Source organism: Bombina bombina, chromosome 8, assembly GCF_027579735.1.
Source record: "Bombina bombina isolate aBomBom1 chromosome 8, aBomBom1.pri, whole genome shotgun sequence".
Taxonomy (NCBI): Eukaryota; Metazoa; Chordata; class Amphibia; order Anura; family Bombinatoridae; genus Bombina; species Bombina bombina.
The window spans coordinates 20274495-20341994 of record NC_069506.1 but is presented as its reverse complement, the minus strand read 5'-3'; the positions used below and the strand labels follow the sequence as shown (position 1 = coordinate 20341994).

At 39.5% G+C, this 67500-nt stretch overlaps 3 protein-coding genes across 5 annotated transcripts in view; all 3 read right to left on the bottom strand.

Moving 5' to 3' along the window:
* The window catches only part of LOC128638299 (uncharacterized), a 9893-nt gene extending 6445 nt beyond the window's left edge, over window positions 1-3448 (bottom strand). The window contains exon 1 of the mRNA XM_053690179.1: window positions 2874-3448. The gene's annotated coding sequence lies outside the window, so the exon portion shown is untranslated. The remainder of the gene's footprint in view (window positions 1-2873) is intronic.
* Window positions 3449-29823: 26375 nt separating this feature from the next.
* On the bottom strand, window positions 29824-58185 carry LOC128638298 (proline rich transmembrane protein 1B-like). 3 transcript variants are annotated; one of them, XM_053690176.1, is made up of 2 exons: window positions 57478-58185; window positions 29824-30233 (listed from the first exon to the last, which is right to left on the bottom strand). In XM_053690176.1, exons 1-2 carry the CDS (start codon window positions 57961-57963, stop codon window positions 30054-30056), a joined length of 666 nt encoding a protein of 221 aa, XP_053546151.1. In that variant the 5' UTR covers window positions 57964-58185; the 3' UTR covers window positions 29824-30053. The 3 variants fall into 3 exon arrangements, with proteins under 3 accessions (XP_053546151.1, XP_053546153.1, XP_053546152.1); XM_053690178.1 differs by lacking the exon at window positions 57478-58185 and adding an exon at window positions 44405-45353; XM_053690177.1 differs by lacking the exon at window positions 29824-30233 and adding an exon at window positions 50558-52099 and having other exon boundaries at window positions 57478-58177.
* Window positions 58186-62785: 4600 nt separating this feature from the next.
* Window positions 62786-67500, bottom strand: part of LOC128637952 (uncharacterized) — a 10334-nt gene continuing 5619 nt past the window's right edge. Inside the window, exon 3 of the mRNA XM_053689838.1 lies at window positions 62786-67141. Coding sequence (XP_053545813.1) covers window positions 66998-67141 — 144 coding nt within the window. The 3' untranslated portion in view covers window positions 62786-66997. The remainder of the gene's footprint in view (window positions 67142-67500) is intronic.

Sequence of the window (67500 nt, the reverse complement as noted above, 5' to 3'; positions counted from 1 at the left end):
GCTGATCGAGACCGGTGACGTCAGACGCTAAGCTAGCAGCGTGAGGACTCCCGGTAAAGTACAAGCTGGAATAGTCAGAGGTACTGCAGGTGAGAGCGATATACACACTTACACAGAAGCCAGCTCATACACTTTGGCGGTAAGATTGTTTATTTTTAGTGAAGCTAAGAAGTTATAACAATATTATAACAATATTGTTTTTAAGACTGTGAAAAGTAAAACCTTAACGCAACCGTAACACACACATGATTGCGGAACTCTAAATAACACCGTATACGGAGATTTTGGGAACAATATGCCTGAATAAGGAGCAGCGCTTGTGTTCATATATATACACACAATAAAACAAACCATAAACGGACTTATAAGGGAGTTTACCCTAACACTTAAAGTTACAATTTGCCACTATTGATTTTCATTTATTTTTTGGAGACTTATTTGGAGTCATAAGGACACTTTGTACAAATGACTATTTTGAGCATCTGACGTATTACTGTTAGATCGTATCCAACTAACTACTGCTGATTTTCAAGATTTTTTGAGGGTCATTTAAAGTCATATTTTATCTTAGGAAATATCACATTGTTTTAAAAAATATATATGCATTTTATACTGATGAATTTGACGGACGAATGTTATGAATGAGGTGTGTTGAATGAACATTATTATTCATTGTACATTTATGTTGAGATTGTGCTAAGACCGTATAAACTAAGAATAAAATAGTTATTATTTACCTTGAAGTAAATCTTTTTCAGTCATTATGACTGTTAATGACAATAGTTTCTTGTCTTAATACCTAAAATACTTGCAAAAGAATGTTTGTGCAGTAGTTGCCTCTGATTCTACAGGGGAGTTGTTTCTTTGTCAGTTCCTTATTCTACTGTTTTTAAAACTTTGTACAAGTCATTTTTTAAAAACATCCTTTAGTAGTCACACTATGTCCTCATGCAATACATGACTAAGCAAATGTGCCACCTATATAGGGCCCCACACAAGAATGAAGAAGACAGGAGTTCCAGTTCCACAAGCATTTGACCCGACTTGCTATTTACTAAACAAAATCTGAAGAGGTAATATTACAAAATGTTAACACCTTAGCCTCAGGGTAGTTTTAGAGGTTTCTGGGAATTTCTCAGAACCCCCATTCATTATTGTAATACCCCCCAAACCTCAAAAGTGCCAGCTGCCCTGAATTTGAAGGGTAGTAACTTTTTTTATGCCCAGAACTCTATGGAAATAAGAAAATGAAAGAGGTAAAGGAGGTAGAGGGATGGACCAAAAGAAATAATGGTAAGAAAAAGTAGTAGATGAGGTCCCCCAATTGTACCTCCCCAAGTTCCCCACTTTTACCCCCTGACATTTCACACTTGTACCCCCTGATATTCCACACTTCTACCCCAAAACATTCTCCACTTATACTTTATGTTCCACACCTACCCCCAAACATTCCCACTTGTACAGCCTTATGTTCCACACCTACCCCCAAAACATTCCCCACTTGTACAGCCTGATGTTCCTCACTTATCCCCAAAACATTCCCCACTTGTATCCACTGATGTTCCACACTTCTACCCCCTAAACATTCCCCACTTTTTAGCCTTCTGTTCAACACCTACCCCCAAAATATTCCCCACTTGTACAGCCTAATGTTCCTCACTTATCCCCAAAATATTCCCCATTTGTACCCACTGATGTTCCACACTTCTACCCCCAAAACCTTCCCCACTTTTAGAGTCTTATGTTCAACACCTACCCCCAAAACATTCCCCACTTGCACAGCCTGATTTTCCACACCTATCCCCAAAACATTCCCCACCTGTACCCACTGATGTTCCACACTTCTACCCCCAAAACATTCCCCACATGTACAGCCCGTGATGTTCCACACTTTTACCCCCAAAACCTTCCCCACTTGTACAACCTGATTATCCACAATTTTACCCCAAAAACATTCCCCACTTGTACATTAGCCTGATGTTCCACAATTTTACCTCCAAACATTCCCCACTTATACCTTCAGGACATTCCCCACTTGTATTTCCTGATGTTTCCCACTTGTAGCCCCTTAAGCTCCTCATGCCTACCCTCTAAACATTCCCCACTTGTACAGCCCCTGATGTTCCACACTTTTACCCCCAAAGCATTCCCCACTTGTACAGCCTGATGTCCCACAATTTTACCCCAAACATTCCCCACTTGTACAGCCTGATGTTCCACAATTTTACCCCCAATACATTCCCCAGTTGTACAGCCTGATGTTCCACAATTTTACCCCCTAATATTCCCCATTTGTATCCCCTGATATTCCTCACTTGTAGTCCCTTAAGTTCCCTAGGTCTACCCTCAAAACATTCCCCACTTGTACCCTCAGATAATCCCCAACTGTATCACCTGACATTCCCCTCTTATGCCCCCATTACTTATTTTCTTGTATCCCTTGACATTTCCCATTTGTAGCCCCCTGACGTTCCAATCTTGTACCCCTTGATATCCACACTTGCACTCCATGACATACTGTACTTGTATCCCGTAACATTTCCTATCCCCTGACATTTTAAGCTTTGCATTTCTATAACAGTAGCCAGGCTAGCGTTATCATTGGATCAGGTGGAACCACATGACTCAGGCAGAATTTGATTGGGGAATCACACAGAGAGGGCATATTCTAAATAATAGCATTTTGCTTTGTTTTAAGAGAAATTACTCTCATACGGGGTACATTAACTGTACCTAAGCATGCTCCCATGTAAAATATCTGCTAAACTTTAATCTTTGAGGTGGACTATGGTTGGGTTTAGATTTGTATTTAACATTCCCACTAACACTTTTCTCCTTATTTAATTTCATAGAATTATATATTACTTTATTACCTTGATTGAGTAGCGAAGTGCAGCAGATCCAATTAACAGGCAGCATACTGCTGTAGTTATAATAGAGAATGTCCTATAATCTTTGAAAGATTCTTCTGGCTCATAATTTTGTGATGTTGTAGTTATGACTGATGTAAATGGTGGTGGTTGAGTATAAACCATTATTGGTATATTAGCACGAGGGTATGCTGGAAGAGAGCCTGCCACAGACATTGGATTAGCACGGGGGTATGCTGGAAGAGAGCCGGCCACAGACATTGGATTAGCACGGGGGTACACTGGAAGAGAGCTGGCCACAGGCATTGGATTAGCATGGGGGTACGCTGGGAAGAGAATTGACCATTGTTGTATTGTTCTGAGGGTACTCTGGAAGAGAATCTACTTTTGCCATTGGATAAGCATTGTGTTGCTCTGGAATACCACGTTCCAATGTATCTTCAGGAGATTCTTGATTGGATGGTGTTGAGAAATGTTCCATGTTTCAACGTTCACTGTTCCATTAAGGGATAAGTAGTTTACTGAAATGTTTTACGTTACTCTTGTACTTCTCTGTCTCTCCTGAGCAGCTCTGCTGTCTGTTGCATGAATGATTGAAGCTCATAGCAGAAATCTGCTTTATACAATTTAGACAAGAATGAGGAAGCATTTGGGTAACTTTTTCATACATCAAATGAGGTAATATGATCTGGAATAAGCCTATTGTTTGGAGACATTTTCAGTTAAACACAGATTCAGTAATTATGTGTGTGATATAGCCCCACACATCATATATGTCTTGGTACACCTTACAGTTTCAAAATATACCATCAGTTTGTGATTATCTATTGACATGGGAAAGGCTTTATTCTTTGTCTCTTATTGGCATTTTATTATAGTAAACGTCTGTGTTTGTGCTAATTAACATCAAAAGATGTGAAAGTCAAAATTAAAGAAACACGAAACCCAAAAAATGTATTTTGTGATTCAGACAGAACAGACCATTTTTAAAAAGTTTCCAATTTACTTCTATTATCAAATCTGCTTCGTTCCATTAAAATTCTGTGTTGAAGAGATACCTAGGTAGGCATCTGGAGCACTAAATGACAGGAAATAGTGCTGCCATATAGTGCTCTTGCAAATGGATAACATTCTTGCAAAATTGCTGCCATATAGTGCTCCAGAAATGGGCCAGCTCCTGAGTTACATCCCTACTTTTTAACAAAAGATACCAAGAGAACAAAGAAAAATTGATAATAGAAGTATATTAGAAAGCTGTTTAAAATCACATGCTCTATCCGAATACAGGGAGTGCAGAATTATTAGGCAAGTTGTATTTTTGAGGATTAATTTTATTATTGAACAACAACCATGTTCTCAATGAACCCAAAAAAACTAATTAATATCAAAGCTGAATAGTTTTGGAAGTAGTTTTTAGTTTGTTTTTAGTTTTAGCTATTTTAGGGGGATATCTGTGTATGCAGGTGACTATTACTGTGCATAATTATTAGGCAACTTAACAAAAAACAAATCTATACCCATTTCAATTATTTATTTTTACCAGTGAAACCAATATAACATCTCAACATTCACAAATATACATTTCTGACATTCAAAAACAAAACAAAAACAAATCAGTGACCAATATAGCCACCTTTCTTTGCAAGGACACTCAAAAGCCTGCCATCCATGGATTCTGTCAGTGTTTTGATCTGTTCACCATCAACATTGCGTGCAGCAGCAACCACAGCCTCCCAGACACTGTTCAGAGAAGTATACTGTTTTCCCTCCTTGTAAATCTCACATTTGATGATGGACCACGGGTTCTCAATGGGGTTCAGATCAGGTGAACAAGGAGGCCATGTCATTAGATTTTCTTCTTTTATACCCTTTCTTGCCAGCCACGCTGTGGAGTACTTGGACGCGTGTGATGGAGCATTGTCCTGCATGAAAATCATGTTTTTCTTGAAGGATGCAGACTTCTTCCTGTACCACTGCTTGAAGAAGGTGTCTTCCAGAAACTGGCAGTAGGACTGGGAGTTGAGCTTGACTCCATCCTCAACCCGAAAAGGCCCCACAAGCTCATCTTTGATGATACCAGCCCAAACCAGTACTCCACCTCCACCTTGCTGGCGTCTGAGTCGGACTGGAGCTCTCTGCCCTTTACCAATCCAGCCACGGGCCCATCCATCTGGCCCATCAAGACTCACTCTCATTTCATCAGTCCATAAAACCTTAGAAAAATCAGTCTTGAGATATTTCTTGGCCCAGTCTTGACGTTTCAGCTTGTGTGTCTTGTTCAGTGGTGGTCGTCTTTCAGCCTTTCTTACCTTGGCCATGTCTCTGAGTATTGCACACCTTGTGCTTTTGGGCACTCCAGTGATGTTGCAGCTCTGAAATATGGCCAAACTGGTGGCAAGTGGCATCTTGGCAGCTGCACGCTTGACTTTTCTCAGTTCATGGGCAGTTATTTTGCGCCTTGGTTTTTGCACACGCTTCTTGCGACCCTGTTGACTATTTTGAATGAAACGCTTGATTGTTCGATGATCACGCTTCAGAAGCTTTGCAATTTTAAGAGTGCTGCATCCCTCTGCAAGATATCTCACTATTTTTGACTTTTCTGAGCCTGTCAAGTTCTTCTTTTGACCCATTTTGCCAAAGGAAAGGAAGTTGCCTAATAATTATGCACACCTGATATAGGGTGTTGATGTCATTAGACCACACCCCTTCTCATTACAGAGATGCACATCACCTAATATGCTTAATTGGTAGTAGGCTTTCGAGCCTATACAGCTTGGAGTAAGACAACATGCATAAAGAGGATGATGTGGTCAAAATACTCATTTGCCTAATAATTCTGCACTCCCTGTAATAAGAATATATTATGGGCTTCATATCCCTTTAAACTTTTATGGTTCATATAGAACAATATACTTGTATTCACAAATTTACTTTGAAAGTTTGGTTTCCTTTATTAAAAAGCAGCAAAGCGCTACTGGGAGCTAGAGCGTGATTGGTGGCTACACACATATGCCTTTAGTCAATGATGCATTCCTCTGAGGCTGACTTTACATATGTGTTTAACCCAACACTCAATTGTGAATATATGTGAGATAAAAAGTGATATCAAGAATAAATTGCCAACTCCTACACATAGTGATGTTGCGAACATAAAAATTTGGGTTTGTGAACGGCGAACGCGAACTTCCACAAATGTTCGCGAAGGGGCGAAACGGGGAGAACCGCCATTGACTTCAATAGGCAGGCGAATTTTAAAACCCACAGGGACTCTTTCTGGCAACAATAGTGATAGAAAAGTTGTTTCAAGGGGACTTTCTTGTCTTAATACCTAAAATACTTGTAAAAGAATGTTTGTGCAGTAGTTGCCTCTGATTCTACAGGGGAGTTGTTTCTTTGTCAGTTCCTTATTCTACTGTTTTTAAAACTTTGTACAAGTCATTTTTTAAAAACATCCTTTAGTAGTCACACTATGTCCTCATGCAATACATGACTAAGCAAATGTGTCACCTATATAGGGCCCCACACAAGAATGAAGAAGACAGGAGTTCCAGTTCCACAAGCATTTGACCCGACTTGCTATTTACTAAACAAAATCTGAAGAGGTAATATTACAAAATGTTAACACCTTAGCCTCAGGGTAGTTTTAGAGGTTTCTGGGAATTTCTCAGAACCCCCATTCGTTATTGTAATACCCCCCAAACCTCAAAAGTGCCGGCTGCCCTGAATTTGCAGGGTAGTAACTTTTTTTATGCCCAGAACTCTATGGAAATAAGAAAATGAAAGAGGTAAAGGAGGTAGAGGGATGGACCAAAAGAAATAATGGTAAGAAAAAGTAGTAGACGAGGTCCCCCAATTGTACCTCCCCAAGTTCCCCACTTTTAGTTATGTTAGTAGTCAGCGCACCCAGGTAGGTAAAGAAATATGGAGAAATAATATTTGATCCAACTCTTTTATTTGTAACAAATCACATTACAAATGTTTAGGCATCAAAAATAATACGGCTGGCAGCTCAGGTCAGGTTAGGAAAAAACAAAAAGGTCAGACGCGTTTCTTAGTGCATTAAGCACATAATAAGCATTAGCTCCTTAGCTCCTCAGTGACCATTAGTGTGTACCCATAATTCCAAGGTTTATATCCACAGGTAAACTCCTCCTAGGTAATTGCCTAGCCAATTATATGTAAGCAAAACAGGGCAAATATGGGGAAACTGCACATATAGGAAAAATTGGGTACACATTAGGGGGATTGTTAGAAATAACACGCTCAGTATACTGCAGTCCCAAAATAAAAAAAGTCAAAAAAAAGACTTAATGTAAATATATATTATTTGATATCCATGATATACTGAAAAAGTGTGGGACGGTGCAGTATTAGCATGTGTGTAATTATTTCTAAAAAACAACAATTAAAGACACATTTCTTTAGATGCAGAATGTGATGAAAAATTTTAAGGTACAGCAATGAACAATTAAAATTAAAAAAAAAATTTGAAAACGGTTTTGAGAAAATAATCATAAATAAAGATTCAAATCAGGCTTACTATTGATCCACATACAGCTTAACATCCCACTCTGAGTTAAGACCAATTGGCATTCGAGTATCCAAATGAAAAATCCAAAAAACCTCTCTTTTACTGAGGGTTATCCCTCTATTACCCCCTCTGGGGTGTCTCGGGATACATTGGATACCCTGGAATGTCAAGAGGGAAATGTCAGAGTTATGACATTTTTTGAAATGTAAAGATATTGGGGTAGTGGACTCAGGGTCCTCTATAGAGCGTAAATGCTCAAGAAAGCGATCTTTCAAGGCACGTGTAGTTTGACCTACATATTGCCTTGAACAACCCTTGCATGTCAAAAGATAGATGACATAACAAGAATTACAAGTCATGTGTTCCCGAATTTGAAAACTCTTATCATTGGCAGAAGATACAAAGCTTGTCCCAAAAGAGGCATGAGAACAAGATTTGCACCTCCTGCTCCCACATTTGAAAAACCCTGGCTTAATTGAAAGCCAATTCTGTGTATGTGGTACTCGTGGCAACATGGAGGGAGAGAGAAGATTCCCCAGAGTTGGTGATTTGCGTGACACAAAGCAAGTGCCATCTCTTACAATGCTTTTAAGGCTCTCATCGGTATCTAAGATTGGTAACGCTCTCCTTATTATATCACAGATTTGCCCAAATTCAACACTATACGTAGTGATGAACTTGAGTTTATTGAAACCACTCATTTTGGTAGATTTTTCTGATTGGAAAAAAGTTTTCCTATCAAACTGATCTACTTCCTGTTTGGTCCGTTCAAGAAGGTCCTTAGAATAACCTCTCTCAATAAGTCTGGCTGTTAGTTCTGCAGAAAATTTTGAATAAGTCTGTTGATTGCTGCAATTACGTTTAACCCTGATGTATTGGGACTTGGGTATGGAATTTATAGTATGTCTGGGATGACATGACCGGGCATTCAAAATAGTATTTCCTGCACTGGATTTGCGGAACAATTGTGTTTCTATAGTGGAGGTATGTAGATTAGCACATAATTCGATATCAAGAAATGAAATCGAAGATGTGTTTACCTCCATGGTGAATTTAAGATTCAACAAATTGTCCTGGAGATAGATTTGAAACTGTTCAAGAAGATCCATTGGGCCCTTCCAGATGAGAAGGATGTCGTCAATGTACCGACCATAATATTGAATGAATTGTCTGAAGGGGTTTCTATCTCCATAGACGTGGGACAGCTCCCACCAACCCATGTAAAGGTTGGCATAGGAGGGGGCAAATTTGGCCCCCATAGCCGTCCCACGCCTCTGGAGATAGAACTCCCCCTCAAACAAGAAAAAATGGTGTGTCAACAAATATTCCACAGCAGTCTTGATAAACAACTTCAAATTCTCATCATATTTTGAATAAGTATAAAGTAGTAGATGAGGTCCCCCAATTGTACCTCCCCAAGTTCCCCACTTTTACCCCCTGACATTTCACACTTGTACCCCCTGATATTCCACACTGCTACCCCAAAACATTCTCCACTTATACTTTATGTTCCACACCTACCCCCAAAACATTCCCACTTGTACAGCCTTATGTTCCACACCTACCCCCAAAACATTCCCCACTTGTACAGCCTGATGTTCCTCACTTATCCCCAAAACATTCCCCACTTGTATCCACTGATGTTCCACACTTCTACCCCCTAAACATTCCCCACTTTTTAGCCTTCTGTTCAACACCTACCCCCAAAATATTCCCCACTTGTACAGCCTAATGTTCCTCACTTATCCCCAAAATATTCCCCATTTGTACCCACTGATGTTCCACACTTCTACCCCCAAAACCTTCCCCACTTTTAGAGTCTTATGTTCAACACCTACCCCCAAAACATTCCCCACTTGCACAGCCTGATTTTCCACACCTATCCCCAAAACATTCCCCACCTGTACCCACTGATGTTCCACACTTCTACCCCCAAAACGTTCCCCACATGTACAGCCCGTGATGTTCCACACTTTTACCCCCAAAACTTGTACAACCTGATTATCCACAATTTTACCCCAAAAACATTCCCCACTTGTACATTAGCCTGATGTTCCACAATTTTACCCCCAAACATTCCCCACTTATACCTTCAGGACATTCCCCACTTGTATTTTCTGATGTTTCCCACTTGTAGCCCTTTAAGCTCCTCATGCCTACCTTCTAAACATTCCCCACTTGTACAGCCCCTGATGTTCCACACTTTTACCCCCAAAGCATTCCCCACTTGTACAGCCTGATGTCCCACAATTTTACCCCAAACATTCCCCACTTGTACAGCCTGATGTTCCACAATTTTACCCCCAATACATTCCCCAGTTGTACAGCCTGATTTTTACCCCCTAATATTCCCCATTTGTATCCCCTGATATTCCTCACTTGTAGTCCCTTAAGTTCCCTAGGTACAGCATACTGCTGTAGTTATAATAGAGAATGTCCTATAATCTTTGAAAGATTCTTCTGGATCATAATTTTGTGATGTTGTAGTTATGACTGATGTAAATGGTGGTGGTTGAGTATAAACCATTATTGGTATATTAGCACAAGGGTATGCTGGAAGAGAGCCTGCCACAGACATTGGATTAGCACGGGGGTACGCTGGAAGAGAGCCGGCCACAGACATTGGATTAGCATGGGGCTACGCTGGAAAAGAGCTGGCCACAGGCATTGGATTAGCACGGGGGTACGCTGGGAGAGAATTGACCATTGTTGTATTGTTCTGAGGGTACTCTGGAAGAGAATCTACTTTTGCCATTGGATAAGCATTGGGTTGCTCTGGAATACCACGTTCCAATGTATCTTCAGGAGATTCTTGATTGGATGGTGTTGAGAAATGTTCCATGTTTCAACGTTCACTGTTCCATTAAGGGATAAGTAGTTTACTGAAATGTTTTACGTTACTCTTGTACTTCTCTGTCTCTCCTGAGCAGCTCTGCTGTCTGTTGCATGAATGATTGAAGCTCATAGCAGAAATCTGCTTTATACAATTTAGACAAGAATGAGGAAGCATTTGGGTAACTTTTTCATACATCAAATGAGGTAATATGATCTGGAATAAGCCTATTGTTTGGAGACATTTTCAGTTAAACACAGATTCAGTAATTATGTGTGTGATATAGCCCCACACATCATATATGTCTTGGTACACCTTACCGTTTCAAAATATACCATCAGTTTGCGATTATCTATTGACATGGTAAAGGCTTTATTCTTTGTCTCTTATTGGCATTTTATTATAGTAAACGTCTGTGTTTGTGCTAATTAACATCAAAAGATGTGAAAGTCAAAATTAAAGAAACACGAAACCCAAAAAATGTATTTTGTGATTCAGACAGAACAGACCATTTTTAAAAAGTTTCCAATTTACTTCTATTATCAAATCTGCTTCGTTCCATTAAAATTATGTGTTGAAGAGATACTTAGGTAGGCATCTGGAGCACTAAATGACAGGAAATAGTGCTGCCATATAGTGCTCTTGCAAATGGATAACATTCTTGCAAAATTGCTGCCATATAGTGCTCCAGAAATGGGCCGGCTCCTAAACTCACGCCCCTGCTTTTCAACAAAAGATACCAAGAGAACAAAGAAAAATTGATAATAGAAGTAAATTAGAAAGCTGTTTAAAATCACATGCTTTATCCGAATAATAAGAATATATTATGGGCTTCATATCCCTTTAAACTTTTATGGTTCATATAGAACAATATACTTCTATTCACAAATTTACTTTGATAGTTTGGTTTCCTTTATTAAAAAGCAGCAAAGCGCTACTGGGAGCTAGAGCGTGATTGGTGGCTACACACATATGCCTTTAGTCAATGATGCATTCCTCTGAGGCTGACTTTACATATGTGTTTAACCCAACACTCAATTGTGAATATATGTGAGATAAAAAGTGATATCAAGAATAAATTGCCAACTCCTACACATAGTGATGTTGCAAACATAAAAATTTGGGTTTGCGAACGGCGAACGCGAACTTCCACAAATGTTCGCGAAGGGGCGAAACGGGGCGAACCGCCATTGACTTCAATAGGCAGGCGAATTTTAAAACCCACAGGGACTCTTTATGGCAACAATAGTGATAGAAAAGTTGTTTCAAGGGGACTAACACCTGGACTGTGGCGTGCCGGAGGGGGATCCATGGCAAAACTCCCACGGAAAATTACATAGTTGATGCAGAGTCTGGTTTTAATCCATAAAGGGCATAAATCACCTAACATTCCTAAATTGTTTGGAATAACGTGCTTTAAAACACCAGGTATGATGTTGTATCGATCAGGTAGTGTAAGGGTTACGCCCGCTTCAAAGTGACAGACCAAACTCCCCGTTTAACGCACCGCAAACACCCCATTTGCGCAAGGTTGGATACCAAGCTAGCCATGTCCCGTTCCTTGTCCTCATTGATGTCATTGAAGGTCTCTTCCTCCACCCAGCCACGTACAACACCAAGGCTCCCCGAAAGGTGACAACAAGCCCCCTGGGACGCCTGCTGTGTTTGGTCTCAAAGCCACCTTCCTCCTCTGACTCCTCTTCTTCAGACTCCTCTCTCTGCATTGTCTCTCTCTGCGTTATTATAAGGTGTGTTAAGTAGTACTATTCCTATCAGTTTAATCCCTGTTACGTCCCCTATCAGGTGACGTGTATATGGCATCGATTTTAGGAACCGGGAGATGGAAAAAGATGCTTGGTCGGACCTCCTACTTCAAATTTGGGGCACTGCGCGTGCAATCTAATGTGCCACCAGATAGGAGTGGTGTGTTAAGTAGTACTATTCTTATCAGTTTAATCCCTGTTATGTGCCTTTTTTATTGGTTTGGTTTTTGAAGCCACAGTGCAGCACCAGAGGCCAGAAAAATTAGGCATGTACACATGCCTGAAAAATTAGGTATTGTTGCAGCCGCGGACAGAAAAATTGATGTTTGTTTCCCAGGCAGAAAGTGCCCTAAAACATTGCGGCTTGAACCCTAGTTGGTGGCGGATAAGTCACGCAAGTCATCCGGCATTCAGAGATAAAATACAGCAGCGTGTGGACCATTTTTAGCCCAAGGCAACTCATCCCATCAGGCCTTTTTTAGTCAAATGTATCGCCCACTGTCAGTCCCTTCGGGATCCATCCCTCATTCATCTTAATAAAGGTGAGGTAATCTAGACTTTTTTGACCTAGGCGACTTCTCTTCTCAGTGACAATACCTCCTGCTGCACTGAAGGTCCTTTCTGACAGGACACTTGAAGCGGGGCAGGCCAGAAGTTCTATCGCAAATTGGGATAGCTCAGGCCACAGGTCAAGCCTGCACACCCAGTAGTCAAGGGGTTCATCACTCCTCAGAGTGTCGATCTCTGCAGGTAAGGCGAGGTAGTCTGCTACCTGTCGGTCGAGTCGTTCTCTGAGGGTGGACCCCGAAGGGCTGTGGCGATGCGTAGGACTTAAAAAGCTCTGCATGTCCTCCATCAACAACACGTCTGTAAAGCGTCCTGTCCTTGCCGGCGTGGTCGTGGGAGGAGGAGGATTACTTTCACCTCTTCCACTGTTAGATTCCCGTTGTGCTGTGACATCACCCTTATACGCTGTGTAAAGTATACTTTTTAATTTATTTTAGAACTGCTGCATCCTTTCCGACTTGCAGTAATTCTGTAACATTTCAGGCACTTTATGCTTATACCGGGGATCTAGTAGCATGGACACCCAGTACAGGTCGTTCTCCTTCATCCTTTTTATACGAGGGTCCCTCAACAGGCACGACAGCATGAAAGACCCCATTTGCACAAGGTTGGATGCCGAGCTACTCATGGCCCGTTCCTCGTCCTCAGTGATCTTGCCGAAGGTATGTTCTTCCCCCCAGCCACGTACAACACCACGGGTACCAGATAGGTGACAACGAGCACCCTGGGATGCCTGTTGTGGTTGGTCTTCCTACTCCTCCTCAAAGCCACATTCCTCCTCTGACTCCTCTTCCTCACAATCCTCTTCCAGCGTTGCCGCAGGTCCAGCAAGCGATGCTGATAAGGCTGTTTCTGGTGGTGATGGTGACCACAACTCTTCCTCTTCACGCTCATCTACGGCCTGATCCAGCACTCTTCGCAGGGCACGCTCCAGGAAGAAAACAAATGGTATGATGTCACTGATGGTGCCTTCGGTGCGACTGACTAGGTTTGTCACCTCCTCAAAAGGACGCATGAGCCTACATGCATTGCGCATTAGCGTCCAGTAACGTGGCAAAAAAATTCCCAGCTCCACAGAGGCTGTCCTAGCACCCCGGTCATACAAATAGTCGTTAATGACTTTTTCTTGTTGGATCAGGTGGTCGAACATTAGGAGTTTTGAATTCCAACGTGTCGGGCTGTCAAAAATCAAGCGCCTCACTGGCATGTTGTTTCGCCGCTGGACACCTGAAAAGTGCGCCATGGCCATGTAGGAACGCCTGAAATGGCCACACACCTTCCTGGCCTGCTTCAGGACATCCTGTAAGCCTGGGTACTTATGCACAAAGCGTTGTACGATCAGATTACACACATGTGCCATGCACGGCACATGTGTCAACTTGCCCAAATTCAATGCCGCCACCAAATTTCTTCCGTTGTCACAAACCACTTTGCCGATCTCCAGTTGGTGCGGAGTCAGCCACTGATCCACCTGTGCGTTCAGGGCGGACAGGAGTGCTGGTCCGGTGTGACTCTCTGCTTTCAGGCAAGTCAACCCCAAGACGGCGTGACACTGCCATATCCGGGATGTGGAATAGTACCTGGGGAGCTGGGGGGGTGCCGTTGATGTGGAGCAAGATGCAGCAGCAGAAGAGGACTCAGCTGAGGAGGTTATGGAAGAGGATGGAGTAGGAGGAGTAGAGGAGGTGGCAGCAGGCCTGCCTGCAAGTCGTGGCGGTGTCACCAACTCCTCTGCAGAGCCACGCATTCCATGCTTGGCAGCCGTCAGCAGGTTTACCCAATGCGCAGTGTAGGTGATATACCTGCCCTGACCATGCTTTGCAGACCAGGTATCAGTGGTCAGATGGACCCTTGCCCCAACACTGTGTGCCAGACATGCCATTACTTCCTTTTGCACAATCGAGTACAGGTTGGGGATTGCCTTTTGTGCAAAGAAATTTCGGCCGGGTACCTTCCACTGCGGTGTCCCAATGTATGGTAAAAGCTGGCGGGCTAAGAGTTCAGACAAGCCAGCTGTCAGATGCCGGGCAAGGGGGTGACTTTGTGACATTGGCTTCTTACGCTCAAACATGTCCTTGACAGACACCTGACTGTGGGCAGATGAGCAGGAACTGCTCAAGGCGAGACACGTAGTGGTGGATGGTTGAGAGGGGGCAAGGAGGACAGCAGTGGTTGACGTGGCTGAAGATGCTGGACCAGGAGGAGGATGGCGGCTTTGAGTTTGTGTGCTGCTTGTACTCATGTGTTGATCCCATAGGCGTTTGTGATGTGCGATCATGTGCCTTCGCAAAGCAGTTGTACCTAGGTGGGTGTTGGACTTCCCGCGACTCAGTTTCTTTTGGCACAGGTTGCAAATGGCATTGCTGTTGTCAGAGATAGACACACACAAAAAAATGCCACACTGCTGAGCTCTACAATGACGGCATTCTGGTGGTGGCAACAGCATGCGTTGATTGGCGTGCTGTCTGGCTGACCCCGGGTGCTGATGCATGCTGTCTGACTGTGCCACTAGCTCCTTGCAACGACCTCCCCCTGCTTCCAACTCGTCTCCTCCTCCTTGCTGTCTCCCCATCTGAACTTTCCCCCTCTTCTTCTTCTCTTCTAACGGGCACCCACGTGACATCCACGGACGCATCGTCATCATCAACCGCTTTACTTGTATCTGACAACTCAGCAAAGGAAGCAGCAGCGGGTACAATATCATCATCATCATCACACCGTACGTCCATGTGTGTAATGTTGCCTGACTGAGACATATCCCTGCTATCTACATCCTCTTGCAAGAATGGTTGCGCATCACTATCACTCATTTCTTCCAACTGATGTGTAAATAACTCCTCTCACAGATGAAGTGAAGCGGCTGTGGTGCTAGTGTTGGTGGTGGCGGCAGGCTGGCAAGTGGTAACTTGAGAGGTGCCTGAAGCTAAGCTGGAGGAGGATGGTGCGTCAAGGTTCCGAGCGGAAGCTGTAGAAGATTGGGTGTCCTGTGGTAGCTAGTCAACTATGTCCTCAGAACTGTGCCCTGTCAGGCCCTGAAACGCACACGTGTGAAGGAAACTGATTGCTATTATTTCACAGTCAAATTTCTAGTTTTATTTTTAATGTACACTACTGTTACACCAGATATGAGTTGCACTGGTGTGACACTGTAACCTGGCAGGCACTGAAACGCACACGTGTGAAGTAAACTGACTGCTATTATTTCACAGTCAAAAAAGTGTTGTTTTTTTAAATGTACACTACTGTTACACCAGATATTAGTTGCACTGGTGTGACACTGTGCCCTGACAGGCCCTGAAACGCACACGTGTGAAGGAAACTGACTGCTATTATTTCACAGTCAAAAAAGTGTTGTTTTTTAAATGTACACTACTGTTACAACAGATATGAGTTGCACTGGTGTGACACTGTGCCCCAGTGGCAGGCACTGAAACGCACACGTGTGAAGGAAACTGACTGCTATTATTTCACAGTCAAAAAAGTGTTTTTTTTTTTTTTAAATGTACACTACTGTTACACTAGATATGAGTTGCACTGGTGTGACACTGTGCCCTGTCAGGCACTGAAACACACACGTGTGAAGGAAACTGACTGCTATTATTTCACAGTCAAAAAAGTGTTGTTTTTTTTAAATGTACACTACTGTTACAACAAATATGAGTGGTGGCACTGGGCAAGTGGGCACAGTATACGCTGTGAGCCTGACACACACGCTGGCAGGCAGGCAAATGCAATTAGATTACACAGGGAAAAAAAAAGCAGACTGATGTTCTAGCCCTAAAAAGGGCTTTTTGGGGTGCTGTCCTTACAGCAGAGATCAGATGAGTCCTTCAGGACTGTAGTGGACACTGAATACACTAGCCTAGCTATCGATTTCCCTATTAAATCAGCAGCAGCTACACTGTCCCTCCTCTCACTAAGAATGCAGCTTCCAAATGAATCTAAAATGGATGCTGTCCAGGAGGTGGGAGGGTCTGGGAGGGAGGGTCTGCTGCTGATTGGCTGTAATGTGTCTTCTGACTGTGAGGTACAGGGTCAAAGTTTACTCAATGATGACGAATAGGGGCGGACCGAACATTGCATATGTTCGCCAGCCTTGGCGAATGCGAACATGCTATGTTCACCGGGAACTATTCGCTGGCGAACTATTCGCGACATCACTACCTACACATATACAACTTGAAAAGACAGTCTTCTCCATAACAAAGGTTCTTCACTGAAGCTTGTAGGTTAAAACACATGAAGAAATGTTTTATGACACTTAACCAAAAAGTGGTAAATCATGTATTCTGGGAATTTGCTAGACATGTGTATCTGGTTACAAATAGAAAAAATCACAAATATTCTATAATTTGGAACAAGAACAATTTGGTCAACTTCCTGTGCAGATGGGAAAGGGACTATCCAATAGCAATCCAGCAATGTCATTCTTAATTGGTTTATTACTGTGTCAGTCAATGATAAGCTACACTTTAGTTCTTCTTTAATTGTACGTATTGTAATAAACAGTACATGGGTATGACCACCATAGAGGTAAGGGTTCACATTAGGCAGCACCTTAATGACATTTCCACTTGCAATACATGTTCTGCATTAGCTGCGCACTTTATAGAGTTACATGACTGTCAGGTTCAGTCATTCAAATGGAAGTGATAGATAGTGTAAAAAGATCCCTAAAAGGAGGAAATATTGATGTCCTTCTTTCTAGAAGAGAAACCTTTTGGATTTTTACACTTCGTACAAGAATACCTTTGGAATTTAACACTGAGGCTGAAATTATCAATGTATGGCGTTAAAAATATTATTATTATCAGGTATTTGTAGAGCGCCAGCAGATTCAGCTATAAACATAGGCGGTACACAAGGTAACATTTAAAGGGGGTCAAATGGGTATAGGTCCCTGCCGAGAGTTGCACTGTTGTAATCGGCTCTTATGCGGGTGATCTACAAACAGCTGGGCTCATAGGGTTACATGCTAGGGGATTCAAGGGGATAGCAGTGGAGTTAGGAAAGGTTAGATGAGGTTGAGGGAGTTCTTGAAGATTTCAAAACTAGGGGAGAGTCTTGTGGAGCGAGGCCGAAAATTCCACAAGATGGGAGCCAGTCTGGAGAAGTCTTGTAAACGGGAATGTGATGAGGTAACATGAGAGGAGGAGAGTAGGAGATCATGGGCAGACTGAAGGGTTTGGGAGGGAGAGTATCTGGAGACAAGGTCTGAGAAGTATGGGGGAGCAGTGCAGTTGAGGGCTTTGTATGTCAGAGTGAGAATTTTGTGTTTAAGCCTGGAGGTAAGAGTTAGCCAGTGAAGGGATTGGCAGAGAGGTGCGGCAGATGAAGAGCGACGTGTAAGGAAGATAAGCCTAACAAAGGCATTCATTATGGATTGTAAAGGAGCTAGGCAGCAGCTAGGGAGACCAGAGAGGATGGAGTTGCAGTAATCGAGGTGGGAAAGGATGAGAAAGTGGATTAGAATCTTAGTTGTGTCTTGTGAAGGGAAATGTCTAATTTTAGAGATGTTTTTATGGTGAAAGCAGCAGGCTTTAGCCAAGGACTGAATGTGAGGAGTGAAAGAAAGATCTGAGTCAAGTGTGACTCCAAGACATCAAGCATGTGGGGTAGGGGTATTGATGAAGTTATCGACAGTTATAGAGAAGTTGGGGGTGGAGATTTTTGAAGAAGGGGAAAATAAGGAGCTCAGTTTTGAAAAGATTTACCTTAAGTTAGTGAGAGGACATCTAAGATGAGATATGAAAAAGACAATTAGTGACACAGGTTTGCAAGGAAGAAGATAGGTCTAGTGCAGAGAGGTAGATTTAGGTGTCATCTGCATACAAATGGTATTAAAACCCATGGGACTTTATTAAGGAACCTAAATATGATGAGGCCCTTTTATCAAGCTCTGTATGGAGCTTGAAGGGCCGAGTTTCTGGCGAGTCTTCAGACTCGCCAGAAACAGCAGCTATGAAGCAGCATTCTAAAGACCACTGCTCCATAACCCTGTCCGGCTGCTCTGATGAGGCGGACAGAAATCGCTGCAATTCAACCAGATCGAGTATGATCGGGTTGATTGACACCCCCCTGCTAGCAGCCGATTGGCCGCGAGTCAGCAGGGGGCAGTGTTGCACCAGCAGCTCTTGTGAGCTGCTGGTGCAATGCTGAATATGGAGAGCGTATTGCTCTCTGCATTCAGCAAGGTCTTGCGGACTTGATCCCCACTGTCGGATCAGGTCCGCAAGACCTTTCATACATTGGCCTCTATGTGTAGATTGAGAAGAAAAGGGGACCAAGGACAGAGCCTTGCGGTACCCCAACAGAAAGTGGTAACGGGGCAGAGGATGCCCCAGAGAAGGCTACACTAAAGGTGCGGTTAGACAGATAGGAAGAGAACCACGAGAGAGCTGTGTCGCAAATGCCGAAGGATTGGATGGTTTGGAGCAAAAGAGGGTGGTCAACAGTATCAAAGGCTGCAGACAGATCAAGGAGAATAAGCAGAGAGAAATGGCCTTTGGATTTTGCTGTTAGTAGGTCATTGGTAACCTTAACAATTGCTGTCTCAGTGGAGTGGTGGGGGTGAAATCCAGAATGCAGTGGGTCAAGGAGGGAGTTTAGTGTAAGGAAGTGGGATAGACGTACATATACTAGCTTTTCGAGAAGCTTTGAGGCAAGAGGGAGTAGGGAAATATGGCGGTAGTTGGATGGGGACGTTGGGTCGAGAGTTGGTGTTTTGAGGATCGGTGTGATCAGTGAGTGTTTAAGATATGAGGGAAATATACCAGTGCTGAGGGAGAGGTTGAAGATGTGTGTGATTATAGGGGTAAGGGTAGAAGAGAGGGCGGGGAGTAGCTGTGAGGGGATAGTGTCAAGGGGACAGGTAGTGAGGTGAAAGGATAATATAAGGGCAGAAATTTCATCCTCTGTAACAGGGGCAAAAGAGATACATTTATGGCTATGTGGGGTTTGGATGATAGTGAAGTTTTGAGGGGGTTTAAGATCGGTAGAATGTTGGAGCTGATTTAATTTCTGATGGAGTCTATTTTGTTATTGAAGTAGCTGGCAAAATCTTGAGCTGAGAGAGAAATTGTAGTAGGAGGTGGGGGTGTGCTGAGAAGAGTATTTAACGTGGAGAACAGACGTTTTGGGTTTGAAGAAAGAGTAGAGATAAGAGTGAAGTAATGTTGCTTATATAGATTAAGGGCAGAATAGTAAGAGTTCAAGATGAACTTGTAGTGAAGAAAGTCAGCTGAACTTCGAGATTTTCTCCAGTGTCGATCAGCAGTACGGGAACATCTGCGTAGGTACCGTGTCAGAGGAGTATGCTGGGGCTGAGGATGAGTGTATGATTTCTGAGCTATGGTAGGTGGGGCCAGATTGTCACCAATGTAAGGGTGGATTTATAGTGGCAGATAGATTCATCAGGGCAGGAAAAGGAGGGGATGGAAGAGAGGAGAGGTTCGAGAGAGCTAGCGAGCTGTTTCTGATCTAATGACTTGATGCTTCTGTGAAGTTTGGTCTGAGGGGTAGAAGGAGGGAGAGTTGTAGTGAGGGATTTGATGTTACAAGTGAGGAGATGATGGTCCGAAAGAGTAAAAGGGGAGTTAACAAATATTGAAGTATATACCCTAAAAATAAAATATATTAAGCAAGTTAACATTATGCTTTCAAAAATATAGAATAAGGTAATGGAAATTATAATCACAATGATGGTGGATCAGTTAGTAAATACATAAGTATATAGTGTGGTATGAAATAAATGTTTTATCAAATACTATATAATGTAGCAATTGGCTTAACGAATACAAACTTGTTGGTGGCACATTAAATTGCCACTGTACTGGGTATGTGTCTTATAATCAAAGATAATTGAGAGGTCAATTTTTGCCAAATAGGAGCTTTCTCAGACTGAGAAATTGTTGTGGAAACTAAATAGTTAAATAGAGATGGCTGTGGAAGCCAATCAGGGGTTGTTGATACCTTTATTGAGATGCAGGTGTGTGTTGTATGATTAGGCTTCTGAGGACAGCGCACGCCGAAACATGTCAAGCTATTTTCTGTACTTGCAAAGTTTTATTTCTTATTTTATTTTTTGTTTCAATAAATAATTTTTGTGTGCATTTATACAGTGCTCCACTTTTTCAATATGTTTTGATTCTACACTTTACTTCCTGCCCATTCTTGACCCCATTTGGGGGATAACTCAAAAACATTATGAGGTCTCTGTCACTTTATTCTCATTTATTTGCTTGCATGTGCCACACTGAGTTATAATTGCTATTCTCTTTATATTTGTGCCTAAAAATGCGCACACACAAATAAATGCCCCTATTTATCATTCAAAAATGCAGCTAAAATTAGGCAAGTTCCACTGTAAAATTCTCCTACTCTATTCCCGTTCTCCTTGGCTCAAAGGTGCACCAAAAAAAATTAGATTGTGTCAGTTGTATTTACTATAGTACGCCTCATTCGTTTGACTTGTTACAAATGTATCATTTAATTTATCCAATAGCCGTTAAAGTTCTCCATAACTACTGTGGAAAACAGCTTTAGAAATCTATTCTCTACCAGTTGTAGAAGCAATGTTAGAAAAAAAAAAGGGCTCAACAAGGTACAAAAATAATATATTATGAAGTGCAATAACAATGTATATTGGAGGGCAAATAAATATATATATAATATATATAAAGTGCAAAAAAAAATATACTGTTTATATATTGGAGCGCAAAAATATTTATAGAAGAGCAAAAATAGAATTTCAAAATAATAAAAACAGATCTATTTACTTTTATGATTGTTTTTTTGAAGAGGGGCTTTAAGAAAACTACTAGTGGGGCTGTATAAATATTGCTATTGGTTCATATTTCATATACGACTTATATGAAGAATAATTACTTATTTTCATTGAAAAATAACGCGCAGACAATAATTGGACTGGAGAAATTTATCTTCTCAGCTCGCCCATGTAAAAAATACCAAAAACAAAACATTTTTTGATAAATTTCAGCGCACAGATGTGCTTCTCTAAAAGGGAACTGAGGAGGACCTATATGAGAATTACCCAGAGAATTCTCCATGCGCTTGATAAATATTGCTCCGGTGTGGTGACTGCTCTGCAGAACTAAAAAATAAAACATTAGAAAGAAAATGCGATCCTGCACTCCGGTTAATGCGAGCTAGCGGCAGTGTAATTTTAAATTAAAATGAGGCTCTATTAAAGTTTACGGGGATTGAGAAAATGTGATCACAACTTTGGCTTTTTTTTTTTTTTTTTTACTGCGAAGCTGCATCATTTTTACTTGTGACCTGCAATATGCACAAAACGGGACGTGCACATTAAAATTGAATCACCCTGAAAACGCCTCACTTATATTCTAGCCCACAGTGGGTGGATGTAGTATTGCGGGTGTTCTAAGGGGGGACATAGGCAGTTTGGGGGTACAGGAAGTCCTGGGGAGTCACTTTACTAAAAGGACAGTGGCAGACAGAGGTCATAAAAACAGATTTTTTTTCTTTTGTGATTCAGATAGGACATAACATTTTAAACAGCTTTCCACTTTACTTACATTCTTAAATTGGCTTCATTCTCTTGATTTCCTTTGTTGAATGAGCAGCAATGCACTACTGGGAGTTAGCTGAATACATCTGGTGAACTGATGACAAAAGGAATATGTGTGCAGCCACCAATTAGCCGATAGCTCCCAGTAGTGCATTGCTGCACCTGAGCCTGCCAAGTTATGGTTTTCATCAAAGAATACCAAGAGAATGAAGCAAATTAGAAAACTAATACATTGGTAAGTTGTTTGCACTATCTAAAGTGTGAAAGTTACCAAAACAAGATTTTCCTGGGAGGATTGAGGTGGCTGAGACCAATAGACCCCTAGCCACTTTGGAAGATGAGGTCACAAATACTGGGTCTGCCGAACGCCCAGAGAGTATTCTGCCTTTTGATGACCCAGCTACATGGCTCGATGGTGGAGAGGGGCTGCCGTACAGAATATATCAACAAGACAGCCAGATGCCAAAAGTACCTACCTGGTATGAACATCCTTGTATGCCTGATGTGGCCTTAGAGCTCTGGAGTGTCCTATTTGTGCAGGAGACAATTGCCTCTGGAACGTCGGTAGATAGAATCGGGAGAGGAAATCCTGTTGTTAAGTCTGGCACAATCGTACAGGAAACATCTGATACACTCAGGCCTTCTGCAGCGACCCCAGGGATATATTTGGTGTTTTTTCTAGACACGGATTTTCTCTCGCATAGTATGGTTCGCATCTGCTCTACCTACCTATCTAAACGAGCATGGATGATCCCCATGATTGAGAATTACTGACTTCCACACAGGAAAACTTTGCAAATGGAATTGACCTCCCCACACAAATTCATTAACTATGGGGAATCCGGAATCGGCTCGGGTAATACATAACTTACTGTCTGTTGACAGATTGAAGCTGGAACTTACATCCCGGACTAGTCTGTACTTTTGGTAGTCCCATAACAATATGTAAGGTTCTTTAATGTAGAAAGTTCTTCCCCACTTGTTTGTTATGTGTATTATTAATAGGGTTGCACCAATACCGATACTAGTATCGGTATCGGTGCGGATACCAAGTATTTGCATGAGTACTTGTACTCGTGCAAATGCACCGATACTTAAACCGATACCTCCAATTCCTACCCATACGCCATCTTGTGACGTTGTGACGTTTTTCAAACTGCATGCTCCCATTTCATTTTAAGCTGGAGTGGAGAATTGTTCACTTCTGTTCTACCAATACAAATTGCTGTTATTTGTATTATTGTACGTCAGAGCAGTGCTCCAAAAGCTGCTACTTTAAAGCTGGAAGCCTACCTGGGAGAGATTACTGTACCTCATTCAGACAAACCCCTGAGGTACTGGGCAGTTAATAAACAGATTTAATGGCCCAAAAATATCTTTCTGACCCATGCAGTAATGTGACAAGTGAAAGACTGTTCAGCTTGGCGTCAAACGTCCTTACTGATAGCAGAAACAGACTTATAGCTGAACATGCAGAGATGCTTCTGTTCCTTAATAAGAACTTGCCACTAACTTTTGAAAAATTATTCTAATTGCTAGATTACCTGTTATACTGCTAGTTCTCATCTTGCACAATTATGCTCAAAACATACTGTACTCTAAGGAACATCCTTAGCCAGGGCTGGACTGGGAATAAAAAGCAGCCCTGGAAAAATATGAAGACCAGCCCTATTTTCTGTTGAGTCAGTAGAATGCAAATGCCCCATTTGTCTCAAATGGGATTACTGGGTACTCCTTCCCCAATATTATTTTCAGAATTAAATGATATTACTTTTTATTAAGTACAAATGTCAGATTGATGAGTTATATAGGCACCCTACAACCCAATTGCATCCAGTAATCACCCCTTTAAATTGTAGCTTTTCAGCCCCAGCTGCTGCAGCTGTTATTTATTGTTGTTATTATTGTTATTGTAATATTTTTATTTATCAACATGTTCTGTGAACTTTGTGACAACAAGCACATAAAACTGTTTTATTATTTTAAAATGTCTTGAGTTACAGTTCATAATTATAAAGAAGCGATCTGAAATCATTAGTCTGTATTGTGCTTGGTAAACTGTCATAACATAAAAAAAAAGTATCGGTAATTGGTATCGGTGAGTATTTGAAAAAAGTATCGGTACTTGTACTCGGTCTTAAAAAAGTGGTATCGGTGCAACCCTAATTATTAATATATGGTTTACCCTGCTCTCTCTCTCTGATTCTGTTATAAGCCAGAACTGGTTATATGTGATACAGACTTCAGTTGCTAAATGCTTTATATGACATTATAACAGTTAAAGGGTATAGTGCAGCTCTATAGGGCTAAATATATATATATATACTACAAAAGCATAATTATATAGGTTTTACAGATCAGCACCACGTTACTTGTGGATTAAGGTCTGTTTTGTGAAGCATGATTAATGCTTAATAGCCTTCCACTGGCTACTCCTATTTTCCAGCATATTCCATGTTTATGCAGATAGAATGACATTATAATAACCTTGAGTGCACGATTATAAACCTTGACATATGGGTTAAGACTTCACCTTTAAGTATACATGCTCAATTTGTATAGTATGTTTTTTATTTTTAATAGCATCCAATATTTCTCTTTCTTTACTTGCCCAGCTATTGACAGTGTTGCAATGACGTATAGGTAATCTTGTTTTCTAATTGCAGAATGGGATGAATATATATCTCAATTGTAGGACCTTCTGGAATATCGCAGATGCATCACCTGGAATGCCTGAATATATGATATTTGACAAAGTTCTTTTCAGTATATAGGTAGTCTTCATCAGATTTGCCATATTGTTTATAATATTTAAGATCACTACTTTTAGGAGAGCTGTGCCGTCGGCGGCCGGGATGGCGCAGTCTTGACTCTATAACCTTGACTATACTCATATGTGGCGAGCATTAGTATAACCCATATAGCATTTCCATAGCACTACTATAACCTCAACCCCAAATAGCTCCTCATTCCAGATGTATAATGCCTAGTTTAGAAATATAGGTGGCAAAGATACACCCCTCTTTAAGTCACTTTGGAACGCTCTATAGCCGCAGCGAATATTTGTTTTTTCCAAGTTTGCTGGCTCTGTTCACCCTCCCCCCATAGTTTACTGGTTAAACTAAAGGAAAATATATCCAGTTTTCATACCCCCAAGTTTATCATATATTTGTTCCATCATAGTGGCCACTGATAATCCCTCCCCTATTCTCTACATTATACTGACCAGGTCTTTAATATAAGTCTCTAATGACCATTTGAACTGCATGTTTGTACATATTCACTATACTCCTCTTGAACATTAATATCTCAATGTCAGAGCGTGTAATTGTTCAAAGCACATTCTGGTTGTGATAGTTTATAGTACAAATATAGCTTTTTTACTTATTACTTGCTATATCGAGGTCAATGGCTGGTATATCTTTTATGCCTGGGAAAGAACATGTTCTTTATTCTGTATGCCTTTATAAACCTCAATAAAAATATTTAAAAACAAATAAATAAATTGTGAAAGTTTAATTTTAATATCTTTAATATCTAATATAGAGAAGGAAACCCTGGGTTATGCTTTTCAAATAAATTGATTTTTTTTAATACTTTTTTATTTATTTGGAAAATGGATGTCTTCAATCTGATCTGTTTAGGAAAGTCATTGATAGAAATAATTTATTATTAAAGGGATACAACACTAAATACCCTCTAATCATGGGTGCTGCAATTATGTAATTTAGGTTACACTGCAGGTATCTGAAGGAGAGTTACTGCACATGTGCAAACACATCATCATTGGAATGTAGTGAGAGTTAGATTTTAACTAGAGGGAGGTGGGGAATAACCCAATACTTATAAAATGTATTTAGTGTTCAATGTCCCTTTAAAGAAGAGTTTTCATTATCCCAGTGTTCTTAAGAGTATCACCAAATCTAAAATGTTTAATATAATAATATAAATAAATAAATAATATTAATGGCTGGGTTAACCTCAGGTTAAATTAAATGAAACAAAGATGTTTTTGAGTTTAAAGTGAAGGTCAATTTAGATGAATCAGTGCCCGGTTTTTAATAATCCTATTAAAAACAAGGGCACTTTAATTCATCAAAATTGACATTTCACTTGTTTTCTTCAAATACTTACCTTTTATTCCTGAGAGCCGCTGCAGCACTTCCTCGGCCCGCCGCAAGCCCTTTTCGCGGGTCCAAAATGACGAATCCGACTTCCTCCAATCACGGCGTTGCCTCAGGCCAACATTCCCCCAGGGGGGAAGCCGTGATTGGAGGAAGCTTGATTCGTCATTTCTGACGTATGAAGAGGTTTCCGAAGGCCGGGGGAATCGCTGGAGCGGCTGTGAGGATTAAAAGGTAAGTATTTGAAGAAAACAATTGAAATGTCAATTTTGATGAATTAAAGTGCCCTTGTTTTTTATAGGTTTATTGTAAACTGGGCAACGATTCATCTAAATTGACCTTCACTTTAAGACAACAGTGAGTTAGATACTGTTAATTTATCACAATCCTTTACTTTTTAATCTTTTTTTATCATAAATGACTGGTGTTTGTAAGCATTTACACTACCATTAGTAAGATAGTTTAGCCAGATGTAATTGGTTCATGTTACTTCATGTATGCCCCAATATAATTGACTTTCAGGATCCCCCATTTGCATCTTACCGTAAAGACAACACTATTGGTAGACAATTGACAAGGGTCTTCCTAAAAAAGACATAGTAGTAGATAAAGGGGTAGGAAAGTCAAAATTAAACTTGCATGATTCAGATACAGGGGCCGAATTATCAAGCTCCAAACGGAGCTTGATGCCCCGTGTTTCTGGCTTCATAACCTGTCCGCCTGCTCTGAGGCGCCGGACAGACATCGCCGAAAATCAACCCGATCGAATACGATACACTTGATTGACACCCCCTGCTAGCGGCCAATTGGCTGCAAATCTGCGGGGGGCGGTATTGCACCAGCAGTTCACAAGAGCGTATGCTGTCAGCATTTATGGATGTGCAGCGGACATGATCCGCAATATCAGATCATGTTCGCACGCATCATGATAAATAGGCCCAGCAGCATGTAATTTTAAGACAATTTTGAATTCACTTCTATTTTCAAATGGGCTTCACTCTCTGTTGCTGGAGATTAAAACTCCATTCATCCAGCCTTAAAGTGTAACCAGTTATAACTAACAGTTGCCTTGGAATAAACAGCACTTCCGTTAACTCTTTGTGGTACATTTAACAAGGGCCGAATGACCCTTCAGGCGCGCCGGAAACAGCTGCTCCATAACTTGTCCGCTGCCTCTTCAATCAGCCCGATCCTATTCATTCGGGCTGATTGACACCCCCTGCTAGACATGGCCACGAATCTGCAGGGGGCGGCATTGCACAAGCAATTCTGGCGAACTGCTTGTGCAATGATAAATGCAGACAGCGTATGCTGTCGGCATTCAGCGATGTCTGTCGGACATGATACGCTACAGCGTATCATGTCCCACAGACATTGGTAAATCTAACACTTTATATAAGCCTTGAATATAGTTGTATAAAGTGATTATATCACCTCTCAAATGCCTAATCAGACCCGATTTGGCTAACCTATTTTCATTGTATAAATCTTCCATTTCCCTTCTTAGTTTTGTAGCCCTTCACTTAATTATTTCTAATTCTTATATACATATTTTTAAAATTGGTCCGAAAAATGCAATCAATACTCAAAGTGAAGTCTTACCAGGGATTTATACAGTGACAGAATAATGCTTTCTTCCCTTGCATCAGTGTCTCTTTTAATACATGCTAGTATCTTATTAGCCTTAAAAGCCACTGCCTTGCATTGCTCACTCATTTTTAGCTTGTTTTCTATAAGTATACCTATATCCTTTTCCTCATATGTTTTACTAAGTCTGGTCCAATTTAAATAGGTAGCTTGCATATTTTTGCTTCCAAAATGTAGAACCTTACATTTACCAATATATAATCTCATTTGCCATTTACTAGCCCATTCTTTGATTGTTAGCAAATCCCCTTGCAGTGCAATTACATTCTGCACTGACCAAATCACCTTACACAACTTTGTATTATCAAGTCTTCTGAAGCGAATAGTGCATGTATTTTTTAAACAAGCTGAACTGGCTTCTATCCTCAATCACTCCTCATCCAATTGTGCATGCTCTAGAACAGGGTTCTCCAAACTTTTTTCCCCAAGACCCAGTGCCATGATACCACATAACTTTGTGACCCTATTTTTTTGTTTGGTCTGAAAATGTCTGAAGTAATATACAACAAGCTGTAATTTTTGGAAAAGTGACTAAAATGTGTGTGTACTTTATTTCTGATTGTAGTCAAACATGAAAAGGTGATACCACACACACTCTCCTACAACACACACACACCACGCACACTCTCATAGATACTACACACACTCTCCTACAACACACACACACCACGCACACTCTCATACCACACACACTCTCCTACAACACAACACACACACCACACAACTCGCATACCCCACACACTCTCCTACAACACACACACTTTCATACCACATACACTCCTACAACACACACCATGCACACACTCAAACCACTCACACTTTCCTACAACACACACACTCTCATTCCACACACACTCTCCTACAACACACACACCACACACACTCTTATACCACACACATTTTTCTACAAAACACACACCACACACACTCTCATACAACACACACTCCTACAACACACACACACCACGCACACTTTCATACCCCACACACTCTCCTACAACACACACACTCTCATACCACACACACACACACTCTCCTACAATACACACACTACGCACACACTCATAACACACACAGTCTCCTACAACACACATCACACACACACTCATACCTCACACACACACACCTACAATACACAGACCAGGCACACTCTCATACCACACTCACACTCTCCTACAACACAAACACCACGCACACTCTAATAACACACACACACTCTCCTACAATGCACAGACACCACACACGCTCTCATACCACACACACACACCACACACACTCATACCACACACACTACTACAACATACACACACCACGCACACCCTCATACCACACACACTCTCCTACAACACAAACAAGTCACAACCCAGTAAACATGGTGTTGTGACCCAGTAATGGGTCCAGCCCCATAGTTTGAAGAACCCTGCTCTGAATGCAGGGCTATTACATGTTAGCTAGAACCCAGGTTGCCCACCATGATTGGCTAATGCAAATTAGCCTCACGGTGGGTTTGGAAATACACCCACTTTTGTCAGTAAATATCTTGGAAACAGTTTGAAAATGACAATGGAAGGTATTGTAGTAATTTTTTTTAACAGAAACTAACCTAAGCAATGAACTGATGATAGCTTTTGCCCTTCCTATCCCTTTAAGTATTACGTTGCTTTTATCAGTCTATTTTTTCCTTTTATTTCCAAAGATGTACTGCCTGTAATATTAGTAAATGTAAATGTTAAAATAAAAGCCAATAAATAGAACATTTTAACTTTTTTTTTTTTGCCAGGACCTGACATTTGCCTGCTATTTGCTGGTTGTATTAGATTTTTAGATAAGATTAGCTCTACATCCAATTCTTTGCATTTTTTTTGTTTTAGTAACTATTATACATAGTGGTACAAAATGTATATTTATTATCAATGAACACAAGGATATAATAATAGATTAATAATTACAAATATTATTTTATCATTTATTTATAAATAGTGCTGGGTACATGAGTAGTGGTACGTAATGACACTGATTCATGGTAAAAAAAAAGAAATACATAAAACAGATTAAACAAATACAAGAGGAGGCCAGTCCTGCTCCCAAGAGCTTACAATATACAATTTATATTTGGGTTCTTCAGTATGATATTAGGAATGCTCTCTGGTATACGCTCTTCTGATTTGTTAACCATAGGGGTAATAGGAATAAGAGGAGTATAATGCCGTATTCACATAAATGACCACTGCGATCCACACGATATTCACAGCAATTCCTATTCCCAAGGCCACCATATTCAGAGTAAACGCTGTGCGAGAGTCACTGGCGGCTGAGGCTTGGTCTCCACGGCTGACTGCATCCCGTGTCTAAGAAAGAGAATAATGTAAATATCATTGTCTGTATACAAACTTGTCATCACTGTATTGTACAAGTCTAGGATATCTAAAGACTTACACTGCAAACAAAGGAGCTGATTTGGCAAACGATCTCAGCTCCTTTACCTTTCCTGTGCTCTCTAACCCTTATTTTGGCACCAAAAGTGCATAATGAAAATTAAACAAATGCGACACATATAGTAATTGGGAAAAAATGTATACTCCCAATTCACTCACATTTCCTTTCATCTACTCGTTATGCTGATGAATGGACGAATGGGCCAAATTTTGGAAGATCACGTATTAATCCAAAAACAAATGCAGATGTCTAGATGTAACTGAGTATTAATACATCTGCCCCGTACTTACTACAAAATGGTGACTATAACTGAACCTTAGGAAGTTTAGTAAAGGGATATAAAAGTGTGAAAAAATGTCTCTAATATTTTATTATCTGCTTGTATATAACTGTGTGTTTATCACCTGCAAAGAGGACCACTAAATACAGTATAATAGAATAATTGACAGATACACAATTATAAGACAATGCAATAGCACTTACTTTGAATTGGAAATGAGCAGTAGAATATTTCGGTGTGTGGTACAAAGGTAGCTTTGTCTAGTTAGAACTGCTGGAACAATGATAAATTTATCGATGTGCAACGGACATGATACGCTACATCGTATCATGTCCGCTCGCACTTACATAAATCTACCCCTTAGACTTGAGTTGTTAGGTCGGACAAGGCTGCAGTTTAGGGGCAAATCATGGAGAGTTAACTGACAGAATATACAAGTCAGCTGACTGGCAGTGTTGTGTGCTAACGGAGGAATGCTCCCTAGTCGTTTCTCTGCCACTATAAGACTCTGAGGAGAAATTACAGTGTGTCCTCAATTGATGTAGCAGAAAAAGAATCCGCTACAATATTATTATTGGATTACAAAGTATCAACATGGAGGTACGTTTAACCGTCCTGGCCCTCCTCCGACACCAACGTGGTCAGTGACGTGAGGAAAACCAGAATGGAGGGTGAACACAGCGGCAGGAACGATACACATTTGTAAAAAGCAAGCAGCTGAACAGATTGATGATCGGTAAATGAGTCTATATTACCATGTAAGACAGCACAGGATCGCCATTTTTCAATTGTATAAGAATTGAAATACTTGAAGGAACTTTTTAATGTATTTCAATCCTTGACAAAGGTGCACCTTCAAACATTATCACATAGGGAGATGTCTATAATCTGACTTTAGACTGAACCTTATTACTTTTTCATGTGTGATTTTATTTTTGTATTTTTAGGATTTTCCAGTAAGTTTATAATAGTTTTTTAAGAAAAAATTAATTCAGCAGAGGGTCTCTTAAGAATCGAAAATAAGATTGTCCCCTGCTGCAGCAGAAACAAACACCTAGGGGTCTATTTATCAAGCTCCGAACAGAGCTTGATGCCCCGTGTTTCTGGCGAGCCTTCAGGTTCGCCAGAAACTCAAGTTATGAAGCAGCGGTCTAAAGACTGCTGCTTCATAAGCTGTCCGCCTGCTCCGAGGCGGCGGACAGAAATCAACCCGATCGAATACAATCGGGTTGATTGACACCCCCTGCTAGCGGCCGATTGGGGGCGTTGCACCAGCAGTTCACAAGAACTGCTGGTGTAATGATAAATGCAGACAGCGTATTGATGTGTGGCGGATATGGTTCGCTATAGCGGATCATGTCCGTCCGCACAATGATAAATGGACCCCCTAGATTATGAGTTTTGCGCTAAGCAGGGTGCGAAACTAACGCCAAAATAGTTGCGTTATTTCACTCTCTATAGCGCTGCCATTACGAGTTACTGAAAAGCCTCCTTGTGCGTGCAATATGGTGGCCTTAAGCTCCATACTGCACAAAAGCCAAGGCCTGCTTTGATGTGCTCGTGCACGCTTTCCCCCATAGACATCAACGGGGAGAGAGTGTTAGAAAAAAGCTACACCTGAAATGCGGAATGAAAAATCTCTGCAACGCAACCTTATTGATGTCTATGGGAAAAAGAAAGTTACATTTAAACCTAACACCCTAATATAAACCCCCCTAATCTGCCGCTCCCAACATTGCCGTCACTAATAAAAGTTATTAACCCCTATTCCGCCACTCCCCGACATCGCCGACACTATAATAAAGTTAATAAGCCCCTATTCTGCCGCTCCCCGACATCGCCAACACTATAATAAAGCTATTAGCCCCTAATCCGCCCTTCCCTGACATCGCCAACACTATAATAAAGTTATTGACCCCTATTCCGCCGCTCCCCGACATCGCCGACACTATAAAAGAGCTATTAACCCCTAATCCGCCGCTCCCCGACATCACCGACACTATAATAAAGCTATTAACCCCTAATCCGCCGCTCCCCGACATCGCCACCACTATAATAAAGTTATTAACCCCTAAACCTCTGGCTTGCCACATCGCCACCACTAAATAAACCTATTAACCCCTAAACCTCCAGTCCCCCCACATCGCAAAACACTAAATTAAACTATTAAACCCCAAACCTTACACCCCCCAACTTTAAATTAAAATTACAATATAACTATCTTAAAACAAATAAAAACTTACCTGTGAAATTAAAATAAACCTAACATTAAACTATAAATTAACCTAACATTACTATTCTAATAAAATAAAAAAACTACCAATTAAAAAATTGAAATGACAAATTTTAAAAAAAACTAACACTACAGAAAAAAAAATAATCTAAAATTACGAAAAATAAAAAACACTAGATTTACAAAAAATAATAAACGAAATTATCAAAAATAAAAACAATTACACCTAATCTAATAGCCCTATAAAAATAAAAAAGCCCCCCCAAAATAAAAACACCACCTAGCCTATAATAAACTACCAATAGCCCTTAAAAGGGCCTTTTGTAGGGCATTTTTACCTGTAAAAAAAATAAAAGTCCCCCCAACAGTAAAACCCTAAAGGGGCATTTGTATGGGCATTGCCCTTAAAAGGGCATTCAGCTCTTTTTCATTGCCCATAAAAGGGCATTCAGCCCAAAGCCCTAACCTAAAAATAAAACCCACCCAAAAAAATGAAAAACCTAACACTAACCCCAGAATATCTACTCATGTTTGCTGAAGTCCAGAAATCCATCTCCATCCAGGTGGCGAGAAATCTTCATCCAGGCGGTGAAAAGTCTTCATCCAGGGGGCGATATCTTCATCCATCCCGGGGGTGTCTTCTATCTTCATCCTAGCAGCGCGGAGCAGAGCCATCCTGGAAGCCGAAGACATCCTGCATGGAGCGTCCTCTTCATATGGTCACCGCCGTACACTAAAGTTGAATGCAAGGTAGCTGTTTCAAAATGGCGTATCTTGCATTCCTATTGGCTGATTTGATTCTTCAAATTCAAAACAGCCAATAGGATGAGAGCTACTGAAATCCTATTAGCTGTTCAAATCAGCCAATAGGATTTCAGTCGCTCTCATCCTCCGCACAGGATGTCTTCGGCTTCCAGGATGGCTCTGCTCCACGCCGCCGGGATGAAGATAGAAGACGTCCCCGGGATGGATGAAGATATCGCCGCCTGGATAAAGACTTCTCGCTGCCTGGATGGAGATAGATGTCCAGACTTCAGTAACTGTGAGTAGTTATTCTGGGGTTAGTGTTAGGCTTTTTTTGGTGTTTTTATTTATTTTAAGATAGTTATATTGTAATTTTAATTTAATTTAAAGTTGGGGGGTGTTAGGTTTAGGGGTTAATAGTTAAATTTACCACCGTCGTTAGAGCGGCATATATGAGTAAACCTACAGATCAGAGGTGAAGAGTGATGACAATCATAAGTCAGTGAAGGTGAGAGGGAGGGAGGGGTGTTATCCCCCTGAAGTAGAGTTTCATTTAATGGAGTAAACAGAGTCTGGTGCTAGGACAGTAAAATCCTCTTTAGAAGTGAGTATATTTATTTTACTTGACGTATCTGTTAGCTTGTGTTTATTTCAATTACTCCTGCATAAGAAGTGATTATTTCCTCTCACTAGTGAAGCGTGTCTGCTACTGACTCTTTTTATCCTCCCTACTAGGTTTGACAACTTTTCTTAAAAAAAAATAATAAGGGAGATTTAGGAATCGACAACATTTCAGATCAGACCTACAGATCAGAGGTGAAGAGTGCCATAATGTAATTATTATTCTTTGTTTATAAAGTGCCAACAGATTTCGCAGCGCTGTCCATGGATACAAAGATAAAAGTACAGTACAATACAATATAAAAGACACCAGACGAAGTTTAACAAACAAATACAGGGGAATTGAGGGCACTGTTCCCATGGGAGCTTACAATCTAGATGAGTAGGAGGGTGAGAAACAGGAGGTGGGGACTGCAAAGGTGAGAATGATGTCAGTGTGGAGTTAGATGAGGGCAGCTATTAGGCAAGTGGAATTCACGTGTTACTGATTTGGATATAGGCTTCCCTGAACAAAAAGGTCTTTAGGGGGCGTTTAAAGGAGAAAAGGTTAGGGGAAGTCTGACAGCTCGAGGAAGTGCGTTCCAGATGGTTGGTGCCACACGAGAGAAGTCCTGTAGTCTAGCATGGGAGGAGGTGATGGTAGAAGATGCAAGGAGAAGGTCATTGTTGGATCTTAGGGGGCTGGCTGGAGTATATTTGTTGATGAATGAGGACAGGTAGGGGTGGGGACTGCATTGGTATGGGCTTTGTAGGTCAGGGTGAGAATTTTAAATTTAATTCTGCTGTGAATGGGAAGCCAGTGAAGGGACTCACAGAGGGGTGCGGCAGATACAGAGCGTCGGGACAGGTGGATTAGCCTAGCAGAGGGATTTAGGATGGATTGAAGAGGGGAGAGGTGGGAGAGAGGGAGGCCAGTTAGTAGGTTATTACAGTAGTCAAGTCGGGACATTACCAGGGAGTGGATTAGCTGTTTAGTAGTTTCAGCACTCAGAAACGGACGAATTTTGGAGATATTGCGCAGGTGGTTGTGACAGGATGAGGAAAGCAATTGGATGTGGGGTATGAAGCACAGATTGGAGTCAAGTGTAACTCCTAGGCAGCGGACTTGGGGTGATGGGGAGATAGTGGTGTCACCACCAACAGTGATTGAAAAGTTAGAAACCGGGGTAGAATTAGAGGGGGGGATTAGAAGGAGCTCAGTCTTGGACATATTGATTTTTAGGTGGTGAGAGGCCATCCAGGAAGAAATGCCACATAAGCAGACACTGATGTGAGAAAGGACAGAAGGAGAGAGTGCAGGGGTGGATAGGTAGATCTGAGTATCATCAGCATAGAGGTGATAGTTGAAGCCATAGCTACTGATAAGTTTACCCAGTGAGGAAGTATAAATAGAGAAGAGTAGAGGGCCTAGAACAGAGCCTTGAGGTTCTCCAACAGACAGAGGCAATGGATAGGAGTCGCCGCCAGCAAAGGAGACAGAAAAGGACCTATTAGAGAGATAAGAGTGGATCCAGGAGAGGGCAATGTCACAGAGCCCAAGGGAGCGGAGAGTCCATAGGAGAAGGGGATGGTCAACGGTGTCAAAGGCAGCAGACAGGTCAAGTAAGATAAGTATAGAATAGTGGCCATTGTTTTTAGCAGAAAGAAGATGCAGATATATGAAACCCGTGAAAATAATTACTGAATTTAAAAGGATAAGAATCCCACAAGTTTTCTTTTGTGATTCAAACAGAGCAGATCATTTAAAAATAAGCTTACAATTTACTTCTATTATAAAATGTGCTTCGTTCACATGTTATTCTTTGTTGAAGAGATACCTAGGTAGGCGTCTTGAGCACTACATGAAGGAAATATTTTTGTCATCTAGAGCTCTTACAAATGGATAACATTCTTACAAAAACTGCTGCCCTATAGTGCTCCTGAGCTTTACATACCTGCTTGACAACAAAAGTAAATTAGAAAGTTTTTAAAATAGCTGCTCTATCTGTAGCACAACACAAGATACATTGATGCACTTAAAGGGACAGTCTAGTATAAATTATACTTTCATTATTCAGATAGGACTTGTAATTTTAATCAACTTTCCCATTTACTTTTATCATCAAATTTGCTTTGTTCTCTTGGTATTCTTAGTTGAAACTAAACCTAGGAAGGCTCATATGCTAATTTCTAAGCCTTTGAGGGCCGCCTCTTATCACATGTTTTTAAAATTGATTTTCACAACAAGATACTGTGGGCCTATAGATAACACTGTGTTCAGGCACAGGGAGTTATTTAAGAGTTAGCACACGACAATGCTAAATGCAACTCAATAGATTTTATATAGTCACAGTCATGTGATCAGGGGCTGTCACAAGGTTCTTAGATACAAGGTAATCACAGAGGTAATAAGTACATTAATATAACTGTGTTGGTTATGCAAAACTGGGGACTGGGTATTAAAGGGATTTTCTATCTTTTAAAATAATAACAATTCTATTGTAGACTGTCCCTTTAAGGGAAGGTTGGCAACCCTACTCCCTACTGAAGAGATGTATTTAAGATGATTGTAAGCTGTCTATGGGGCCTATTTACTAAAGTGCGGATGGACATGATACGATGTAACGTATCATGTCCGCTGCACATCGATAAATGCTGACAGCATACGCTGTCTGCATTTATCATTGCACCAGCATTTCTTGTGAACTGCTGGTGCAATGCCACCCCCTGCAGATTCCCAGACAATAGGCCGCTAGCAGGGGGTGTCAATCAACCCGATCGCATTAGATTGGGTTGATTTCTGTTCCCAGCCTCAGAGCAGGCAGACAGGTTATGGAGCAGCGGAAACACTACAGAGCTTGATAAATTGACCCCTAAATGGTGAGCGGAAGCTTGTTAGATCCTAAGTAACACTCCTGCAGTCTATGTAGTTGGGAGGGCTTCAACTTTAATCAAGTGTATCCCTCAAGTTGCTAAACCTTTTTGCCATGTAATGTTTTACACAGATAATTATTTTTATGGTTGTGTTGAGGACTTTGTAGAAGCGAAGAGATTTGCTGATCTCTCTATTTTCTACCTTAAAAGTCAGTTATTATTTGCACCACATTGTGCATAAAGAGAGAAACAATTAGATTTTGTTGAGAAATAGCACTGAGGTTTACGCTATGAAACTATAAACTTACTTCAGAGAATCTGTTATATTGTTAAAAACATTACCTTATTTTGGTGTTCTGCATTAAAGGGACAGTCAACACTAAAATTGTTATTGTTTTAAAAGATAGATAATCCCTTTAATACCCATTCCCCAGTTTTGCATAACCAACACAGTTATATTAATATACGGCTAGATTACGAGTTTTGCGTTATACTGAAAAAGCAGCGTTATCAGGTTGTAACGCTGCTTTTTCACTACCGCTGGTATTACGAGTCTTGCAGGTTTAGGGGCACCGTACACTTTTTTGGCCTTACCGCAAATCAACTTACACAATTTGCATAAAGTCTTTTTTCAATGGGACTCACATAGCGCTGATATTACGAGTTTGTCCTGGGAGGCCAAAAAGTGAGCGGTACACCCTATCCCGTCAAAATTCGTACCGCATTTTAAAGTCAGTAGTTATGAGTTTTACACTACAAAGCCGTAGCATAAAACTCATAACTAAAGTGCTAAAAAGTAAACTAACACCCATAAACTACCTATTAACCCCTAAACAGAGGCCCTCCCGCATCGCAAACACTAAAATAAAAATATTAACCCCTAATCTGACGCTCCGGACATCGCCGCCACTATAATAAACATATTAACCCCTAAACCGCCATACTCCCGCCTCGCAAACACTAGTTAAATATTATTAACCCCTAATCTGCTGTCCCTAACATCACCGCCACCTACCTACATTTATTAACCCCTAATCTGCCGCCCCCAGTGTCGCCGCCACTATTTTAAATTTATTAACCCCTAAATCTAAGTCTAACCCTAACACCCCCTAACTTAAATATAATTTAAATAAATCTAAATAGAACCTACTATTATCACCTAAATTATTCCTATTTAAAACTAAATACTTACCTATAAAATAAACCCTAAGCTAGCTACAATATAACTAATAGTTACATTGTATCTAGCTTAGGGTTTATTTTTATTTTACAGGCAAGTTTGTAATTATTTTATCCAAGTGGCTTCGTTGAGGACATCTTGCCACTTGGATGAAGACTTCTCCCGGTATGTGAATCTTCGGGGGTTAGTGTTAGGATTTTTTAAGGATGTATTGGGTGGGTTTTATTTTTAGGTTAGGGCTTTGGGCAGCAATAGAGCTAAATGGCCTTTTAAGGGCAATGCCCATCCAAATGCCCTTTTCAGGGCAATGGGGAGCTTAGGTTTTTTTAGTTAGGGTTTTATTTGGGGGGTTGGTTGTGTGGGAGGTGGGTTTTACTGTTGGGGGGTTGTTTGTATATTTTTTTCAGGTAAAAGAGCTGATTTATTTGGGGCAATGCCCTGCAAAAGGCCCTTTTAAGGGCTATTTATAGTTTCGTTTAGGCTGGGTTTTTTTTTTATTTTGGGTGGGCTTTTTTATTTTGATAGGGCTCTTAAATTAGGTGTAATTAGTTTAAAGATCATGTAATTAGTTTTTTATTTTTTGTAATTTAGTGGGGTTTTTTTGTAATTTAGCTAATTTTATTTAATTTATTTAATTGTAGGGTTATGTTAGGTGTTAGTGTAACTTAGGTTAGATTTTATTTTACAGGTAAATTTGTATTTATTTTAGCTAGGTAGTTATTAAATAGTTAATAACTATTTAATAACTATTCTACCTAGTTAAAATAAATACAAACTTGCCTGTAAAATAAACATAAACCCTAAGCTAGATACAATGTAACTATTAGCTATATTGTAGCTAGTTTAGGGTTTATTTTATAGGTAAGTATTTAGTTTTAAATAGGAATAATTTAGGTGATAATTATAGGTTTTATTTAGATTTATTTAAATTATTTTTAAGTTAGGTGGTGTTAGGGTTAGGGTTAGACTTAGGTTTAGGGGTTAATAAATTTAATATAGTGGTGGCGACGTTGGGGGCGGCAGATTAGGGGTTAATAAATTTAGGTAGGTTGCGGCGATATTAGGGGAGGCAGATTAGAGGTTAATAATATTTAACTAGTGTTTGTGATGCGGGAGTGCAGCGGTTTAGGGGTTAATATATTTATTATAGTGGCAGCGATGTACAGAGCAGCAGATTAGGGGTTAATAAGTATAATGTAGGTGTCGGCGATGTCGGGTGCGGCAGATTAGGGGTTAATAAGTGTAAGATTAGGGGTGTTTAGACTCAGGGTTCATGTTAGGGTGTTAGGTGTAAATATAAAATGTGTTTCCCCATAGGAATCAATGGGGCTGCGTTACAGAGATTTACGCTGCTTTTTTGCAGGTGTTAGACTTTTTCTCAGCCGACTCTCCCCATTAATGTCTATGGGGAAATCGTGCACGAGCACGTACAACCAGCTCACCGCTGACTTAAGCAGCGCTGGTATTGGAGTGCAGTGTGGAGCTCAATTTTGCTCTACGCTCACTTCTTGCCTGTTAACGCCGGGTTTGTAAAACCCCGTAATACCAGCGCTACATGTAAGTGAGTGGTGACAATAAAGTGCACGTTAGCACCACACCCCTGTTACCGCAAAACTCGTAATCTGGCCGATACTTTTTACCTCTGTGATTACCTTGTATCTAGGAACCTTCTTCCAGCCCCCTGATCACATGACTGTGACTGTTTATTATCTATTGTCTTAAATTTAGCATTGTTTTGTGCTAGATCTTAAATAAACCCCTGTGCCTGAACACAGTGTTATCTATATGGCCCATGTGTACTTTCTGTCTCTTTGTGTTGAAAAGAGATTTAAAAAGAATGAGATAAGAGGCAGCCCTCAAAGGTTTAGAAATTAGCATATGAGCCTACCTAGGTTTAGTTTAAACTAACAATACCAAGAGAAAAAAGCAAATTTGATGATAAAAGTTAATTGAAAAGTTGATTAAAATTAAAAGTACTATCTGAATAATGAAATTTATATTAGACTGTCCCTTTAATATCCTCTATAACATTTAAACCTCTAAATTTCCGCTTGTTTCTAAGCCACTACACACAACCTCTTCTCACATGCTTTTTTATTAGCTTTTCACAACAGGGGATTGCTAGTTCATGTGGGCCATATATATAACATTGTGCTCACGCCCACGAAGTTGTGCAGGACACTGCACTTATTGGCTAAAATGCAAGTTAATAGATAATAAATAAAAAGTTATGTAATCAGGGAGCTGTCAGAAGATGCTTAGATACAAGGTAATCACAGAGGTAAAAAGTGTATTAATATAACAGTGTTGGTTGTGCAAAACTGGGGAATGGGTAATAAAGGGATTATCTATCTTTTAAAACAATAACAATTCTATTGTAGACTGTCCCTTTAAGTAGATACCCCGGCTTGTCATTTACTATCTTGCAGATCTAATTCTTCAGCAGAAGTTAAATTCTGATTTTAAAATGCTTTAAATCTTTAATTGTTATGAAATAGTCTTGAAATGTATGTAGCTCATGAGACACTAGAAACTAGGAATTTACTTTCAGGTAGATTAAGAGTTTTGCACTATGGCTTTTAACGCTGAAAAAATGTCAATTCCAGCGTAATGGCCAGTAACGCATATTACGAGTTGTGTCGGTATAGCTATACCACAAGCATTTAACCTGTAACGCAAAATCCATTCTACACTCATAAAAATTACGTTTTTGCATGGGGTTTTCATAGCGCCGGTATTACAGGTTGTGCAGTCCGGCTAAAATGCCTAAATTACAGCCTATACCGACACGATCCATACCTCCATCTTAGAGCAGTAGTTATGAGTTTTGCGCAACAAAAATGTTTCACAAAACTGATAACTAAAGTGTTACAAAGTACACTAACACCCAATAACTACATGTTAACCCCTAATCTGCCGCCCACATTGCGACTATTAAATAAACCAAATAACCCATAATCCACTGTCCCCCGACATTGCCGCCACTATATAAACCTTTGAACCCCTAAACCGCTGCTCCCTGACATCGCTTCAACTATAATAAAGTTATTAACCCCTAAACCTCCAGCCTCCCACATCGCCGCCACTATAATAAAGTTATTAACCCCTAAACCTCCGGCCTCCCACATTGCCGCCACTAAATAAACCTATTAACCCCTAAAACGCCGCCCCCCCCCACATCACAAAACACTATATTTAACTATTAACCCCTAAGCTTAACACCCCCTAACTTTAAATTAAAATGTCAATATAACTATCTTAAAATAAATAAAAACTTACCTGTGAAATAAAAAAAACCTAAGGTTAAACTATAAATTAGCCTAACCTTACTATTCTAATAAAATTATAAAAAACTACCAATTAAAAAATCTAAATTACAAATTTAAAAAAACCTAATACTACAAAAAATTATAAAATCTAAAATATCAAAAAATAATAAACACTAAATTACGAAAAATAAAAAACACTAAGCTTACAAAAAATAATAAACAAAATTATCAAAAATAAAAACAATTACACCTAATCTTATAGCCCTATAAAAATAAAAACATCCCCTAGCCTACAATAAACTACCAATAGCCCTTAAAAGGGCCTTTTGTAGGGCATTGCCCTAAGTTAAACCGCTCTTTTACCTGTAAAAATATACAAAGTCCTCCAACAGTAAAACCCACCACATAACCAACCTCCCAAAATAAGAAAACCTAACTCTAAAAAAAAACTAAGCTACACATTGCCCCTAAAGGGGCATTTGTATGGGCATTGCCGTTAAAAGGGCATTCAGCTCTTTTTTATTGCCCTTAAAAGGGCATTTAGCTCTTTTAAAAAAGCCCTAATCTAAAATAAAAACCCACCCAAAAAAATGAAAAAAAAAAAACCTAACACTAACCACAGAATATCTACTCACGGTTCCTGAAGTCCAGACATCCATCTTCATCCAGGCGGCGATATCTTCATCCATCCCGTGGCGGTCTTCTATCTTCATCCCGGCGGCGCGGAGCAGAGCCATCCTGGAAGCCGAAGACATCCTGATGGAGCATCCTCTTCATACGGTCCCCGCTGTACTCTGAACTTTAATGCAAGGTAGCCATTTAAAAATGGCGCACCTTGCATTCCTATCGGCTGATTTGATTCAAATCAGCCAATAGAATGAGAACTATTGAAATCCTATTGACTGTTCAAAACAGCCGATAGGATGAGAGCTACTGAAATCCAATAGGATTTCATCTTTTGTTGAAAAGCAGGGCGTAAGAGCAGGAGCCAATAGGATGCAGGCAGGCAGCTAATTCTCATTTAGAGGAGCACTATATGGCAGCACATACCTAGGTATCTCTTCAACAAACAATATCATGGGAGCAAAGCAAATTTGAAAATTGAAGTAATTTGGAAGCTTTTAAAAATTGATTGTTTTTTTTCTAAATTACAAAAGAAAATATTTGGGTTTCATATCCCTTTAATGCAGAGGGATGGCTCTAAATGAGAATTAGCTGCCTGCTCTGTGCTTACTATTAAAGGGGCAGTAAACATCTTGTAATTCCAACATTTTTCTGAAGTCTTTTAATAGATTAACATATCAAGTCTAAACATTATTAGAACAGATTAACACCTTGTTTGCTGCAATTGTTTTTTAGTAATCAAACTCCAACAACAGCTTTTGTGATTTTGAGGAGACATTTTAAACTTGAGACTGAAAAATACAGGGCTTGCCATCATCATTATGTTAACAAAATCTCCATTGTTTGCCTTTATCAGAGACGATAAGATAATAAACTGCTAATTAGAAAGATATATGTAGCAGGGTGAAGCCTGACACATGCTCTTTCAGTTTTCAGGACTGGAAAATCCACAATTTTCAGACTTACATGATAAAAAAACAGGAACACAATAAGGTCTATTACAAATTTATTTTACTATACACAACCAAGTATTTTGTGTTACATTCTCTTCTCAAAGTGTTTACTGTCCCTTTAAGGTGTGATGGTAAGTGAGCTGAGCAAGTCTACTCAGTGCTTACTACAGAGGTTTGTATGTAACTGAGTAACAGCAAGTCTACTCGGTGCTTACTACAGAGGTTTGTATGTAACTGAGTAACAGCAAGTCTACTCAGTGTTTACTACAGAGGTTTGTATGTAACTGAGTAACAGCAAGTCTACTCAGTGTTTACTACAGAGGTTTGTATGTAACAGTAATAGCAAGTCTACTCACTGCTTACTACAGAGGTTTGTATGTAACTGAGTAATAACAAGTCTGCTCAGTGTTTACTACAGAGGTTTGTATGTAACTGAGTAATAGCTAGTCTGCTCATTGTTTACTACAGAGGTTTGTATGTAACTGAGTAATAGCAAGTCTACTCAGTGCTTACTAAAGAGGTTTGTATGTAACTGAGTAATAGCAAGTCTACTGAGTGTTTACTACAGAGGTTTGTATGTAACTGAGTAATAGCAAGTCTACTCACTGCTTACTACAGAGGTTTGTATGTAACTGAGTAATAGCAAGTCTGCTCAGTGCTTACTACAGAGGTTTGTATGTAACTGAGTAACAGCAAGTCTACTCAGTGTTTACTATAGAGGTTTGTATGTGACTGAGTAATAGCAAGTCTACTCAGTGCTTACTACAGAGGTTTGTATGTAACTTAGTAAGAGCAAGTGTACTTAGTGCTTACTACAGAGGTTTGTGTGTAACTGAGTAACAGGAAGTCTACTCAGTGCTTACTAAAGAGGTTTGTATGTAACTGAGTAACAGCAAGTCTACTCAGTGCTTACTACTGAGGTTTGTATGTAACTGAGTAACAGCAAGTCTACTCAGTGTTTACTACAGAGGTTTGTATGTACTTGAGAAAGAGCAAGTCTACTCAGTGTTTACTACAGAGGTTTGTATGTAACTGAGTAACAGCAAGTCTACTCAATGTTTACTACAGAGGTTTGTATGTAATTGAGTAATAGCAAGTCTACTCACTGCTTACTATAGATGTTTAGATGTAACTGAATAAGAACACGTCTACTCAGTGCCTACTACAGAGATTTGTATGTAACTGGCTTGAGAAAGGCTACTTTGAGCCAAAACTCGTTGCTCTATTCATGACCCAACCCAGGCTTCCGTAGTTTGTAAATGGAGATACCGGAGTAACGGCTTGAATTTGAAAACCCACCCCACATTACCATCACCACCTTCTTACCTTGCAAGAAAAAATAAGAGCAGCAATTCCAATGGGTAGGCAGCACAAGAGGAGGTTCATGATGGAGAGACCCATATAATCCTTGTAGGTGGGTTGAGGGACCATCACCAGGGTATTAGGTTGTGTTGTCATGACCACATTTGGGGCAATTGCTGAAGGGTAAACTCTTGCTGTGGCTTGTGCATTGCTGTATGATGGAGGATAATCAGGCATGCCTGGCTGGGGCATCTGGGGAGATGACCAGTCAATATTTTGGTTGTACGGCTGTGGGTTTGGGTACATTCTTCAACCTTAAATTATCAAAGGTCTAAGATCTCGTCTTCTTATCAACAACAGGAGGTTAAAGCAGTTATCTCCTTCTCAAACTACAAATTTCACTGTGTTTGAGTTCTTTAGAGAGGAACTGCTTAGGTGATGCTTCCTGATTAAGAACATACAAGTATTAATAATGCACAGCAGGTGACACTCCCATGCTGGCGGTGTCACAGGTGTCAGGTATAGGGTTATAGTTATAATACAATAAGGAAGAATGTCAGTTCAAAGAAAAGATTGTTTTCCAGGAAGTTTAAATAAGGTACAAAAAAGCCAATTGTGTACTTTTTTTATGTCAGATGAGTTAACAAACATAACTCTTTAGAGCCCATTGCACAACATACTCACTAACAGTAGCAGATTATATATGACAGCTACAGTAATGAGGGTTTAGAGCAGAACATTTTCTTTTGGTTATCCTTGTTGTACCTCTCTGCCTTCGCACTATTTTATAGGCTTATGTTCAATAAAATTGCGGAATATGGGGAGATTTATAACTAACCCTCATCACAACCTCATTCTAAATAATAGAATCTAAGCGGTCTTGTAAATGTACCAATCTCTGGATTGAAGGATATCAACATTACAAAAATACCATCAAATCTTTACACATGAAATAAATTAAAGTGAAAACATAAACTCCCTCTATAAAACGGGGATAATATATGCAAAGAGCTTGAAAACAGTTAAAGGGAAGTAAAAGATAATCAAGACAACCTAAGATGTGATACTTTACACAGACAATATACTCTTTAAGATTTCCGTATACTACAAAGGGTATGCACACGTGCCTGGTCTGAAGCTAGGGTTGCCACCTCAGCCATGTTTTCTTGGACACTAATGAGTTAAACATGTTGCAGGGAAACATGCATTGCTCCTCTGGACAGCACACAAATAGTGACCCTGGGCAGCACTTTATGTTCCTCCCTGCACATGTGTAACTCATAGCTATCCAGGAAAACACGGCCAAGGTAACAATCCTACCTGAAGCCTCATGGTCTAGAACTGTTGTACGTGTAGAGTTTGTGAGAAGCCTAGCTTGCCCCAGCAACCCAAATTTCACTAGCTGCCACTGGGTACAAGAAAAGGACACTGTGTATTGATTTGGTGTGCATTATATTTTTTAGGGTTTGTTTCCTTATTATTCTTGATTTGCAGTATAATGTCCATATAGCGTGTTTACATAAACAACTTGGCCATATAAAGTTAATTTATGATTAATTGAATTTGCAGTGGTCTTTGTCATCTAAAGAGCTTAGCCTTTCTCTTGTTTAAAGGGACAGTCTAGTCAAAATTCACTTTCATGATTCAGATAGGGCATGCAATTTTAAACAACTTACCAATTTGCTTTTATCATCAATTTTGCTTTTGTTCTCTTGGTATTCTTTGTTGAATACAAAACCTAGGTAGACTCATATGCTAATTTCTAAGCCCTTGAAGGCCACCTCTGCATCTTGTCAGTTTTTCACAGCTAGACAGTTGCCATATAGATAACATGCTCACACCCGTGGAGTTACTTATGAGAGGGCACTGATTGGCTAAAATGCAAGTCTGTCAAAATAACTGAAATAAGGGGGCAGTCTACAGAGGCTTAGATACAAGGTAATCACAAAGGTAAAAAGTAATTTAAAGGGACAGTCTACCATAGAATTGTTATTGTTTTAAAAGATAGAATATCCCTTTATTACCCATTCCCCAGTTTTGCATAACCAACACAGTTATATTAATATACTTTTTACCTCTGTGATTACCTTGTATCTAGGAACCTTCTTCCAGCCCCCTGATCACATGACTGTGACTGTTTCTTATCTATTGTCTTTCATTTAGCATTGTGTTGTGCTAAATCTTAAATAACCCCCTGTGCCTGAACACAGTGTTATCTATATGGCCCACGTGTACTTTCTGTCTCTTTGTGTTGAAAAGAGATTTAAAAAGCCTGTGATAAGAGGCAGCCCTCAAAGGCTTAGACATTAGCATATGAGCCTACCTATGTTTAGTTTAAACTAAGAATACCAAGAGAAAAAAAGCAAATTTGATGATAAAAGTAAATTGGAAAGTTGATTAAAATTAAAAGTCCTATCTGAATATTGAAAGTTTAATTTATACTTGACTGTCCCTTTAATATAACAGTGTTGGTTATGCAAAACTAGGAAATGGGTAATAAAGGAATTCTCTATATTTTTAAACAATACAAATTATGGAGTAGACTGTCAATTAAGTCATTTTACCTAGTTCCCTATTCCTTTATATGTGTATGTAGTATTCACATTGTTGTATTGTCATTGAATAAAGGAAAGGATATTCACTTACAAGTTTGAAATCAGATCTCCAAACACAGATGTTATTGTTTTAAATCATTCTTTTTTATTGGGCCATATCTTTTCAGTGCTGAATATGTTCGTAAAAAGGTGCAACAAACAAATATCTGTGCAAATCCATAAATAAATTTGTCACAGAAAAACTTAATGACACAGACTGCGTCTGAACAAATAATTAACAGCCCATGTCTACCGGTTAACACTAATGTGCTGCCACTATAATTATATATTTATGTCTATAGTCATGTGGGTTGTCAGTCCAATTAGAATAATTAAATGCTTGGACTGTACCAGGTGTGACATTTAACCTCTTAACCGCTGAGCCATTTCAACCCCTGTGCTGTGCTTGTTTTTAGCAGACCCAGCAGATTTAAACTATACTATTATTTTATATATGTATATACTGTGTGTGTGTGTATGTTTGTGTGTGTATATATATATATATATATATATATAAATCATGACACATGAGACATCTACAACAGGAAAAAAAATTAAAAATATAAATTTTTAGTAAAATTTTAATAAAGTTGTAAACAATAATTAGTTTTTTTCTAAACTCTATTGTAAAAAGAAAAAGGTGTTATCCTCATATAATTAAGGGCCTTTGAGTATATGTTATTAACTTTGATATTGCACATTTATACAAGTCAGGTGATCACTTATACCACATTAAAACTTATATTGGAGGCTTTAGTTTAAAGAGGGGCTTCTGGGCTTTAAAACAATGTCTGTGAGACTAAGGAATCAACAAAACATGAAACTGACAAATTATACAGTAGTTACTGTAAAAAAAACAGTTTAATTAACTGTTTTATACAGTTTAGTACAACAAAATTCTTCATACAAATCATCTTCATTCACACAGTCTAGTTTCTACTGCAGAATTGTTATTGTTTAAAAAGATAGATAATCCCTTTATTACCCCAGTTTTGCATAACCAACATGGTTATATTAATATACTTTTTGCCTACAATGTTATCTATATGCACACATGAAATAACGCCCTCTAGTCGTAAAAAACTGTCAAAATGCACTGAGATAAGAGGTGGCCTTCAAGGGCTAAGAAATTAGCATATGAGTCTACCTAGGTTTAGCTTTCAACAAAGAATACTAAGAGAACAATGTCAATTTGATGCTAAAAGTAAATTGGAAAGTTGCTTAAAATTACATGCCCTATCTGAATCATGAAAGTTTAATTTTGACTAGACTATCCCTTTAATCACTGCTATTGTGCTTGACAAATGTCACATTATTGCCCTATGAATATTATGAAATATTAATAAAATTATAATTCATTAACCCTTTTAAGTACTGAGCTATTTCACACCCCATACCAGAGCTGCTTTTGGTATTTTGGAGCTTATTGTGTTTAAACTTAATTTAAATGTATTTGATTTATTTTTATCTGTGAGGCATGGGCATAAAGTCATATTCAGTGTTTGTTTTACAAACTAATGCAGAATATGGCTGCAGGCAGCAGCATTCAGCTTTTTTTTTGGGGTGTTGAAAAAGTGCAACACTCAAATATCTGGATTTGCGCATACAGTAGTGTGTTGTGGTTAAATCCAGCACCAAAAAGGAGCTGAATATGAATTAATCCATCTGCCCAGTACACAAACTGTATTAGAAAATAACTAGTTTGTAGAAATGTCATCAGAAATTGTAACAATATAAAATAAAAAAACAACAACATTAAAGGGAGATTGAAGTTAAAATGAAACCTTCATGATTCAGATTTATAAAAAAAAAGAAGCAAAAACTTCCCAATATACTCGCATTATTAAAATGTGCAAATTCTTTTTATATGCACTTTCTGAGGCTCCAGTTCCGACTGAGCATGTGCAAAAGTTCACAGTATATAGTATATGTATGCTGTGATTGGCTGATGGCTGTCACATGATACAGGGGAGGGGAAATTGGATTAACTTTGAAATTTGCCAAAAAACATTCTACTGCTCATTGCAAATTCAAAGTAAGTGATATTGCATTGTCTGTTTATCGTGTATTTGTCCAGGATTCAATTCTACTGTATGTAGTGGTTCTTTAAAGGGACATGAAACCCCAAAAATATTTCCTTCATGATATAGATACATTATACAGTTTTAAACAAAATTTCAATTTAAATCTATTATTTAATTTGCTTAGTTCTCTTTGTATCCTTTGTTCAAAAGTATTCCTAGGTAGGCTGAGGTGGGAGCTAGCTCCTGATTTGTAGCTGCAGATTAATGCTTCTTGTCATTGGGTTACCAATATGTTCAGCTAGCTCCCAGTAGTGCATCGCTGCTCCCTCAACAAAGAATACCAAGAGAATGAAGCAAAATTGACAACAAATACATTGGAAAGTTGTTTAAAAATGTATTCTCTATCTGAATCATGAAGCTAAAAAATGGGGCTCAGGTCCCTGTAAGTATTTCAAACACACCTTTTGGGTCCCATATTCAGCTTCGGGTCACTTTCCCAAACATAAATTTAGGATCTTGTGCCTATAAACCCATTGTCACAATGTAAGTGTGATCCTACTCCTGTCTAAACTCTCTCAGCGTAGCAAAAAAACATAAGTCATTTTCTATTCATACCTGGTAAAGCGTGGGAGCCATTATTCCCTAATTACTACAGCAAACACCAGCACGTGTTTTATAATAAAAACGAATCAGTGAACACGTAAAGATTTAACAATTTTTTTGTCATTTTACATCATCTTTGATTTCATGCAGAGAATGATTATAATAAAATATCTGACCATAAAAATTTTAGATACATTTAAAACTACACAAAATTCTTATTTCTTGATGGATTACTTTACTTTATTTGATAATACGTTTCTGCTCTTACTGCCTTTTAAACTGACTTTGTGTAACAAACAATACAAAAATAAACTTAAAATGTTCACAAAATGTCACCTATTTTTATACTTACGTAGCTGCAACATTTATTGTACAGTATTTGTTTATATCTAAGGATAGTTGTTGCCACCATCTGATTGTTTTTACTATAGTGGTTATGTTACAGGTATAAGGACACAATACTAATTATTTTATGGTAGGATATTCATCTTTTAAATCAGTGATAGACAACTTCCTTACAATGGGACTAGCAAATCAATATTGCATACATTCTTCCTGACTATCCCTCTTTTCTACGGAAATTAATTTTCAAAGACAGGGGCATGAAATCCCTTTTTTTTTTTTTTTTTTTTTTAAAGGTGGTCTTGATCCCCCTCATTTGTAGTCTCATGGTGATCCCCTGTATACTATAGAGGGTGAGACCTTTTAAAACAGGCGGATATAGAATTCTATCTGAGCCCCTCCCACCAGTCATAACTGCTTCTTGCTAGATCTCCATTTTTCCAATACATGAACAATTCACTCTAGAGTTGTCCACTGACATTCACTTAGTTAGTTTCAAATCATAATAAACATTTTCATATTATATAATATTTTATCATGTATGATGGAAGTACTGGAACGTAAATGCATTGTCACCTATGGATTTTCAGGAAATAAAACTTTTGATAACACTGTTTCATTTGTCTGTTACTTTATTAAGGTTATTTGTGATTTAATGTCATTTCCTTTTATCTTTTCCACCTAAAGTCAGGAGATACGAAGTGACAAATTGACATTGTGTTCTCATAGTAAAGTATCCCAGGGCTTTGCTGACAACATAACATATAATTTCCTTGATTGCCAAGGCACCGTGCCTCTTATAAACAAGCAATAAAGTAATGTTTGCATTCTCATTTATTCTAAACTAATTATATATATGGTATGAATTGTTTTACTTCTAATTTAATTGTATATCCCTTACCTAATAAATGATTCAAGTTATGGTGGAGATAAAAGTGTGATATTAATATTCTCCTTTTCATAATAGTAAGAGTCACAATAATATTGTATACAGGCAAGAATCACTGCTTGCTTTTTTCCAGTTGTTTCCAGTATACTTTGGATTTCATGCACCAGAGAACTGTGGGTAATATATGCTAATGAGATATTCAACATCTGATCCATTTTGCTTCCAGTTCAGAGTTTAATCTCATCAAAATCTGGACACCCATTTCAAGCTCCTTAGCTGGCAACAGCAAAGGTTTGATTTGCTGTTTGGTGAAGCTTATTTCCAGGGCAAAAGCAATATTCATTTAAGTTATGGTGGAGATTAAAAGTGTGATATTAACATATTCCATTACATAAAAGTAATAGCCAATTAGCACATCTAGGAAAGAATCCCTGTTTGCTTTTCCAAAGAGGAACTGATATGTTGTATGTCTCATTTGCATATCTTACCCAGAGTTCTCTGGTGTGTTGATAACAATGAATACAGAATGTATACAGAAAGCAGTAATTCTTTCCTAGATGTGCTAATTACCTGTATAATCATTTCTGTGGTGATAATGTAATGAGCATTATGTTATTTCACTTTCACATGAACAGAGTTATACCCAGCACAAAAGGGGTTTGAGGAGCAGGAGTGCACTACTGATCTAGAGATGTGTCCCAGCCAATCACTGGCTGCGCTTAGCTCAGGATCAGTACTGCATTGTTCATTATAACTGTATCTTTAATCCGTTTGCAGATATTAAACACCTCTCACACCATTACAATCTACCACTTGTTTTATAATATTCTATGCAATTCAATATCTTCCATGAGAACATAATGAAGTAGCTTTAGGAGCGTGCACGTATCTTACAGGGATACTAACAGTATGATATTGCAATATAACATGTCCCTTTTTCCTCTATTTAATTCTGAAAATTGTGGGTTTCCAATTCCTGTAAAAAATAAGTGTAGACTCTTTCTTCAAATTGCTGCAAATTACCTAAAGAATCCGTTTTCTTGGTTAATTCATTTGCATAAAAACTAATGTCCCTTTAATTGCAATAGACAGCAGAATATGACATCACACAAGTCCTTAATCATATGTGCCATCTAAATGCAAATCCGATAATGACTAATATATAGGTTGGCAATATCACCATCAGCATGATACAGTTACAGCCAATCCCGCTATTTAGATTTTTCTTAGCTGCCACGTAGTCTTCCGTGATCTTGTATCTCCAGCACTGAAAGGGACAGAAAACAAATCTATTTTAAACTTCTGATGCATTTTTATGCCTTCATTTCTTGTTGCTTATTGCCACCACTAACGGAGTTAACAAATAATGGTGGCATTTGCAACATTTTAAGCAAACTGAAAGAGACATGAAACCCCAATTTTGTTTCTTTCTTGATTCGGATACAGCATGCTGTTTTCAACAACTTTCTAATTTGCTTGTAATATAGAATTGTCTTCGTTCTTTTGGTATCTTTTGTTGAAAAGCAGGATGTAAGCTCAGGAGTGTGCACGTGTCTAGAGCAGTTTTGCAAGAATGTTATCTATTTGCAAATACACTAGATGGCAGCACTATCTCGTGCCATGTAGTTCCCCAGATACCAACCTAGGTATCATTTCAACACGGAATACCATCAGAACTAAACAAATTTGATAATAGAAGTGAATTGGAAAACTTTTTTATAAATAAAATGTTCTGTCTAAATCACAAAATATTATTTTTTTGGGTTTCATATCCCTTTAAGAATAAGCACAATTTTATGCTCTGTGCTGCTACCATAATGTGTCAGCAGCAAATTCTTATCAAGCAATCAAATCTTTCTGAGTCTAGCACAGCAATAAAATAACATGATTTGACCAATCTCTGTTTAGCTAGCTGCCAGTAGTGTATTGCTGAACTTTCAATAAAGGATACCACGAGAATGAATCAAAATTGATAATAGAAGTAAATTGGAAAAATGTTGGTTTTCATGTCCCTTTAACAAGGGCCTATGGACCACAAGAAGCATAACTGATCCAAAGTATTGATGATCCACCACCATATTGTACTGTAACAAGTGATTTTCTTTGTGTGCAGTTCCATTTTGTCACCAAACATGCCAATAGTGTGACTGGCAACATTGTCAGTTATTGTACCAGCTAATTGCATCTGCCAATTACATTCAAGCTAAAATGCCCTCTTCTTGGCACATTGGGAACTGTTCCACAATTATGAAACGTTTTGATCATTATTGGGAGTTTTGATGACTATTTATGTAAATTTAGCCATTATCTGATTTGTGTAAGTAAAAAAATAATCTTTGTGATGTCATCGGAAATCTCCTTGTGTTTACCCATAGTGATGGATGAGAGAAGAATTAAAGGGACACTCAAGTCAAAATTTTATTATCATGATTCAGATAGAGCAGCAATTTTAAACAACTTTCCAATTTACTTAATTAACAAAACATGCACAGTCTTTTTATATTTACACTTTTTGAGTCACCAGCCCCTACTGAGCATGTGCAAGAATATGCATTTGTGATTGGCTGATGGCTGTCACATGGTACAGGGGGAGTGGAAATAGACATAACTGAAATTCGTCAGAAAAAGATCTACTAATCATTTGAAGATCACTCTAAATTCTATTGTATTTAGGGTTGCCACCCGTCCCTTAAAATACAGAACACTTATAAGTTACACATGCTGCAGGGTGTGCAGGGAGGAATATGAATAGTGCTGTCCAGAAACACAATACATGTTCCTCCCTGCACACCCTGCAGCATGTGTAACTTATAAGTGTCTAGGAAAACATGGCTGAGGTGGAAACCCTAATTGTATTGTCTTTTTATCATGCATTTGTTGATTATACAAATCTACTGTATTTACTGGTCCTTTAACGTGTGTGTGTAATCTCATATTTATACCAAAATCCTCATATTTATACCCAAGGGAAACAGGACAGTTAAATGGAATAAATACAGTTCCTAGAGATTGAGGCCAACTAACTAACTAACTCACTAACTAACTAACTAACTAACTCACTAAATAACTAACTAACTAAATAACTAACTAACTAACTAACTAACTAAATAACTAACTAACTAACTAAATAACTAACTAAAATGTTTTGAGATTGAGAAATGATTGTGAAAACAAGTGTCTACTTTATTTTTTATGTTGTTTTTTTACTTTACTTTTGATATGTTTCATGAAGGCCCCAGTGCTACTCAAACTAACTGTACAACAAACACACTGACTTCATTCCATATAAAAGTACAATTAATTAGAATTATCTTCAGGCAGACCTATAGTTCTCATTACACAATGTACACTAGGGATACTGATGAGATCCTTTATGTAGATTGGTTTATTACTCAGAGATGCATTATACACTATACATTGTTACCTGTTACCCGCAATGTATCTTTTATGTTTCCTTCCTTGAATAATAATAGAGATTTCACCGCTGGATTTATTTTGTATTACAGCCCATAGGTGTGAACTTGTGAAATATGTGTGATTATGGCTGTGTGTTTATGTCTGTGTGATTATGGCTGTGTGTTTATGGCTGTGTGATTATGGCTGTGTGTTTATGGCTGTGTGATTATGGCTGTGTGATTATGGCTGTGTGATTATGTCTGCGTGATTATGTCTGCGTGATTATGTCTGCGTGATTATGGCTGCGTGATTATGGCTGCGTGATTATGGCTGCGTGTTTATGGCTGCGTGATTATGGCTGCGTGATTATGTCTGCGTGATTATGGCTGCGTGATTATGGCTGCATGATTATGGCTGCGTGATTATGGCTGCGTGTTTATGGCTGCGTGTTTATGGCTGCGTGATTATGGCTGCGTGTTTATGGCTGCGTGTTTATGGCTGCGTGTTTATGTCTGCGTGTTTATGTCTGCGTGTTTATGTCTGCGTGATTATGTCTGCGTGTTTATGTCTGTGTGTTTATGTCTGTGTGTTTATGTCTGTGTGATTATGTCTGTGTGTTTATGTCTGTGTGTTTATGTCTGTGTGATTATGTCTGTGTGATTATGTCTGTGTGTTTATGTCTGTGTGTTTATGTCTGTGTGTTTATGTCTGTGTGATTATGTCTGTGTGATTATGTCTGTGTGATTATGTCTGTGTGTTTATGTCTGTGTGTTTATGTCTGTGTGATTATGTCTGTGTGATTATGTCTGTGTGATTATGTCTGTGTGTTTATGGCTGTGTGTTTATGTCTGTGTGATTATGGCTGTGTGTTTATGGCTGTGTGTTTATGGCTGTGTGTTTATGGCTGTGTGTTTATGTCTGTGTGATTATGTCTGTGTGATTATGTCTGTGTGATTATGTCTGTGTGTTTATGTCTGTGTGTTTATGTCTGTGTGATTATGTCTGTGTGATTATGTCTGTGTGTTTATGTCTGTGTGTTTATGTCTGTGTGATTATGTCTGTGTGATTATGTCTGTGTGATTATGTCTGTGTGATTATGTCTGTGTGATTATGTCTGTGTGATTATGTCTGTGTGATTATGGCTGCGTGTTTATGGCTGCGTGTTTATGGCTGCGTGTTTATGGCTGTGTGTTTTTGTGTGTGCACACGTTTCCCTCTTACGCCTGTTAATTTTTCCCAAAAGGGATTAAAAGGCATTTAGCATTTGCTGGGCAAAACAGATTTAGCCCCTCAGCCCAGACTAGGGTTGCCAAATCAGCCATGTTTTCCTGGACACTTATGAGTTACACATGCTGCAGGGTGTACAGGGAGGAACAAGTATTGTGTTTCTGGACAGCACTATTCATGTTCCTCCCTGCACACCCTGCAGCATGTGTAACTTATAAGTGTTCTGTATTTTAAGGGACGGTGGCAACCCTAGCCCAGACCCCTTATTCCCCTCCTTCTGTATTGTCCACCCTTGTATCAATATACAGTGTGTCCTATATAAGGAATAAAACTATATATGTCACCTCCTGATGCCATAAACACATATTCATAAATACAAGATGTACATTACACCTTCTATAACCTTAAAGTGCGGTGCCCCTCTCACCCTTTTCAAAGCTTGTTTAAAGGGATATAAAAGTTCAAAATGAAAATGATCTTATATGTTAGAGCATTTTATTGTTGCACTGTTGCTTGCATTTGACTATGTGTTTAACCCATGCAGCGGGCTTAAATACATAACTAAAGTCAGCTCTACTGGGAGCTAGTTGGAACATCTGGTGAGGCAATAAAAAGAGACAAATGTGTGTAGCCCTATTAAATAGCTACCTCCTAGTAGTAAATTATTTATTAGAATATTTACATATGCTTTTCAACAAAGGTACCAAGAGGTATAAAGAATATGTTGTTGGTTTTTTTAATGTATGTTCATTTTCTGAATGAAACCAATGATTTCTTGCCAGAGTAGCCAATGCTTTCTTCTTCACCGAGCTGTAGGAGGTGCCTTTATCAGCCAATAAGCTTTAGCAGTACACAACCAAGACTATTGTATACGTTTTACTTAACAATTTCCAGGCAAAAATCTTTTCAAACTGTTTAAATGCGGCTCCTTCACAGGCAACAGTAAAAGGATATGAAATTTACATTTCTGATATAAAATGCTGAATTATCTGTAGTAAAATATAATAAACAAAACCCAGTTTAATTATTTGTGTCACCCCTTCCTGCCTATTATCTCTGGAAAGTAGGGGGTGGTGTTAAATTCTAAGAAATGGAGGTGCAGCTGTCATTAAGTGGCATTGACAGAGCAAATAAGATGCTGTAAAACAGTGCAAGTTTCATAACAAAATGACAGTAACAAGCATTGTCTTTTGTTTTTTTTCTTTCTTTTTTTTGTAATGTAGGGATTAACCCTCTCTTTGCTGTAAAGCAACAATTAACTAATTATACAGATATCGGCTGTGTAGAGAAGTGTGGAGAATCTACACAAGTAAATGCTGAAGAATATATTTAATACCTACAATTACAATCTGCCATTTGAATTGCACTAAAATTGCTGAACTGAGACATTTTCTGCACAACTTAACTCTTCACTCCAAAACAACTGATGTAATTTAACACTAAAGTCTTACACTTAAATGTTATTAGTATGTTATAGCAATATGCCAAACTATTATCCCTTTTATTAAAGGGACAGTTAACCCCAGAATTGTTGTTCTTTAAAAGGATAGATAATCCCTTTATTACCCATTTTCCAGTTTTGCATAACCAATATGGTTAAAATAATATACTTTTTACCTCTGTGATTACCTTGTATCTAAGCTTCTTCAAACTGCCCCCTTATTTCACTTCTTTTGATAGACTTGCATTTTAGCCAATCAGTGCTTACTCCTAGGTAACTTCACATGCGTGAGCTCAATGTTATCTATATGACACACATGAGCTAATGCCCACTAGTGGTAAAAAACTGTCAAAATGCATTCACATAAGAGGCAGCCTTCAAGGTCTAAGAGATTAGCACATGAGCCTACCTAGGTTTAGCTTTCAAATACGAATACCAAGAGAACAAAGCAAAATTGTTGATAAAAGTAAAGTGAAAAGTTGTTTAAAATTGCATGCCCTATTTGAATCATGAAAGTTTATTTTGGACTTGACTGCCCCTTTAAAGTCTGTCCTTGACTCATTCTCATTGAATATTCTTACCTTAATTATGTAGATGAAAGCGGGTATTCCAAAAGGAGGGAATATAATCAAGAATATGACAGCCATAATTAAGTTTATGCAAATGCACCAGCATTGCACTCCTAATTGGCTAGGTTCTTGCTGGGGACCTACATGATCCATTGATCTATATGATTGTCTAGTTTCTTGCTGGGGACAAGTTGCTGTAAGATCTGTTCTCACAGATGAAGACATTTCAATTTCTTCCTGATTTGTATGAGGAACGCACGAGGAGTAGGCTGGTGGCAGCACACAGTAGTCTGGGGGAGGGCGGTGTGGAGGGAAGTTGTATGGCCAAGGTGGGTATTCTGGAGGTATTAGGAGCAGGTCATTCATAGAAGAAAGTGTTGGGGTATAGATAACAGACAGAGAACACTCTTGGTAAGGAGGAGGAAGATCATTTGTATCTTCAGGTGGAAGCGGAGGTAAAACAGGGTTTGAGATTTCATGTCCTGAAGTCTGATGCATCTTCTTGCATATTATCTCATTCAAACCTGAATATTCTTTTACTGATTGTGATAATATATCTTGTTCCCCTGCGACTGATCCTGCAGTATGTTCCAGTTTCAGCCTATGGCAGCCATGAGTGAGACTTTCCTAATCCTTGTGTCAGCAAAGCTTTACATGTATATTACTTTATACATAACACCTATAGCCTTTTGCACATACACAGCAAACTGAATATGTAAGTAAACCAGACAAACCAGAATTACTAGCTGAAAAGAAATATCACATTGTGGTACAAAACACTACATAACTCATGAAAGGGGAAAACCACCTTAAATGGACATAGAACTCAAAATAGAATTCCCCATAAAGAGCTTGATTACAAGTGCAGCGCAATCGATAGGGCACAGTGCGTTATCTTTTGTGTAACCTCGTGCAAAGAATAATGCACAATCTTGTCTTACAAGTAGAAATATTGTAATCAAAGCATCTAAACATGGCTGTAACCTTTTTAGTGCACCCTATACTGTTTACTGGGTAGCACAGGGAGTTGAGTGTTGCTCTTGAGCACAATCCAAAATTCCACTGCTAAATTTAGCGCTTTTTCAGACCTGACGTAAACCATTATTATTATTATTATTATTAATAGTAGGCTGGTGTATTTGTTTTGATACAAAATGAATATCCGAACAAATGCACTAACTAAATTTAAAGAAAATGAAGAAATACTGATGAAATTCATCAGTATTCATAGCTTTCAGTAGTGCATTGCTGCTCCTAATCCTAGCTAGGTATGCTTTTCAACAAAAGATGCCAAGAGAATTAAGTAAATTCAATTCCAAAAGGTATCAACGTTTTTGTTTAGGGTGAGGCATGAATTGCCTCCATGGATATATCACAAAGAATTACTGAATCTGTGTGTAAACAACGCAAACATTTTCCACAACATTTGATGTATGAAAAACAAAGGTTACCCAAATGCTTCCTCATTCTTCTCTAAATAGCATAAAGCAGACGTTACTATGAGCTTTCATCATTCACACAATATACAGAAGAGCTGTTCAGGAAGACGCAACAAAGAGAAACATTTTAGTAAACTCTTCATCCATTATTTGAACAGTGCTAATCCAATGACAAAAGTAGACTCTCTTCCAGTGATCTCTAGTGCTAATCCAATGACAAAAGTAGACTCTCTTCCAGTGATCTCTAGTGCTAATCCAATGACAAAGGTAGACTCTCATCCAGTGTACCCTAGTGCTAATCTAATAACAAAGGTAGACTCTCTTCCAGTGTACTCTAGTGCTAATCTAATAACAAAGGTAGACTCTCTTCCAGTGTACTCTAGTGCTAATCTAATAACAAAGGTAGACTCTCTTCCAGTGTACTCTAGTGCTAATCTAATAACAAAGGTAGCCTCTCTTCCAGTGTACCCTAGTGCTAATCCAATGACAAAGGTAGACTCTCTTCTAGTGTACTCCAGTGATAATCCAATGACAAAAGTAGACTCTCTTCCAGTGATCTCTAGTGCTAATCCAACTACAAAGGTAGACTCTCATCCAGTGTACTCTAGTGCTAATCCAATGACAAAGGTAGACTCTCTTCTAGTGTACTCCAGTGATAATCCAATGACAAAAGTAGACTCTCTTCCAGTGATCTTTAGTGCTAATCCAACTACAAAGGTAGACTCTCATCCAGTGTACTCTAGTGATAATCCAATGACAAAGGTAGACTCTCTTCTAGTGTACCCTAGTGCTAATCCAATGACAAAGGTAGCCTCTCTTATAGTGTACCCTAGTGCTAATCCAATGACAAAGGTAGACTCTCTTTCAGTGTAAACTAGTACTAATTCAATGACAAAAGTAGACTCTCTTCCAGTGTACCCTAGTGCTAATCTAATAACAAAGGTAGACTCTCTTCCAGTGTACTCTAGTGCTAATCTAATAACAAAGGTAGACTCTCTTCCAGTGTACTCCAGTGATAATCCAATGACAAAAGTAGACTCTCTTCCAGTGATCTTTAGTGCTAATCCAACTACAAAGGTAGACTCTCATCCAGTGTACTCTAGTGATAATCCAATGACAAAGGTAGACTCTCTTCTAGTGTACCCTAGTGCTAATCCAATGACAAAGGTAGCCTCTCTTCTAGTGTACCCTAGTGCTAATCCAATGACAAAGGTAGACTCTCATCCAGTGTACCCTAGTGCTAATCTAATAACAAAGGTAGACTCTCTTCCAGTGTACCCTAGTGCTAATCTAATAACAAAGGTAGACTCTCTTCCAGTGTACTCTAGTGCTAATCTAATAACAAAGGTAGACTCTCTTCCAGTGTACTCCAGTGATAATCCAATGACAAAAGTAGACTCTCTTCCAGTGATCTCTAGTGCTAATCCAACTACAAAGGTAGACTCTCATCCAGTGTACAATAGTGCTAATCTAATAACAAAGGTAGACTCTCTTCCAGTGTACTCTAGTGCTAATCTAATAACAAAGGTGGACTCTCTTCCAGTGTACTCTAGTGCTAATCGAATAACAAAGGTAGACTCTCTTCCAGTGTACTCTAGTGCTAATCTAATAACAAAGGTAGCCTCTCTTCCAGTGTACCCTAGTGCTAATCCAATGACAAAGGTAGCCTCTCTTCTAGTGTACTCCAGTGATAATCCAATGACAAAAGTAGACTCGCTTCCAGTGATCTCTAGTGCTACTTGAATGACAAAGGTAGACTCTCATCCAGTGTACCCTAGTGCTAATCTAATAACAAAGGTAGACTCTCTTCCAGTGTATTCTAGTGCTAATCTAATAACAAAGGTAGCCTCTCTTGCAGTGTACCCTAGTGCTAATCCAATGACAAAGGTAGCCTCTCTTCTAATGTACCCTAGTGCTAATCCAATGAGAAAAGTAGACTCTCTTTCGGTGTACACTAGTACTAATCCAATGACAAAAGTAGACTCTCTTCCGGTGTACACTAGAACTAATCTAATGACAAAGGTAGACTCTCTTCCAGTGTACCCTAGTGCTAATCCAATGACAAAGGTAGACTCTCTTCCAGTGTACTCTAGTGCTAATCTAATAACAAAGGTAGACTCTCTTCCAGTGTACCCTAGTGCTAATCCAATGACAAAGGTAGACTCTCTTCCAGTGTACTCCGTGGATAATGCAATGACAAAAGTAGACTCTCTTCCAGTGATCTCTAGTGCTAATCCAACTACAAAGGTAGACTCTCATCCAGTGTACCCTAGTGCTAATCTAATAACAAAGGTAGACTCTCTTCCAGTGTACTCTAGTGCTAATCTAATAACAAAGGTAGCCTCTCTTCTAGTGTACCCTAGTGCTAATCCAATGACAAAAGTAGACTCTCTTTCGGTGTACACTAGTATTAATCCAATGACAAAAGTAGACTCTCTTCCGGTGTACACTAGAACTAATCTAATCCAATGACAAAAGTATACTCTCTTCCGGTGCACACTACAACTAATCTAATGACAAAGGTAGCCTCTCTTCCAGTGCACCCTAGTGATAATCCAATGACAAAAGTAGACTCTCTTCCGGTATACTTTAGGGCTAATCCAATGACAAAAGTAGACTCTCTTCCGGTGTACACTAGTACTAATCTAATGACAAAGGTAGACTCTCTTCCGATGTATACTAGAACTAATCTAATGACAAAAGTAGACTCTCTTCCAGTGCACCCTAGTGCTAATCCAATGATAAAGGTAGACTCTCTTCCAGTGCACCCTAGTGCTAATCTAATGATAAAGGTAGACTCTCTTCCGGTGTACTCTAGTGCTAAACCAATGACAAAAGTAGACTCTCTTCCGGTGTACACTAGTACTAATCTAATGACAAAGGAAGACTCTCTTCCGGTGTACACTAGAACTAATCTAATGACAAAGGTAGACTCTCTTCCAGTGCACCCTAGTGCTAATCCAATGATAAAAGTAGACTCTCTTCCGGTGTGCTCTAGTGCTAATCCAATGATAAAGGTAGACTCTCTTCCAGTGCACACTAGTACTAATCAAATGACAAAATAAGACTCTCTTCCGGTGTACACTAGTACTAATCCAATTACAAAAGTAGACTCTTTTCCAGTGCACCCTAGTGCTAATCCAATGATAAAGGTAGACTCTTTTCTAGTGTACCCTAATCCTAATCCAGTGATAAAGGTAGACTCTCTTCCAGTGCACCCTAGTGCTAATCCAATGATAAAGGTAGACTCTTTTCCAGTGTATCCTAATCCAGTGATAAAGGTAGACTCTTTTCCAGTGTATCCTAGTGCTAATCTAATTAAAAAGGTAGACTCTCTTCCGGTGTATTCTAGTGCTAATCCAATGACAAAAGTAGACTCTCTTCCAGTGTACACTAGTACTAATCTAATGACAAAGGTAGACTCTCTTCCAGTGAACCCTAGTGCTAATCCATTGATAAAGGTAGACTCTTTTCCAGTGTACCCTAGTGCTAATCCAATGACAAAGGTAAAACGACAAGAAAAAAGGAGGCACCACATAGGGTGAGTAAGTCCAAACAGGGCATAACAACTCAGGACAGACAAAGGGCAACTCACATGTGTTATGGCACTACATGTAGTGCACATGGCGCAGACTGGGGCACACCGGTACCCCCAGCGAGACTATCTCAGGTGAAGCATCTAACAGATGGTAGCAGCAGGCAGTCTCGGTGGTGGTGATGTGGAAACAGGGAAGCTTGAATACAACCCTCCACGTCATGATCAGATCATCAGCAAGCAGCTGGTAGGTCTCCGGTTCCAAAACACTAAATCACAGAGGTGTGCATGGTCATAATATGTGCATAATTATGCAAGAATAGCGCAACAATGGAAGGAGACAAAGTTTCTCAATAAAAAGCTAAAAAAAGTTTAATAAAAACAACGCGTTTCTCTGTGATACATCCACCGTTTCATCAGGCTTAAAATGACAATACCAGACACAAGTAACCCCGCCCACCAATTGAAATCCGGGTGGAAAACAGGGGATACAAATCATTGTTGCTATTAGCATATATTGTGAATGGATAATAGTAACAAGAGGAACAATTGAATACATTACAAACATGTTACAAATAATAGTACAAGAAGCATAATATTTACATCTATCATTTATATAGGCTTTACCTTGTGTTTATATAAGATATTTATTGCAATGACAAAGGTACACTATCTTCCAATGTACACTAATGCTAATCTAATGACATAAAGTGGACTCTCTTCCAGTGTGCTCTAGTGCTAATCCAATTGCAAAGGTAGAGTCTCTTCCAGTGTGCTCTAGTGCTAATCCAATTGCAAAGGTAGACTCTTTTCCAGTGTACCTTAGTGCTAATCTAATGACAAAGGTAGACTCTCTTCCAGTGTACTCTAGTGCTAATCCAATGATAAAGGTAGACTCTTTTCCAGTGTACCTTAGTGCTAATCCAATGACAAAGGTAGATTCTCTTCCAGTGTACCCCACTGCTAGTGTGTACCAGCGGCTCATACACATAGTGCATCCTCTACCTGTGCAGAGGGTCAGACCATACTCTCTGCTGCCTCCCCCCACTGTGTGCCAGGGGCTAATACACATAGTGCATCCTCTACCTGTGCAGAGGGTCAGACCATACTCTCAGCTGCCTCCCCCCACTGTGTGCCAGGGGCTAATACACATAGTGCTTCCCTAACTGTGCAGAGGGTCAAACCATACTCTCAGCTGCCTCCCCCTACTGTGTTCCAGAGGCTAATACACATAGTGCATCCTGTACCTGTGCAAAGGGTCAAACCATACTCTCAGCTGCCTCCCCCTACTGTGTGCCAAGGGCTCATACACATAGTGCATCCTCTACCTATGCAGAGGGTCAGACCATACTAACTGCTGCCTTCATCTACTGTGTACCAGGGGCTCATACACATAGTGCATCCTCTACCTGTGCAGAGGGTCAGACCATACTCTCAGCTGCCTCCCCCTACTGTGTGTCAGGGGCTAATACACATAGCACATCCTCTACCTGTGCAGAGGGTCAGACCATACTCTCAGCTGCCTCCCCCTACTGTGTGCCAGGGGCTAATACACATAGTGCTTCCCTAACTGTGCAAAGGGTCAAACCATACTCTCAGCTGCCTCCCCCTACTGTGTGCCAGGGGCTCATACACATAGTGCATCCCTAACTGTGCAGAGGGTCAGACCATACTCTCAGCTGCCTCCCCCTACTGTGTGCCAGGGGCTCATACACATAGTGCATCCCTAACTGTGCAGAGGGTCAGACCATACTCTCAGCTGCCTTCTCCTACTGTGTGCCAGGGGCTAATACACATAGTGCATCCCTAACTGTGCAGAGGGTCAGACCATACTCTCAGCTGCCTCCCCCTACTGTGTGTCAGGGGCTAATACACATAGTGCATCCCTAACTGTGCAGAGGGTCAGACCATACTCTCAGCTGCCTCCCCCCACTGTGTGCCAGGGGCTAATACACACAGTGCATCCATAACTTTGCAGAAGGTCAGACCTGCTGCCTTACCCTACTGTGTGCCAGGGGCTCATACACATAGCACATCCTGTAACTGTAAGATAGAAAGAAACAGAGGGGGAGAGAGAGAGAGATGGGGTGGGAGAGAGAAAGAAACAGAGAGAGAGAGAGACAGAGGGGGAGAGAGAGAGACGGGGGGGAGAGAAAAACAGAGGGGGGAGAGAACGAAACAGACAGAGAGAGAGAGACAGATGGGGTTGGAGAGAAAAATAAACAGAGAGAGAGACAGAGGGGGGGAGATAAATACAGAGAGAAACAGAGGGGGAGAGAGAGGGGAGGAGAGAAAGAGAAACAGAGGGGGAGAGAGAGATAGAGAGACCGAGAGAGAGAGAGAGAGAGAGAGAGAGAGAGAGAGAGAGAGACTGAGAGAGAGGCTTCTGGCTGGCTTATCCCCCACTATTAACATTTGGAGAATATGTGCTAAATCACTAGGTAAAAGAATGAAGTCTAAATCCTATGCAGTGCACTAAAACAGAGCCATTAAACTTGAGACCCCCAGTGCAATAGCTCCTTAAAAAAAATTACCCCTTAATCACCATGATCCAAAACCCTTAAACTCATTCTCAAATCTCAATCATGTCCCCTAAACAGTCATGCACCCCAAACCCCCCAATGCAATTAACCCCTTTGTTTGCAATAGCAGTGAGGATATTAGGTTTTCAGGTACTGGTAATTTTGTAGATTAGATTTAGCTATACCTGTTTCGCAATAACTAACGGATATCAGGCTGCTAAATACAACCTATGTACTGTGAACTTATAAGAATATGATTGTATCATATAAATATAAGTCTATAAATGGCTACCGGCATCGATAGAAGCCGGTAGCCATTTATAGACTTATATTTGTATGATACAATCATATTCTTTTCATGGTCTATTGTTTAAGAAAATGAGTAACTCACGATAGGTAAAATTAATAGAGTTAAAGACAAGTCCAAAAAGTCTCTAATTAACTTCCAATTCCAAATAAGAGGTTAAGACACGGAGCTCCTTGCAGATGCGTGATGCGACCTCACAGTTTGGCAGCTAACTCTGCACCCAGCATGCAGCATTACATAACAATTCATTATTTTATTTATTATTTTTAAAGTGTATGATCATATCAATATTTTTTGAGGGGGCACAGCATTCCATTTGGGTGGGCATTGCCCCCCAATGTCCCCCCTTGGAGCCAACCCTGCCGCCCAACATCGATAAATGCAGACAGCATTCGGCATTTATCATTGCACAAGCATTTCTTGTGAAATGTTTGTGCAATGCAGCCCCCTGCACATTCGCGGTCGCTAGCAGGGGAAGTCAATCATCCTGATCATATATAATAGACATGATTGCAGTCCACCAAGCAGCAGCGTTCTTACAACCACTGCTTCTGGTGAGCCGAAAGGCTTGCGCAGAATGAGCAGCATATGCTGCTTAATAAATTGGCCCCTGATGCCTCTGTTTCTGCGCGAGCCTTCAGGCTCGCTGGAAACAGCAATTATTAAGCAGCGGTCTTAAGACCACTGCTCCTTAACTGGTTCGCCTGCTCTGAGCGACAGACAGCAATCAACCCGATCAGACGTGTTGTCTCACGCTGACCCTCGTAGGGGCTGCCCAGGTAGAATTATCGTTTAAAAGGGGCAGTCCCTGTCAGTGGCGAGATGTCTCCTATTGAAATTAACGGAGCTCGCTAAAAAAGGGAAACTTCGATGTGTAAGGCGAAGTTAGCAGTGAGCAGGGGCCACACTTAAAAATGAAATCCTGCAGCCAATATAAATGACATTACTCTGCTTTCTTCGTATAGCATCTTACAATTGCCTATATTTTCAAAAGCCTGTGTTTATCTATTAGGGTTATAAGTATTTTGAGTATTTTGTCACAACCTTGCCACATTTTCATTTGCAAGACAAAACAGTACTGTAGAGCAAAAATGTTTAGAGAATTACCCTGGGATTTGAGGGAACATTTCATACACATCCATGTTTTGCCCATTCTACAAAACAACAACAAATGTGCTTTGCATTTTGCACTTATAAGTACAATTTTTTTATGTCTTTTTTGCAGACCCTGAGTACTTAAATTACGATTTATGCTGTGCATATTTAATATGATTTATTCCTGTGTAATTTACATACAAAATGTAAGTTTTTGATAAAATATGATTTATGGTGAAGAATTTTGTAACAATTTTTCATGAAACTGAATAATACAATTTGTTCCTGTACATTTTTGTGTGGCTGGTTCAATTATTCATTTTCTATCATTTATAATTGACAAATTTAATTGTGCACTTTTGTAATGTCTGCATCTCCTTCCAAAGCAGTATACGCCCCTTAGCGAGACACCCTGTTTTCAGGATAAAAAGTGGCTTTAGATAATTCCACCAGGGCAATAGAAATACTGGTGAGTGTTCTTAAATAATTTCGCCAGCCCAGAGATCTTTAGATAATCGGCCCCTAAGTTCTTGATGAAATTCCATATAGTTATTTTGTTGAATTCCTGGAATTCAGTCTATAATGCCTAATTGGTGTTGTGGTAAATGTCATACAATAGACCAGCACGTGCTTCTTACAAAAGTGGCACAAGTATTGCAGCCAATAACATCACATCTGTAGGGATTCCAATAGCAATAGTCATTATGTTATAATTGTACATGTTCAGCTTATGTCTTCTTGATGACTCAGTATCTCCCATGCGCAAACTTTTCCATGTCTAAAAGATAAAGAAACAAATCATTTAATAGAAGTTTCACATACCTCTGTGTACAGCCAGCATCTGACATCTATATCGTTCTTTTGCCTCCTTTATTATAATAACAATAATAATAGTACATCTCTCTCCTTCTGTCTCTCTCTCTGCATATATATATATACGTTGATTGGAGTAGCCGTGTTAGTCCAGAGATTTAGATATCAAAATAACAAGAGTATTGCATTGAGCAATGATACTTTTTTTTATTGGACTAACATTCACCTAGATTACGAGTTTTGCGTTAGAGGCTATGCGGTGCTAACGAGCAGTTTTCCCTCACCGCTCACTTACATGCAGCGCTGGTATTACGAGTTTTCAGA

What these genes read in the sequence shown, in the direction of transcription:
- LOC128638298 (XM_053690176.1), bottom strand. Translation starts at nt 57,963, where the DNA reads ATGCATCAGACTTCAGGACATGAAATCTCAAACCCTGTTTTACCTCCG. An exon ending in CTTTCATCTACATAATTAAG is followed by an intron (nt 30,234 to 57,477) that starts GTAAGAATATTC and finishes TCTCTTTCTTAG; the next exon opens with ACACGGGATGCAGTCAGCCG.